This window comes from Salvelinus fontinalis, unplaced genomic scaffold (genome assembly GCF_029448725.1).
Source record: "Salvelinus fontinalis isolate EN_2023a unplaced genomic scaffold, ASM2944872v1 scaffold_0401, whole genome shotgun sequence".
In the NCBI taxonomy this organism is placed as follows: domain Eukaryota; kingdom Metazoa; phylum Chordata; class Actinopteri; order Salmoniformes; family Salmonidae; genus Salvelinus; species Salvelinus fontinalis.
Window position 1 is genome coordinate 105,886 of NW_026600610.1, and position 71,424 is coordinate 177,309.

The 71,424-nt window shown below is 44.5% G+C and overlaps 2 protein-coding genes and 1 pseudogene across 4 annotated transcripts; 2 read left to right on the plus strand and 1 right to left on the minus strand.

Annotated features, from left to right (window-relative positions):
* Positions 1-2,077: 2,077 nt before the first annotated feature.
* Positions 2,078-11,405, plus strand: LOC129845910 (keratinocyte differentiation factor 1-like; annotated as a pseudogene).
* Positions 11,406-11,575: 170 nt separating this feature from the next.
* On the minus strand, positions 11,576-18,314 carry LOC129845911 (nuclear receptor subfamily 0 group B member 2-like). 2 transcript variants are annotated; one of them, XM_055913848.1, is made up of 3 exons: positions 17,468-18,314; positions 16,930-17,167; positions 11,576-12,686 (listed from the first exon to the last, which is right to left on the minus strand). In XM_055913848.1, the coding sequence occupies exons 1-3, from the start codon at positions 17,991-17,993 to the stop codon at positions 12,680-12,682; spliced, it is 771 nt and encodes a 256-aa protein (XP_055769823.1). In that variant the 5' UTR covers positions 17,994-18,314; the 3' UTR covers positions 11,576-12,679. The 2 variants fall into 2 exon arrangements, with proteins under 2 accessions (XP_055769823.1, XP_055769822.1); XM_055913847.1 differs by lacking the exon at positions 11,576-12,686 and adding an exon at positions 12,808-12,965 and having other exon boundaries at positions 17,468-18,311.
* A 9,699-nt stretch (positions 18,315-28,013) lies between these two features.
* Positions 28,014-40,423, plus strand: LOC129845908 (zinc finger protein 407-like). 2 transcript variants are annotated; one of them, XM_055913845.1, is made up of 4 exons: positions 28,014-28,109; positions 30,588-30,647; positions 30,736-34,570; positions 40,149-40,423. In XM_055913845.1, exons 3-4 carry the CDS (start codon positions 30,871-30,873, stop codon positions 40,265-40,267), a joined length of 3,819 nt encoding a protein of 1,272 aa, XP_055769820.1. In that variant the 5' UTR covers positions 28,014-28,109; positions 30,588-30,647; positions 30,736-30,870; the 3' UTR covers positions 40,268-40,423. The 2 variants fall into 2 exon arrangements, with proteins under 2 accessions (XP_055769820.1, XP_055769821.1); XM_055913846.1 differs by having other exon boundaries at positions 28,019-28,105.
* The last annotated feature ends 31,001 nt before the right edge of the window (positions 40,424-71,424 follow it).

The following is a 71,424-nucleotide window of genomic DNA, read 5'->3' on the forward strand; positions in this document are numbered from 1 at the left end:
GAGTGGGACTGTAACGATCGTCCCGGGAAGAAGGTGACCAAAATGCAGCGGGATACGTGTTCATCTTAATTTTAAGGAACTGAACACTGAATACAAAAATAACAAAAGGAAAACCCGAAACAGTCCTGCAAGGTGAAACAAACACTAAACAGAAATACAATTACCCACCAAGCACAGATGGGAATGAGGATACCTAAGTATGGTTCTCAATCAGAGACAATGATAGACAGCTGCCTCTGATTGAGAACCACACCAGGCCAAACACCTAGAAATACAAAACATAGAACAAAACATAGAATGCCCACCCCAATTCACTTCCTGACCAAACCAAAATAGAGACATAAAAAAGGAACTAAGGTCAGGGCGTGACATGAACCATATGTACTTGCTGACAGTGTTAAATTTAACACTTGTTGATTTAACACTTTCAAATGTACTGTGTATAATGCATGTTAAAACTAATGTTAATGCTACTTCACTACAATCTTACCGTTATCAGGCCCGTTACAGCATGTTGCATAAAATCATCATCCGTACCAAGTCTGGGCATATCATGAACTCCAATTCAATTGTTGTACAAAATGGGCATGTAAATAGCCTACTAATAATGAGTTAATTATCATAAACCTCAACAGGATTAAACATGTCTCTAATTATTCTCTGAGGAACTCTCCACAGTAGATATGCTGCCATTTTATCAGGTTAAACCACCTCAAGTGGCTGTTTAGAATTAATCTCCAATCTAAGTTGATATTATTTTTAATTCATTGGGCAACAGGCTTAAAATTGATCTAGGTTTAAAGTGAAAACTAAACTTAGATTAGAGGAAGGATTTAATTTAACTAGGATTAATTTAAAACTAGCTTTAACATTTGGTGCAACAGGTTTAATAGATCAACCTTGATTTAACCCAGTTTAAGAGTTAATCCATATTGGTGCAACCCACCCAGAAAGTTGTGGTAAAGGTTTATCAGATGAGGAAATATTAAGCTCTATGACAAAACGTAATTAGATGAGCAGCATGTAACTGGAGAGGTTGACGTCGAAATAGACGAGGATACACTGAAATGTGTTTTTTCAGATGTGGCAAATTTGGGATTCAGGCATACCACTCCAAATAATGATGTGTTTACATTGACTTGTGATGAATGGGAGAGGGTCCATTCGGAGAGAAGTGGTAGGTATTTCAAAACGTTCTCATGGGTAGGCCCATTAGCAGGAAAGATTAAAGAGTAGAATCCTTACTGTGTGGTACATTTTCAACATCATACATTTTCAGACATATATTTATTTTTATTTTTTTATAGCTCCATAGAGGGAGAAACTTGCATTGTAATTTTATAATACTGCATATAAGGTGCACAAGGAATTAACAGCCAATGCCAACCTCCGCTGTTTGGCTGCTCAGAACAGATGTGGTAGATACACCACTGTTGAGGAACATAACATCTGAACAACGCACAAATAACTTCTGGGATTCTGCTGAAATCAAGTCACTACAATTACTGAAAGAAAAACTTAAAAATGAAACATCGGCACAAATAATAGTTTCTCCAGTACAGTGCTATATTTGTACCGTATAGTGTTCAGGCAACCCATTTTAAAATGTTTGACCACAGTAAAAGTCCAGCAACACTGCATATTATTCAGTACCCCATGAAATGATACAACATATAGATTGCCCAGACCCTACTGAGTACCCCCCACTCCACTTTTACATCAGCACAAATGATACTTTTTTCTCTATGAGCCCTTATGTAATGCATATACAGTGATTTGCATTGTGGCCAGTGTATTGGCCTTAGTAAAAGTCCAGTAACACTCCGTATTATTCAGAGCCCCATGAAATGACACCATATATGGATTCTACAGACCCTACTGAGTATTCCCTACAATATTTGTATTGCGAATATAGATTTTGCTCTGGTTTTCTGTTCTACTTGATAACTAATTGCACCCACCTGTTGTGCCAGGTCTAAATCGGTCCCTGACAATGAAAACAAGCAGTGGAGCTAGCTTCGAGGTCTAGAGTTGAGTTTGAGGGCGGAGTGATTCTTATTGTGGGCAATGGAATGGGTGGCGTAAAAGGCCAGCAACACTCTGTATTATTCAGAGCCCTATGAAAAGACACCATATATAGCCTACATTCCACAGACCCTACTGAGTATTCCCTACAATATTTTTTACTGTGGCACCTAGAATAGTTTGTTTTACACGGCAATAATATTCCATATACAGTGATTTGCACTGGGGCTATTTACTTGGCCTTGGAACATGTTTTAAAACACACATGTATTGCAAATGTTTAGGCAATTATTAGTTTATTGACATGTTCTACTATTACGTAGGGGGCTTTTATTTTGAACATTTCAGATCGTCACGTCTTCCCTCTGGGTGGGTGTTGTAGAATTTGGATTTACCTGTAGCCGCAGGTAATAACCTACACGGGGAGACGAAGGAACAGAACACCGTGGAATTTACCAAAAGAAGCTTAGTCTTCAGTGGATAGGGTTGGTAGCTAGCTACATGTCTTGAAATCGGCTGACTTTGTTGTGAAGAAAACACAGGTTGAGAGTTGAGAAACCGATACACACCAACTCGACCCAAAGAAAGAACGTTTTCCTTACGGACTTCCGTAATTTTATCGGCGTCAAGAGTTGCCATAAGTAGCCCAAGCGATTTATGCGGTAAGTTAACTTCTCAAATGTTCACCGTATGAAGAAGCGTATCCTAATTTCGAACAAGCTTAACTCTAGCCCGACATAAAGTGACCTTATAGATGACGTGTTTGTTTTTTGAAAAGTCATATTTAACAAACTTTCCAATTTTTTGATTAACCTACAAAGGTATTATACCTGGGTAGCCTACCCGATCAAAATAGACAGAGCACGCACGGAAAATGTATCCAAAACAAAGTCGTTGTGACACTTCCACAGGCCAAATTTATACGCGATTTAGATTGACTTGAAAGATATCAGAATTTGACTTTTTCCTATGGCATTCTCTCCAATTGCATGATTAAAGCATATATCTGCAAAGTAACCTACAACAACTATCTATGGGCTGTATCTCAAAATAGAGTATTAGTTCAATGTTTGGCGTCAAAAGTCTACTTGTTGCAACAGGAAATGATTCATGTGACTGTGACTGGCAAAAGAGATGATTAGTAAGCATAATAATTACTGTGTTTAGATATGACTATAAAGTGTTTATATTCCATTGTTCCCATCATATTGAAAGGTCCCGGGTGCTTTGAGCCATGCCTGGCCACAGCACAGGGGCTCCTCAGAAGTCCCGCCACGACAAACAGCACAGGGGACACAGCACCAGGGCTGACGGCTACAAGCAGGGCCGCACCATCTCTAGAGACAGCACCGCCAGCCAAGAGTCCTACAAGGACCCCCATGCCGACCACAACACACGGGAACAGTATAATGGTGACCACACCCGTTACTCTGAGGGCCAGCAATGCCGCAGAGGAACCCCCCCAACACGACACGTCAGCGGGCGGGGGTCAGAGACACGGGTTCATCCCTGGCTCAGCGGACTCACCCCAGAGCACAAATGCATGTGGCTCCTGTGCCTCTATGGGCTGGAGTGGCTGCAAGGCTCTCCTCTGCTGTGTCCTCACCTGTGGCTTCTGTGGCAGCCGGGATCTCTGTCTGCCTGTCAACAACGAGAGCTCCACGGACCACCCCGGCAAGGCTGACCCTGAGCAGCCCCACCCCCCCAACGGCGTGTCCGTGTCCACCCCTACCTGCGGCATCCCTATGGAGCCCAGCATCAAGCCTTCCAAGCAGCCCTCCAATCTGCCTCCTAGTGACAGCTTTCGCTACAAGGACGTCCGCATCGGGGGCCAGACGGTGGTCTATCCCACCTCGTCGTCGGGCCCCAAGCGGACGCGTACGGGCGGCAAGGGCGACAGCCAGCGTCCCGTCAGCAACACCAGCACCATCTACTCCCGGGAGGACCTGGATCTGGACGACCTGAGCGACAGCGGCACGGACATTGACTCGCTCATCACTAAGAAACTTCTAGAGCTCTACGCGCTGCACCAGATCGACCAACTGGCCAAGTGCACATCGGACTCGTCGTTCTCAAGGAAGACCAATGAGATCAGCGAGCTGATCTGCAGCATTGCTCAGGACTACAACCTGGAGCAGCGGGAGGCAGAGTGCAGGCTGGTGCACGGCGTCATCCGCATCAGCACGCGCAAAGGCAAGAAGAACAAAAACTCAAACTCCCAGGCCCAGGAGCCAGTGCACCAGCAGCCGCGAGCAAACGGGAGGAACGACCGAGGGACCCTCCTTCCTGACAGTGGCAATGAAACAATGACGTACACCTTTAACAGCAGTGAGAGTAAGAGGGTTACTACATTCATCTATACATTCAAAATAACTAGTGCATTTCAGGTCTTGAGAGTCTTGAGAGAATAAGGATGACAAAGTGTTGTCTTTCAATTTAAGTCAGAAAATCCAACAATGAATTCTTTGAATTACAACAATTAATTACTTTCCCATTTAACCACCCACTTTCCCCCTATTCTTACTTCACATGTTTATGTTGCATACCAAAACTATAATCATAGTCTCCATAGATGACTCTGCTGAAATGCTTTTGGTGCGCTAGTGTTTGTCTCACCTCTTCGGTATCATTGGGTCTCCCTTTTCGATTCATTCATATACATCTATGTTTGAGTAACACTACATTGCATTTTTACCACAGTGGAGCCTGAGGTGAAAGTGTCGGAGCTGACACGGTCGGACGAACTAGCCAGGAAGATGAGGCACTACAGTGGAATAAGTAAGTACTTCTGGATAGGAATTCTCAGTCTCACAGTAGGAGGGCTGATATAGGATCAGTTTAGTATTTTTATATCATAATGAATGAGATTTCTAGGGCATGGGGTACCTGATCCTAGATTAGCACTCCTCTGAGATGCTTTTAGAAAACGTGCCCTAGCCTAGCTAGTCTAGGCCAAACCTGGTCGTACAGTAAATTTGTTTGCCACTTATTTTACAGTATTTAGACTACTACTATATCAAGACCCTGTACTTCCCTATACCATAGATGGTCTACTGTGTAAGATACAGTGCATTCGGGAAGTATTCAGACCCCTTCCCTTTTTTCCACATTTTGTTACGTTACAGCCTTATTCTAAGATTGATTAAATGCAATGTTTTTCCTCATCAATCTACACACAATACCCCATAATGACAAAGCAGAAACACGTTTTTAGAAATGTATTAAAACAGAAAAAACAGATTCCTTATTTACACAAGTATTCCGACCGTTTGCTATTTGACTCTAAATTGAGCTCAGGTGCATCCTGTTTCCATTGATCATTCCTGAGATGTTTCTACAACTTGATTGGAGTCCACCTATGGACATGATTTGGGAAGGCACACACCTCTATATAAGGTCTCACAGCTGAAATGTGCATGTCAGAGCAAAAGCAAATCCATGAGTTGGAAGGACTCTTCCTACAGCTTGCCGCCCGGCCAAACGGAGCAATCTGGAGAAGGGAAGGTGACCAAGAACCCGATGGTCACTCTGACAGAGCTCCAGAAGTACAACCATCTCTGCAATACTCCACCTATCAGGCCTTTTATGGTAGTGGCCAGTCGGAAGCCACTCCTGAGTAAAAGGCACATGACAGCCCGCTTGGCGTTTGCCAAAAGGCACCTAAAGGATTCTGACCATGAGAAACAAGATTCTCTGGTCTGATGAAACCAAGAATGAACACTTTGGCCTGAATGCCAAGAGTCCCATCAGGAGGAAACCTGGCACTTCCCTACGGTGAAGCATGGTGGTGGCAGCATCATGCTGTGGGGATGTTTTTCAGCGGAAGGGACTGGGAGACTAGTCAGGATCGAGGGAAAGATGAACAGAGCAAAGTACAGAGAGATACTTGATGAAAACCTGCTCCAGAGCGCTCAGGACCTCAGACTGGGGCAACGGTTCAACTTCCAACAAGACAACAACCCTAAGCACACAGCCAAGACAACGCAGGAGTGGCTTTGGGACAAGTCTCTGAATATCCTTGAGTGGTTCAGCCAGAGCCCAGACTTGAACCCGATCGAACATCTCTGGAGAGACCTGAAAATAGCTGTGCAGCTACGCTCCCCATCCAATCTGACAGAGCTTGAGAGGATCTGCAGAGAAGAATGGGACATCTATATTTTGATATTTTTCCCCAATCTTGCAGCGTCAAACCCTAGAAGACTTGCTGCTAAAGGTGCTTCAACACAGAACTGATTAAAGGATCTGAAAACTAATTGTAAATGTGATATTTCTGTTTATGAATTAGCAAATATTTCTAAAAACCTGTTTTGTTTTGTCATTATGGACTATTGCGTGTAGATTGAGGGGAGGAAAAAAACTATTTGATCAGTTTTAGAATAACGTGACAGTGGAAAAATTCAAGGGGTCTGAGTACTTTCTGAATGCACTGTGTAACTTGAATCTGAGCCAGCGTCTATTTACAATATGGTGGGTTCTGTAGCATTTCAGTGTAATTGTTCTAAGCTGGAAATACTCTCCCATATCTGATCCAATACATGTTTTCAGAACAATAACACATTGTTTCCTTGTTATGGCTCATGGAATGGTTATCTTTACTTGTCCTGGGCAATGTTCATTAAGGCACCAAACTGAAGAAAACGGACTGGAACAGGGAAGGACTAGCTAGACTTGTTAGAAACGCTTATTTTCCATTGCAAAAGGTTTAAAAATGTTTCTAGCTGCGTGCCCTAATGAACACAACCCTGGATTCTATGCGGCAGGCAGCAGAGGTAGTAGGCCTAACCTCTGGGCTGACTGTTCCGGTAAGTCATGGTAGCTGATGGGCTCTATGGTCATCGCAGCTGTAGTGCCCAGTGCAGCTGCAGGCGTTTTCTTACCTCTCTGATTACCAGTGGCATACCGTGCTTTGATGTGACTCCTGGAGAATAAAAGCCTTCGCATTCCTCCTTTTTTCCGTGTGCTGTTTTCTCCTGGCTATTATACCACCTCCCCCTCTCTGCCACCCTATACACCCCTTGCATCCTATCTCAGTTTCCCCCATTCGCTCAGAGTAGGTGGTGTATGTCGTCCCCCCAGGCAGCGTATCAGGTGACATTAAATGCCTACCACATAATGGTCGACGGTTTATTGTGGAATTTGGGGAGTAACCCTGATTACAGCTTTTTATTTTGTTATACAGTGGTGAGAATGGAAGGTGAGGGGGGAGTCTTGTTACAGTGCCTTTGGACGGAGGGACATTGTGGTGTTTTCACACCATATGCGACTGTGGGAGTGTGCTAGGATATCAGCTGTCAGAATGTCATTTTCTATTTTTATTTGAAGGGCCAGTTTACTGGACACAGATTTAAAGCTAGTCCTGGAAATAAAAATGCTCAATGGAGAATATGTAGCTTTTAGATCCAGGACGAGACTTAATCAGTGTACAGGAAACCGGTCCCATAATGTATTGTGTGGTTCAGTAACCATTATAGTGGTAACTTCAACTATTGCTATACCTTGTAGTCTCTGTCCATTCCAATACTGGCTGGTAAATGTTTCTCTCTATTCTGGTCCTCCTAGCTGACTCCTCCAGCTCAGCTATAGCCTACTCTCACTACCAGCATGACACAGAGACTGACTCGTCAGGGGCCCCACTACTGCTCGTCCTCTGAACGTCGTGACAAGGTCAACACAACGTCCAGGGCACAACATTCTCAAGGGCCTCAACTGAACTGGGGCTGCTGGCTGTTGTGTGATAGGCTGATCAACAAACATTTACATCACACTATTGTTCCTCCAACACTGTCATGCTTCCCTGGAACTGTAGTAGAAGGCAATCTATAGAGACGGAGAGGATCTTAAGTGTGGGACTATTGAAGCCATCTCTTCACTCTGGTGTGGAATCAGCATGTCCTTCCAAACCATGGAACCGTGAGTGAGGCCTGCTTACAATGGGGAGGGGAGAGATGGTGGCACCACTCTACGGGTGCACAATTGGCACATATCTGAACATCCGAAAAATAAGGGGATTTTTTTTTTTAACAAGGGAAAGCTGTGGACTTTTTTATATTTGCATGCTATGTTGTAAGTTGTTTTTATACCAGTTACGTTGTTGCCTTGCCACTCCAAGCAGAGACACTAAAATCACTCCATGCCATTTTTAACTCCGTTCTCAGTAAAGTGACTGACCCTAATGCATAACCGTCCCTGTTTAAGTGTGCATGTGACAGTTCGTTAGGGCAAATTGACACCCTACCATTTGGACCCAGTAGCAGGTTTAGCTTCATACTTTACTTTGTGTCAAAGGAGTTACTTTGTACAAAACGTTTTTTTCCCGAAGTTAATGTTGCTTCTTGGTTTGTGTAAACACCTCTTTTGAAAATGTAAATGGGTCTTTTGGTCACTTAAAAAAATAAAAAATAAAAGTCAATCTATAGGTACATTTTTATATTTAAAAAAAAGGAATGAATCCCCTTGCCTGTTTATGCCAACTTGCTACTGTTTAAGTCAACTGTTTATATGATAAATAGTTAACTTAAATCTAATAGAGTATGCTTATTGTTTCGGTATGCACATTGGATTGCATCCTAACTTGAGATCGAGTTCCATTGACACCGATGCTTGACTTGAGTTAAACGCAGATCTCAAGGATGGATTCAGGCCATTGAGTCCTGAAAATTGCTCTGTGCTACTTACGTTTATGCACAGATGTGTATTACTGAGGAAGACTTGGGATTTTGTGTTTTTGCTGTTGGGTTAGTCTCTCTGTCACTTGATCAGATTTATGTTAATGGTCAGCTATGCAGCAGAAGGGGAAAAAAGAGCTGGTGTAGGCTTTACATTTTTAAGAGGCCTGTACTGGTTATTGTCAAGCTTTCAATCTTTCCTTCCCATGTAATGTGTTAACTTATATTATTTCAGCACTAACTACTCCTGCACACTTGTTTTGCCTGCTCTCCCTGTCACAGCAACATGCTTGTGCAACGTTGTTGGGCTACTTTATCAGCACCTCTGTATTTCTCCCCGTCTCTCAAATTACTGTTGTCAGCCTTCTCCACCCCCCGCCCTCCCACACCCCCGGTCAGTGTGTGTTGTCAGCCTATTTCCGCCCTCAGAGAAAAAGGAGGAACTCGTTTGACTGGTTTTGACAAAAGAAAGGATATCAAATCCTGCCGTCTGTCCTGAGTAGTTCATCGCAGGGGGGAGCATTATCAAGAAAATGTAACCTGCTTTTGAGAATTTCTCTCTGTGTCCCGACGCTTTGTTGGGGGTTTGTTTTGGTTTTCCCTGGTTCTGCCCCCTCTGCATTCCAGTTCTACCTGTGTGAGGTGTCATGAAATTATAGTTATTTCACAACTAACACCTCATGCCAGGTCACATGACCGTATACATACCTTCTCTAAACCGAATGGCACAGAGAATGTATCTTTTCTTGGATGTTGACATGTTGACAAATTTCAACAAGCTTACAAAACTCCTAAGTTTGCCGTGGATAACAGATTTGTGTCATTGAGTTTATCATCTTGACTCATGTATGCCTGATTTATGTTTGGAAGAATTGAATTGTGTTAGAAACGTTAACCTAATGAAGGTTACATCTGAATCCTCCATGTCCTGGTGTCAGTTTAAATGACCACCACAGGAGGGAGCAGCGTACCACAAGAACTGAAAATTGTTGCTCTGCTCCAGCTTAAAGGGGAAATGCACCAGCTGATTTGGCCTTGTTTTTTGGCTTGCTCCGCAAGAAATGGTGGCGGCTGTGACTGAAGCCAAACGCGAGTTGGTTTGGATGTGTGGTTGGATATATGGGTGTTTCTCGGGTGTGTGGTTGGATATATGGGTGTGTGGTTGGATATATGGGTGTTTCTCGGGTGTGTGGTTGGATATGGGGGTGTGGTTGGATATGGGTGGTTCTCGGGTGTGTGGTTGGATATGGGTGGTTCTCGGGTGTGTGCTTGGATATGGGTGTGTGGTTGGATATATGGGTGTTTCCCGGGTGTGTGGTTGGATATATGGGTGTTTCCCGGGTGTGTGGTTGGATATATGGGTGTTTCTCGGGTGTGTGGTTGCATATGGGTGTTTCTCGGGTCTGCCCTTGCTACACCAAGACACACCTATCTGTCAGAACCTTGCCCGCAGCTGTTTCTCCTCACGTAATCACCAATAAAACCTCCAGCAGGTTGAGTTGAATAAATACAGGCAGATGTATGGTGAGATGCCGGAGGAAGCTTTGGATAAGTCAGTAGCTAACAGAGTAATATGAGAAGAATGCAATTGCTGAATTTATGTAGATATTCTAAACTTAAGTGTTATGATAACTTTCATATGTATTAACAGGTTCATGTAGAAAAAACAACATAATACCATAGAAGCAGTGTTCTGCTAATATGAGTGTGCATCATTCGTTGTAATTCCCAGCCGATACAGGTACTGTTTCTATTGACAATATTGTCTGGTGGTAATTGGGGCCATCTTGGAAGACATGTCAGAGTGGTTATACCTTCCTGTGTGGTATCCCATATACAACAGGAATTTCCTGATCCTGGTGCAGAATAAAGTTTCTCCCCCCCATATTGACTGATACCATTAAATTCCCTAATAAATAAAGACAATCCAATTAAAAGTTGTCTAGTAAAATGTTTATGCCAGGTCTCGCCTGTACATGTACGGCAGTCCAATTATCTTGGAAGTCGCCATGTGCTGGCTCCATACATGTTTCTGTGAACACATGCACACATAGTCACTTCTATTACCAATGTGTTGTGAAATGTCATGTTTGTAATTGTATTTAACTGCCTTCATTTTGATGGACCCCAAGAAAGAGTAGCTGCTGCTTTGGCAGGAACTAATGGAGATCCATAATAAGTACACATGGCAGTTAGGTAATATCTGACATAGCTCAGTGCAACTTGATATTAGGAAGGTGTTCCTAATGTTTGGTACTGTATACTCAGTGCCTATATTATTATTATAAGTATTGTTTCATTCACTTCTCTTTTTGACCTGCACTGTTGCAGTTACATGTGACTAATAAATGCTTCTAATCTTTAAAAAAAGAAGAAAAAAAGAGGTGAGGCTGGAGGTGAGGTCTTTGTTAGAGGTCCTTGGTTCGAGCTTCGGCATGACCCAAATCAGGAGGAGGTGGTACTCACTAAGCAGCCAAACCCACTGCTGGTGTGCGTGGCCAAAGAGCTCTACTTTCAGGTAAAACAACAAATGTAAACGCTTAGAGTTTGCTAAACGACATTGGCACTTGGATTGGAACCTGTGCTATGCTCAGGTGACATGAAAATAGAGCTCCGTGGCCACGCACACCAGTGGTGGATTTGGCATTGAAGGAAAGATGCAGAAAATAACCCCATAACTACTGTAAAATATGTTGGTGGATCTTCAATGTTTTTTTGGGCTACTTTGCTTCCACTGGTCCTGGGGCCCTTTTTTATGGTCAACGGCATCATGAACCTTAGTACCAGGACATTTCTGCTTAAATCTGGTTGCCTCTGCCAGGAGGCTGGAACTTGGCAGCAAGTGGATCTTCCAGCAAGAAAATAACCCCAAGCACACATCAAAATCCACAAAGAAATTATTAATTGACCACAAAATCAACATTTTGCAATGGCTGTCTCAGTCCCCGGACTTCAAACCCATTAAAAACTTGTAGTTTGAATTGAAGAGGACAGTCCATAAGCACAGACGACGATATTAAGGATCTGGAAAGATTGTGTATGGGGGAATGGGCTATTTCAAACTCTGTTTTTCAGGGTGAAATCTGAATTTGAGATCCACACGTGTGATTGCATGGAAATTCCACTGTTCCAGTGAAGCAAGGTGTTTTCTGAGCCTGGGGTGATTTTATGTGTAGGTCTCAGGAAGCTACATGAACTTAACTTTGTATAAAATCATACATTGATGTCAATCAATCAATCAATCAATTTTATTTTATATAGCCCTTCGTACATCAGATAATATCTCGAAGTGCTGTACAGAAACCCAGCCTAAAACCCCAAACAGCTAGAATGCAGGTGTAGAAGCACGGTGGCTAGGAAAAACTCCCTAGAAAGGCCAAAACCTAGGAAGAAACCTAGAGAGGAACCAGGCTATGAGGGGTGGCCAGTCCTCTTCTGGCTGTGCCGGGTGGAGATTATAACAGAACTATGCCAAGATGTTCAAAAATGTTCATAAGTGACAAGCATGGTCAAATAATAATCATGAATAATTTTCAGTTGGCTTTTCATAGCTGATCATTAAGAGTTGAAAAACAACAGGTCTGGGACAGGTGGCGGTTCCATAACCGCAGGCAGAACAGCTGAAACTGGAATAGCAGCAAGGCCAGGCGGACTGGGGACAGCAAGGAGTCACCACGGGCGGCAGTCCCGACGCATGGTCCTAGGGCCCAGGTCCTCCGAGAGAAAGAAAGAGAGAAGGAGAAAATTAGAGAGAGCCAAGATTTTCAAAATGTTCATAAATGACAAGCATGGTCAAATAATAATCAGGAATAAATCTCAGTTGGCTTTTCATAGCCGATCATTAAGAGTTGAAAACAGCAGGTCTGGGACAGGTAGGGGTTCCATAACCGCAGACAGAAGAGTTGAAACTGGAATAGCAGCAAGGCCAGGCGGACTGGGGGCAGCAAGGAGTCACCACGGCCGGTAGTCCCGACGTATGGTCCTAGGGCTCAGGTCCTCCGAGAGAAAGAGAGAAGGAGAAAATTAGAGAGAGCCAAGATTTTCAAAATGTTCATAAATGACAAGCATGGTCAAATAATAATCAGGAATAAATCTCAGTTGGCTTTTCATAGCCGATCATTAAGAGTTGAAAACAGCAGGTCTGGGACAGGTAGGGGTTTCGTAACCGCAGGCAGAAACAGTTGAAACTGGAATAGCAGCAAGGCCGGGCGGACTGGGGACAGCAAGGTGTCAGCATGCCCGGTAGTCCTGACGTATGGTCCTAGAGCTCAGGTTCTCAGAGAGAAAGAGAGAACGAGAGAATTAGAGAGAGCATACTTAAATTCACACAGGACACTGGATAAGACAGGAGAAGTACTCCAGGTATAACCAACTGACCCTAGCCCCCCGACACATAAACTACTGCAGCATAAATACTGGAGGCTGAGACAGGAGCGGTCAGGAGACACTGTGGCCCCATCCGAAGAAACCCCCGGACAGGGCCAAACAGGAAGGATGAAATGAAATACTTGCTTTTGTATCATAGGATTTGGGCCTCAGTGTGTAAAATTACACTGAACAAAAATATAAATGCAACATGTAAAGTGTTGGGACCATGTTTCATGAGCTGAAATAATAGATCCTAGAAATGTTCCATCTGGACAAAAAGCTTATTTATCTCATTGTGTGCAGAAATTTGCTTACATCCCTGTTAGGGAGCATTTCTCCTTTGCAAAGATAATCCATCCACTTGACAGGTGTGTCATATCAAGAAGCCGATTAAACAGCATGATCATTACACAGGTGTACCTTGTGCTGGGGACAATAAAAGGCCACCCTAACATGTGCAGTTTTGTCAGACAACACGATGTCACAGATGTCTCAAGTTTTGAGGGAGTGTGCAATTGGCATGCTGACTGCAGGAATGTCCACCATAGCTGTTGCCAGAGATACTAATCCTAATTTATCTACCATACGTCGTTTTATAGAATTTGGCAGTAAGTCCAACCGGCTTCACAACCGCAGACCACATGTAACCACGCCAGTCCAGGTCTGAGACCATCCACCTGGACACCTGATGAAACTGTGGGTTTGCACAGCTGAAGAATTTCTACACAAACTGTCAAAAACCGACTCAGGGAAGCTCATCTGCGTGCTCGGCGTCCTCACCAGGGTTTTGACCAACTTCAGTGGGCAAATGCTCACCTTCAATGGCCAATGGCACGCTGGAGAGGTGTGCTCTTCATGAATGAATCCCGGTTTGAACTGTACCTGGCAGATGGCAGACAGTGTGTATAGCATCGTGTGGGCAAGGGCTTTGCTGATGTCAATGTTGTGAACTTTCTTTTAAGGTATCTGTGACCGACAGATGTATGTCTGTATTCCCAGTCATGTGAAATCCATACATTAGGGCTTAATGTATTTATTTCAATTGACTGATTTCCTTAAATGAACTGTAACTCTTTGAAATTGTTGCATGTTGCGTTTATATGTTTGTTCAGTGTATATTGTGGAAAACCTTGTAGTACCTCATAACCTTGGAGTGCTCAGGTTTTAATAGTCAAAAGTTGCCTTGAGTCCATATCATTTGTTTAATAGATCCCTCTATTGCATTAGGAGAAATCTGCAAGCCTAAATCCTCAAAACGCATTGAGCATGATCCACACAATGGATGGCATGAACATCAGACTCAAATAAGTAAGGTTTGAAATATGTCACTGCCCACCAGCCAAGAGCTGTTGAATTTACTGCTGTGATAAGTCCATAGAGCACAATGCATTTATGTGGATTGTATTTAGTCAGTTAAGTTCACATTGGTCAAAGCAAAAGAGTAAGTTCACGTGCCAACCTTTAATTAGAAGACATAAGGGGGCTGTAGAGAGAGACTTGTGGTACAACTACACTCAAAGAGCACAGAAAGATCATGGCCGAAGATCAACTTCACGTACTGTACTTCAGAAGGAGCTACTGAGGGGCTTTGGATATAGTGGAACACCCAATATCAGATTGTTCCTCAACTAAGTGGCTGTTCCACAGAGCTGGATCTCAGAGCGTTATTGAAGTGGACTCATTGGAAGATCAGTGTTGAAAATACAGAAAGAGTAGAGAGACTGAGAGTGGGGCTTGGCTGTGGTCTGGTTGTTCATCATTTTAAAGCTGAGGATGCTGGACGCTACACCGGTCAACATTATGCTATGGAATATGGCCCAAAATATGGGGATGGTCTGGTTTATCTCTCTGTCCTTTTGATCTCTTCATCGACACCAGCGCAGATCTAAAGCCTCTCCCGACCTCCCTTGACTTCACCCCAACATTCTCAGACCAAAGTCCTCTCTCTGTGATGTCAATCAGCTGCATAGGATTCTGTGTGGCACTGCCCTTAATGGTTGTCATAGTTGGTGTTTACACCAAAATGAGGGACCTCCAAAAAGCAGAGTTTTTTTCAGGCATGGAGGCGACAGAGCACCAAGTCTTGGGCTGATGTCCTGCTCCTCCTCGCTCTCAGTTCTCTCTTAAAGATGCCATGTTCTCTACTGTCAATGTATTGATTGTGTAAGTCCTTTACTGATTGTATTACTTTTACTGTTAGCTACATTAAATGATGTTTGGAAGATTTGAACATGCATTTATTATATATACATTTGAAATGTTTTCTGGAGACATATTCCTAGACTCCAAAGCCTTTTTCTTGGTTTCGACATAGGGTTTTGCTTTTGTGAATTGCTCTGTAAAAATGTCCCATACTCATTTGTGAATACAAAGGAATAAAATAATGTATAATATATCTTTGAGATCTGATAGATCTGTCTTTATGTCAGCATAAATAAACACTCTGTGCTGTGTATTCAAAGAGCAGTAAGAGACGTATTTTTCGGTAACACTGTACTTGTAATATTTTCACCTATATTTTGTTGTTGTTCAAATGTCCAGTCTAGGGAAACTAAATGACAACCTCATGTTAGACGGTGTGACGCTCTACATATGTTGAGATTGTATTCTTTATTTAGATATACAGAACGCCGTGACATTTGTCGTTCAAGCCCGACCTTGGCTTCATTAGACTGAAAATATAATTCCTCCTCATATCTTATTGGTATGATAAGGAGAGCTTAGTGACTGTTATTGACCGTTGAGACAGTCACTATGCAGTTCCATTGAGGCTGTCTTCTCGTTGCTGCGTTGAGCCACTCGTGAGAGGAGAGAGGCAGCAAGATGACGGTACGGGGCACCCAGCTAGTAAACCACCTTCCAAAGTGCCCTCTGTACCAGTGAGGTAATACAGATAAAGCTTGCTGTAACTTGAGTTCAAACACAATATGAATCAATAGGAACTGGAGTAGGAAGATGGAGACTTGCGGAGCACTCTCACACTACTGTGATAGCCTTGTCTATGTATAAAAACATCACTGATGCCCCACACCACTCATTCCCAATTCCCAACACAGATTCACTCTAACCCAATGATTAGGGGGGGGGGACGGGGGGCGTGGGCTTCGAATTCTGCACATATTATTCCAGTGCACTGCTTATTAGTAGTTACTTTAGAAGATATATGTTTAAATTGAGCTTGAAGAGCACCTTGAATGGCAATGCCAGCTGTAATATAGACCTCTTGAACAGGAGACGTTTAATCTACTGTGGCTTGGCTAATGCTGTTTGTATTCTTGTCTCACAAACCATATTCCAAATTGTAAAGACATAACCCAATAATTGTATAAAAATATGTTTATAGAAAATATTCTGGAGGCGTCCCAGAAATGATTTACATTGTTCATGCAAACATACAGAAAACAAACAATGTATCTAAACGGTATTCTGCAAAATATACATGATTTTAAGGAATGTGTATTGTAGACCGTAGTATAGCCTGTCTGATATAACCAGTAAAATGTCTGTTATAACTACCAGCCATTGAGACCTCATTCTTCTACCAAAAATGTTGCTAATATACAGTAAATGTTGCTAATTCATAGTTGGATGTAAACAATAGCAAACTGTTCTCATAATTTCCAGAGATATTTTTTTTCTTCCTATTTCGTCAGACATTTATTACTGGGAATAAAGAATACACATTTATTTCCCCTTATAACGAGCTCTTATTTGTCAATCTCTTCACCACATGACCAGACACCCCAACTCAGTCCCGGGGGCTCAATATCCCTCTCAGTGGGAGCCCACACCCCTCAAGTTCAAGTTTCAACTTTATTGTCCCAGCGGGAAATTATATCAAGTCTCTGTATATCAGCCTTGCAGTAGCTACCTGCTGAAGAGCATATCGACCAGGAAGTCCAGTAGATCTGCTTGGCCAATGACAGGACGGAAGAAGAGCTCGGTGATGAGGCTGTGTGTGATGGTCTTGAGCATGGAGGCCGCGAGCAGGATACGAGCGAAGCGGCTCCGGTCCCCAGGGTGGAGTGATTGGACCACCTCCCTCAGAGCATGCTGAGCCTCCTGCTGTAAGCCCTCCACGAATAGAGCTGCCTTTAGGTCTTTCACATCTGTTGAGGAGGACAGAAATGTATCATGAGTGGACAAGCTACATTTCGTACACAGTGGTACAGTACAGTACTGTTCAGTTATATATGACATTGCAATTGATTTTTGTAAATCTACTGGTCAGCTGGATTCACTAAAAGTATTTTATGTTTTGTTGCGTGTGTGGACAAGCCTAACAAGTTTGAATTCTGTATGTAGGGAGGTTTATTAGATCATCAAGCAGCTGTGGGGACGTAAAATCCCTACCGAACAAACACTTCCATTGACTCGTTGAAATATTGAAGCTTTAAGGCAAACCTTACCTGGGTTAAATATCATGGTGCCCTTGAGGTATGCGTACTCCTTTGGACTTAAATCCAGACTCCAGAACTTTTTGAGGCATGACTTGAGTTTGTTCACACCAGCCAATGTGGGCTGCTCTCTTTCCGTCTCCGAGCTCTCTTGAGAATTCAAGAGGATTCTTTTCAGCATGCTATCGGCAGGGGTGTCGATGACGTCAAAGTTCACGCCTTCCTGGGCCAGACCCAAAATAAAGAGTGGCGCCCAGGAACTTTGGAGGAGCGATAGTTGATCGTTCGGTGGGAGTTGGTTGAAAGCAGGTAAGTTCTTCATAAAGTGAATGGTTTTCACCAGCACTCCCGATGCCTCTTGGCAAATGTCTGCTGGACTTTTCAAGCACACTGCCCGGCGTATCTCGCAGTTGCATCTATGAGGTATCAAGTTGTAGTTCAGGCTGTTGTGGCTTGACTTGGAATTTTCTCGATTGAGGATGTTGTGAAGGATAGCATTTGACTGCCTATCGTTGTAATCTGTACGTGCGCTATCCATTTTGACAAGACACAGAACATACTCTCAAAAACAAAATGAAAAGCTGAGATACATTCACATGCTCTTGGCCTACCAAGACAGGCTCTTGTTGAGGTGGCGTGGGGTTGTGCGGATGCCTTGCACCGTGCTTCTATTTATAAGGCCAACCCACTGAGCTAATCTCGTGCACCTTGACCTGTCAATACTTCCTCGGCGAAAAACAAAGAGCCCCTAAAGAGCAGACAACTCGACCGACGGCATCCCCTAAAGAGCAGATAAGGTATTCTTATTGAAAACCAATGGATAGAGCATATCCATATCGGGCGGGGTAAGCCTAATCTGTGAGACTCTGTCATTACCCAAGGCTGTACCGAGCTACCAAGGACTGTGGGAGTACTCAAGCACACTGTATATAGCTCCGCTCATTGCCAGCTCACACCTAAGTTGGACACGGGCCAATGTAAACAGGTAAGGGAGCACTGACCTGTCAGCTAAGTCCTTGAGAGATGTACCCAACCTTTAGTTTAGTTCAGGCTTCCAAAGGGCTAAATATACCAAAAACAGTAGGCCTGCATAACCGAATGGATTTCTTGGATAAAAATTGCGTTATATGACATTTTACATTGAACAAAAGCTTACAAATTCGTTGTATACAACGCCAGGAACGACAGACGGATTAATAGTGGAATTCAGTGTGGATTTGGAAGCTACAGCCCTTCTGCCCTAAACTCTGATCCCAGTCATGTGTCCCCACCGTATATTCCACACTGACTCAGAAGCCTGTCTCACCAATAATGTGTTTTCTGGGCAAATCTGTCCAGCAGACTTCTTGATACAAAGACCCGAACTAATACCAGACTCCGACCAAACCAATACACAACCTTTTGAGACCCACACCAAGTACCAAACTCTTGAGACTGAAATCCAGACCAAGTGTATCGAGAGCCTGACTAGCGGAAGACCAATTCAAATGTGGAAAAACCAGATCCAGAACGAGACCCAGAGCAAGACCAATCTGAAGGCATCCCATCCGGTTTCCACAAAAAGCAAGGTGCCCTGACACTTTTGTGTTGTGTCACTACTTTTTGTCACATAACTCTGACAAGAGATATCTTGACCACATGAGTTGAGAGACTAACTATAGTCTGGGACCATGAGCTGAGAACCCGACCTAGACCTGAACATTGATGCTGTGACCCAGACCCAGACTTAGTGACCAAAACCAAGACCACATTTACCGTATGTGGCATTGTGTGATCTCAAGACCAAAACCACAAGATCAAGATCCCGTCTCTGGTTTCAACCAACTCAACCATTTAAAGTATGTAAATATATTTTAAGCGTTTTGCCAAAAAAACATGATTATTTGTCTCTTTGAACATAAACAATCAATTGATAGATTTTAAACATGTCTGTCATTGAACAACCCCATGCCATTGATTAGACAGTGAAACACACAAATGTGAAAAATTGGTAGATATGTTTTGTTATCTTTGCAGTGCCTAGCACAGATGTTTGAACCAGATAAGCTGATTACGTTATTAGTCTGATAAATTAACAGCATGTGAGCATGTGTCATACAGTGCATTTGGAAATTATTCAGACCCCTTGAATTTTTCTACATTTTGTTACGTAAACAGCCTCATTCTAAAAGTGATGAAATAGTTTTTTCCCCCTCCTCAATCTACACACAATACCCCATAATGACAAAGCAAAAGCAGATAATTTTTTTTTGCATATGTACTAAAAAAGTAAAACTGAAATAACACATTTACATAAGTATTCAGACACTTTACTCAGCACTTTGTTGAAGCATCTTTCGTAGTGATTAAAGCCACAAGTCTTCTTGGGTATGACGCTACTAGCTTGGCACACCTGTATTTGGGGAGTTTTTCCCATTCTTCTCTGCAGATCCTCTCAAGCTCTGTCAGATTGGATGGAGAGCGTCGCTGCACAGCTATTTTCAGGTCACTCCAGAGATGTTCGATCAGGTTCAAGTCCGGACACTGGCTGGGCCACTCAAGTACATTCAGAGACTTGTCCCGAAGCCACTCCTGCGTTGTCTTGGCTGTGTGCTTAGGGTTGTTGTCCTGTTGGAAGGTGAACCTTCGCCCCAGTCTCAGGTCTTGAACGCTTTGGAGCAGGTTTTCATCAAGTATCTCTCTGTACTTTGCTCCGTTCATCTTTCCCTCGATCCTGACTAGTCTCCCAGTCCCTGCCGCTGAAGAACATCCCCACAGTATGATGCTGCCACCACCATGATTCACCGTAGGATGGTGCCAGGTTTCCTCCCGATATAATGCAGTGCTTTAGACCGCCTTAGACGGCTGGGTTCTCGGGCTCCTACCTGACCAAGATCCTTCTCCCCCGATTGCTCAGATTTGCCGGGCACTCAGCTCTAGGAAGAGTCTTGGTGGTTCCAAACTTCTTCCATTTAAGAATAATGGAGGACATTGTGTTGTTGTGGACCTTCAATGCAGCAGACATATTTTGGTACCCTTCCCCAGATCTGTGCCTTGACATACTCCTGTCTCGGAGGTCTACGGACAATTCCTTTGACAACATGGCTTGGTTTTTGCTCAGACATGCACTGTCACCCGTGGGACCTTATATAGATAGGTGTGTGCCCTTCTAAATCATGTCCAATTAATTGAATTTACCACAGGTAGACTCCAATCAAGTTGTAGAAACAAGTATGATAAACGAAAACAGGATGCACCTGAGCTCAATTTCGAGTCTCATAGCAAAGGGTCTGAATACTTATGTAAATAAGGCATTTCTGTTTTAAATTTTGAATAAATAAGCAAACATTTCTAAAAACCTGTTTTCGCTTTGTCATTATGGGGTATTGTGTGTAGGTAAACAATTTAATACATTTTAGAATAAGGCTGTAATGTAAAAAAAAGTCAAGGGGTCTGAATACTTTCCGAATGCACTGCATGTGTTTGGGTAAGGAGGCGTGGTAGGGGGACCCTGGTTACCACAACACTATTGCTTCAATATCTTTTATACTTTTTAGAATATTTTATCAAGCTAGAGTCTCTGATACACTGTTTCAACTATCAAATATTGTTTCATAGCTATCAAAATGTCGAAATCAGAGATTTCCTGCTGAAAGTAGTCAAGGTCAAGGTCATGAGCTGAACGACCGCAATAAAGAGATTGCAGGTGCAGGCCGCCGATGGCATCGCCAGTCACCTGAATGCTTGCATGACTTCCACTTTTAGTCACATAATTCTGACATGAGACGGTGCCCATTGGTGTATAAAAACATCAACATGTTACGTCTGTGGGATATGAGGGTTATGAAGAACTATTCTACCGGTGTGCTGGTTTTTGCATCAATGATTATTTGGACGAATCACGATTTTGTCGGGGTACACCTAGACCTGAATTTCAGAAGAAGAGGGGATTTGGCCCATGTACATGGCTGGGAGGATTTTAGAGGAGGGTGTGGAAAGAGGATCCACCCTACCAAAGAGGATCCACCCTGGTTCCACCACTCGCACTAGGCCAAACACCTCAACCTCTCCGCCATAACAAATTGAGTAGTTCGCAGGAAGCCAGCGCTCACGCAAGATGTGGTTGATGCAAGATGTGGTTGCAGAAATACATTGGTGAAGTGGTGTGCATAATTGGTGTGCATCTGACTTGAAATCTATAATTTCAGATATAGTCCTTATTGAGTAAGGATGATGAGACAAATTGGCTAAAAAGAAAACTGATTTTAAGATAGACAACATTTCTCTGGCAATAACCTGTTACAGTCTGCACAGGGAGGTGTGAGATCTGTATTGTGGCGTTTTCTAGGGCTTTTGTAATGTATCTGTATGCTTACGGGCCGAACTAGCTAGTTTAACGAAAACATGGGGATATTTTGCCAGATACATTCTCTACAGGGAGATAGTCAGACATACAGGTGTCCACTTTCCAGGGCAAGCATCCAGGTATTGTAACTCCTGAGGCATGCTGGCAGTTGTAAATGCCTTTGATAAGGCTTGTTTTTTATTGAGGTGAGGAGCAGTCTGAGACTGGCACGGAGGACAGGCGCTTATCAGCGCAGAGATAGTTCAAATCAAACACTTGTCCTTCATTCTGGAAGAATGGCGTAAGGGCTGCATTCTTCGGTCTTTGGAGAACAAGACCCCGAAGGTGCAACATTTGCTCTGAGACGTGTGACACAGTGGCCATCGCTGTCACCTGAGGAATGTCCTCGCAACAAGTTGTTGACATGCTTTATTGCTTTCACACTGCTTTTAATACACCCCAGCCAATGTCTAATGCCTCTACTTCCAGCTTGTTACACTGTTTATACTGTGTTGATAGTAACAGCAATCACTACTGAAACATTTTCTAGTGAGGATGTTAATTGCACAGTTCAACCAAGTATCAAATTATTGTCATGAACTTACTATACAACTGTAATTATCGTGGTATATTTCTTTGTCATATTCAATTTCCCCTGAACAATATCACTTATTGAGCACAATGATATGTAGTAAGCTGCAGCATCTCTTCTCTCTGCTACCAGGGTCATTGAACTCTAGAGTGGGATATACCATCCTCTCTGACTCTGTGTGTGACGGGCACAACTCTTATTGGCCTTGATCTACTGTGCATGTCACAAAGGTTCACATGAGTCAACATTCATATGGGCACCAGACCCGGTCGGTGACATCGCCGCCTCGTGACAGCATGTCGAACTCCCAAAATGGCACGTTCTCTAGTTATCTGAAGGATCTTGTCCATGGATTTGGAGCTCCCTCAAACGTGTACAGTATCACTTACAGTAAGCCAATATCAAATCACATTTTATTTGTCATTTGCGCCGAATACAACAGGTGTAGTAGACCTTACTGTGGAATGCTTACTTACAAGCCCTTAACCAACAATACAGTTTTAAGAAAATATAGTTAAGAAAATATTTACTAAATAAACGTAAGTAAATTTTTTTTTTATATATCATGACACTTGCCTAAAGGATGTGATTTTCGTTGCTTTACTGATTGGATGACTAATTTTTTTTGCTTTTTTCTTATTTTCACTATAAATTCAGTTTTATGGGAAAATACACACATTTGTTTCAATTCCTCACGAGTTTGCTGCTGTTTTGGAGACATATGTTGCCACCATTTTATTTCTCCAACGCTATTTGAGTGTGATCTGTATTCTAAACTCTTTCTGAAGTTGAATTCAAAGTTGAGTGACCCCTGTGAAAAGCACATTTCCTCAGCCCAATTATCTATACTTTTCAGACTGAAGTGGATTTGTGTCACTTGGTGTCAGCACCCAGAAGCCACCTATATTTCTCGTTTTATTGTCTCCAATTCAAAAATACTGCCATAAAAGCAGAGTTCAAGGCCAAGGAGAGGCCTTCCTCTTTGTCGTCTCCAGGTTGCTGAACTGTGATAACCTACAGGTATTCTACAATGGTTGTGTCTAGGGCAAGACAGTAGTAACAAGGAACTCAGAAAGCATTTGATAGTTTATGACTTAGTCACATTTACAATGGATTTTCACGGCATTGCATGACATATGTTGTTATGTTTTACACAGAGCGTCCTTATGGAAAATAAGGTTATGATTCATGGATTCAAATAACTTTATGGATTATTAGAAATATGCCAATATGTAATAGTTGTTTTATTATACAGTAAGCAACCTATTGTTTCAAAGTCTACGTTGGAGGGACAAATCCTGTAAAATATGACCATCTCATTCAAGATTGCTCAGGGTTCTGGGTAGGGATTAGGGTGCAGCCTAAAAGCCTAAGTGGGGTACTCTTCTCATCTCAATTTCTGCATTGATCTAAAACACCTAGACAGTTGAGCGCAAATCAGCTATTGGCCCCCTCAGTACAAAGGAATGAGAAATGATGAGACGACACAACCCTGGTAGCAGTACTGCACACCATCCATACTGGATCTAATCCAGGCAAATACCTACAGTGGCTTGCGAAAGTATTCACCCCCCTTGGCATTTTTCCTATGTTGTTGCATTACAACCTGGAATTAAAATGGATTCTTGGAGGGTTTGTATCATTTGATTTACACAACATGCCTACCACTTTGAAGATACAAAATATGTATTATTGTGAAACAAACAAGAAATAAGACAAAATAACTGAAAACTTGAGCGTGCATAACTATTCACCCCCCCAAAGTCAATACTTTGTAGAGCCACCTTTGACAGCAATTACAGCTGCAAGTTTCTTGGGGTATGTCTCTATAAGCTTGGCACATCTAGCCACTGGGATTTTTGCCCATTCTTCAAGGCAAAACTGCTCCAGCTCCTTCAAGTTGGATGGGTTCCGCTCGTGTACAGCAATCTTTAAGTCATACCACAGATTCTCAATTGGATCGAGGTCTGGGCTTTGACTAGGCCATTCCAAGACATTGAAATGTTTCCCCTTAAACCACTCGAGTGTTGCTTTAGCAGTATGCTTAGGGTAATTGTCCTGCTGGAAGGTGAACCTCCGTCCCAGTCTCAAATCTCTGGAAGACTGAAACAGGTTTCCCTCAAGATTTCCCTGTATTTATCATCGTCCATCATTCCTTCAATTCTGACCAGGTTCCCAGTCCCTGTCGATGAAAAACATCCCCACAGCATGACGCTGCCACCACCATGCCTCACTGTGGGGAGGTGTTTGGTTTGCGCCAGACATAGCGTTATCCTTGATAGCCAAAAAGCTCAATTTTAGTCTCATCTGACCAGAGTACATTCTTCCATATGTTCGGGGAGTCTCCCACATGCCTTTTGGCAAACACTAAACATGTTTGCTTATTTTGTTCTTTAAGCAATGGCTTTTTTCTATCCACTCTTCCGTAAAGCTCAGCTCTGTGGAGTGTATGGCTTAAAGTGGTCCTATGGACAGATACTCCAATCTCCGCTGTGGAGCTTTGCAGCTCCTTCAGGGTTCTCTTTGGTCTCTTTGTTGCCTCTTTGATTAATCTCCTCCTTGCCTGGTCCGTGAGTTTTGGTGGGCGGCCCTCTCTTAGCAGGTTTGTTGTGGTGCCATATTATTTTCATTTTTTAATTATGGATTTAATGGTGCTCCGTGGGATGTTCAAAGTTTTTGATATTTTTTTATAAACCAACCCTGATCTGTACTTCTGTTGCTTGGTGGTGCTGCTTGCTTAGTGATGTTGCAGACTCTGGGGCCTTTCGGAACAGGTGTATATATATACTGAGATCATGTGACAGATCATGTGACACTTAGATTGCACACAGGTGGACTTTATTTAACTTCTGAAGGTAATTGGTTGCACCAGATCTTATTTAGGGGCTTCATAGCAAAGAGGGTGAATACATACGCTCGCACCACTTTTCCATTTCATATTTTTTTGAATTTTTTGAAACAAGTTTTTTATTTTTTCACTTCACCGATTTGGACTATTTTGTGTATGTCCATTACATGAAATCCAAATAAAAATCAATTTAAATTGCAGGTTGTAATACAACAAAATAGGAAAAATGCCAAGGGTGATGAATACTTATGCAAGGCACTGTAAATACAGGTATTATGGGTTATGTGTTATTACATGTATTACTAACTATGGGAACATGGTCAGCCTTTCATGCAGTGTTTAAAAAAAAAATTATTACTTGCAATGGGTTTACATCAAAATGTACATCAAGCCGTCATAGTTAAAAATCAATAACCATTTGCATTTCTACTTGCAATTATATCATGCTTCTTTGAGATAACTAATCAAAGGACCAAAGAGCAAATGTTGGTTTGTTGTGTGAAATCTATTTATTGATGATGATGAGGCATCCTGCAAGGAAGACGGGCAGAGTTTCAGTCAGTGTCCAACATAGTCAACCCTTCCTCTCTCAGTAAAGACAGCTAGGTACAAATGACTAATGAACCTAATGAAAAATTGGAGACGGGGGCTGCGTTTCTAACCATCCATGTCACATAATTTTGACTGTGATGAATTAAGCAAAATTACTGGAAAAGTAAACAGTGTATTCAATGCACGGGTATCATTTATCATCTCCTGACCTGATAGACTACGGTATCAATTAAGGCACATGCATTAATCCAGTTTCAAACTTCACCAACGAACAGGGATGTGACATGGCTACGGTGATTAATCACTGACCAATGTTAACTGACACATTGTGTGTCTGTCTGGAGTGATGCTCCCACTTGTGGGCTGTACACAATTGCCATTGAAATAGAGCAGTGGAATACAGGGACAGTGCAAAAAAAAGTCTAGGGTCGAAGAAGGTGAATTACAGTGACAAGTAGTGCATGTTTGAGATCAACTACATCGCAGTCAGACTGTGCAGAACACTGATCGACAAATCACCTTGCATCCCAAATCTACACACTATTAGATTGTGATCCTGCCTCCCTCGCCTTGCTGGAACTGAGCCTATGCTCACAGGTGTGCTCATTTGATGCCTGTTGTTGAGCATCTCAATTGTCTAAAAAGTAGGCAAGTTTCCTTTCTGCCATCTCATTTCTTCCATGTCTAATGATGTGTAAGAATGTAGGTCTACAAGTGAAAGCCTGGTAATCAACCTCCATATTTTACCCAGGCTATCATGTCTTGGGGGGAAGATTTTCGAGTTCCCAGTTGTTTTGAATCTTGGTCAGTGCTGTCTGTGATACTTCGGATGTCCCCACCATAATGGCGCGTTCATGTGCTAGTCGGAAATAGGAAACTTTGAAATGTCCGACTTGCTAACTGGTTGTAGCTATACACGTGCTGCGTTCAACGAATCAGCAAGTCGGACATTTCTGAGTTTCATAGTTCCGACTAGCATTGAACGCGGCATTAAACACAAATCCATTATCCTTATTTGTTTTAGTTTTTTTAATCTCAGAAAAACCAGTATACATACAAGACGTATACAAACAGACAATGATAACATATGCTAGGCTAGGGGGTACAACAAATGACAGATTATACAAAGATTAAAATATACACACGTATTGATTGTTTTAACAGCTTTCTTATTAGAAGAACGTAGAACGGTCTTAATGTACTGCTCGAATTCCTTATATAAAACAAGGAAGAGTGTTTTTTTATTAGTGAATTTATATTTATGAATATGAAGTTTTCCCATTAGCACAATTAGATTCATGAAGTATAATTGTTTTTCTTTATCCTTATTATATTTAAGGAAACCGAGCAGCACATTATCCCATAAAAAAACAAAAGTCATCAAGAATATTAACAATTATAAAACTATGAATATCTTGCCATAATTTCTTTACATGTAGACAATGCCAAAATAAATGCAAAACTATTTCTGGATGCTCAACACAAAAAGTACAGTTAATGTTAGTCTTTTTTGAGTTTCTTCAGGTAATGATTCACAGGGTAATACTTATGGGTCATTCTGAAAGAGACCTCTTTGACCTTGTTAACAAGCAGGTATTTGTCTGGTAATAACCAGACTTTTTTACAACAGATATTATTGACAAATGTATTCTAGTAAGTTGTGACATAAGGAATGGATACAATATCCCTTTGAAATAAAGCACGTATAAATCTGTTGTTCTGATGGAGCAAGGAGAAATGCATTTTTCCCATTGGAGAGTCAACTGGATTAAGCGAGCGTATGTCAAGAAGGTGAGGTCTGGTTACATCTCTAAACAACATGAGAGTTCCAGATAGAATAGCATCAAAGACTATGGCAAACTCTCTAGGTTTAACAAGGATATTGTAATGAGATTAAAAAAATCCTCATAATTGAGTAACAAACCTTCTGCATTACAAAGTTGACTCACCAGCAGGATATATTTAGTAAACCAGTTCTTAAAAAATAAAGACAAAATATCCATATTGTTCCAAATGAAATACCTATGCGGGGGAAATTGTTTATATATTAACGACCACGCTAAGAATTCTTGTCTATGAACAGCAGATAATTTTGTAGGAACCGTATAAATGTTATTGTTACAAAGTAACATAAAATTGAAGCCACCAAAACGGGAGAAGATATAACGACGGATGAAATTTCAAATTGAAGTGTCCATCATTCATCTAAATCGGAACTTTCCGAGTTGTCCTGAACACCGCATCAGCTTGCTAGAGTGACGTATGGTACGTGCTACGGTACGCCACTTGTGACCAAGAGGGAAAAGCGCGGACATTGAGAATACTGGGGAAATTGTAGGTAAGCTGTTAAAACTACCATCATATTGATTACTTAAATACGGGTCTGTAATTCCTAAAGCATTATGGATATTTAAAATGTATGTACAGCAACTGTTTAGCTTATAAACACATGTATTTCAAAGGTCGACATTAGCTTCCTTTTTGGGCCTCTGTGCTGCCGTCGTTTTTAGGGCTTAGGAGCAAATAAGTCCCACCTCTATGCCGCACTCATTGGACGACAGTGAAAATACTCTTATCTGATAGGACTGGCTTCACGTAACTCACATTTCTGGCGCTTGTGTATTTTCATGAATATTTTGAACATATTGGTATCGGAATGATGGTTGACACAAAAATGAACCAGTCGGAATGAAATAGCTACATCCAAACCGACCTTGACACTAATTTACCAAAAGTCGAATATTACTTGATACCCTTGTTCTCAAATTAGAAGAAATAAGTTTGGAAGGATGACCCATATATTGAGAAGTTTTGCAGCGCGCCGTACCTAAGGTTACTTTAGCTACTTTTGGCAGCACTCTGGCATTGGTAGCAACTAGCCAGTGGCAGTGTGATAGCCGACCAACAGTGTCGTTAAATTGCAGAACGTCGACCTTAACTATCTCGTACATGCATAACTACCCGACCAACCATGCTAGCTAGCTAGTTAGACCCTCGTGGCTCTAACTGGCTAACGCTAGCTAATGCTAAGCTAGTTAGCTAAGGAGTTACTAGGTAGGAAAGCTGGACTCCCAGTTGCAAGAGCCTACCTCTGCTTAACACTCTCCGCTCTGTCCAGGGCAACGTAGAGACGGACTGAAAAACGAGTCTTTAGCAGGAAAATAAAGTTTGAATTCGTGCAATTATATGTGAAATGTATCCGGTTGGCTGTGAAGTGATTAGCACAGTTCGTCAGATAATTGTACTCCCTAATTATTTTACTTTAGTCACATATACTGTATTTTCTCACTCCAGTAACCATCTGACTTTCTTCAAGTCTTTAAATTACACTGAACCAAAACATAAACGCAACGTGTTAAGTGCTGGTTTCATGAGCTGACATAAGAGATCCCAGAAATGTTCCATACACACAAAAAGCTTATTCCTCAAAAATGTGCACACATTTGTTTACATCTCTGTTAGTGAGCATTTCACCCTTTGTCAAGATAATCCATCCATCTGACAGGTGTGGCATATCACAAGCTGATTAAACAGCATGATCATTACACAGGTGCACCTTGTGCGGGACAATAAAAGGCCACTAAAATGAGCAGTTTTGTCACAACACAATGCCACAGATGTCTCAAGTTTTAAGGGAGTGCGCAATTGGCATGCTGACTGCAGGAATGTCCACCAGAGCTGTTGCCAGACAATTACATGTTAATCTCTCTACCATAAGCCACCTCCAATGTAGTTTTAGAGAATTTGGTAGCATGTCCAACCAGATTCACAATCGCAGACCACGTGTAACCACGCCAGCCCAGGACCTCCACATCCGGCTTCTTAACCTGCGGTAGGGGCGGGTGCAGAGGAGTAATTATGTCTGTAATATAGCTCTTTTGAGGGGAAAACCGAATTCTGATTTGCTGGGCCTGGCTCTCAAGTGGGTGGGCCTATGCCAAACCATGGCTGCTCCCCTGCCCAGTCATGTGAAATCAATAGGTTAGGCCCTAATTTCTTTATTTATATTGACTTATTTCCTTATATGAACTGCAACTCAGCAAAATCTTTGAAATTGTTGCATGTTGCGTTTATATTTTTGTTATTACCATGTAATCTCTCATCAATTTGGACACTATCTTGAGATAAATCAATACTTTGAAGACATGTCCTGGCAAGGCACGTGAGAGAGTTGCTAGACTGGCTACTGGAGCAGGTGGGAAGCGGTTCAGGTCAGGTTTAGTTAATGTAGATTTTTTTTTAAATAAATCATTGCCTGCTTTTAAAGCAAACTTGACTACACATATACTTCATTTGACGTATTATCTAAATGTTTGAGGAGAGTAGTCATAAAATTTGATGGGGAACAAAATGAGTTCATGTAATGTCATGGTGGGGATTATATTTTTGGCGTCCGGTTGAAAAAGACATTGCATAGCAATGAGATTTTGACCAAAAATTCTCACAAGCGATTGGCACCCCATCCAGAGGGATGGTGCCTAAAATGTAGACTACAGTAGATAGGTCACAAGAAGGGAGAGGGAAATATCTAAGCTGGCTAAATTCTTCTTAGGAGATTCATCTGTGTCAACCGTCAGCTGTACTAAGTCTATTGTAAAATGTTTATAAATTAGGTATCTTTGAAGTTAAATATATTTAAAGGGGAGAGGTAAATATAATCTAGGCCTAATTAATTGTAACCTATTTAAATGTATGCTACTGACCACTCACTGCCTTTCCCTGTTTTAAAAATGTATATTTTTTAATCAAATGTAACATCACATGCATGCAACGTCAACCACCTTATTACTGAACAGTTTCATTCTAAAATCACTAGATGGCGACTGATACCTACATTTGGCCGACTTCGTTTTCGAACACGCAGAATGATCTCTGAGTAAGTAGCCTACTCCATCTATACAATTTGAAACACAGTTTTGTTATATGAAACACAGTATTGTTATGTAATGTTTATTTTGTTTCAGCTAATTTCACAGTCAATTATATGAGGATTGCCCATCTTCAATGTTACTTTACAGAAACAGGATCATAACTTAATTGATTGCTGGAACAGAGTCCAATTTCCTCTTCTCATGTAAAGGCATCAGGAGTTGTCTAACATGGACAGAGAATTAAGGTCAGGGAAGGAGATTAATGAGGACAAGGTGCCTCATCATAGGGACACAGGAAGTGTCTCCACAGAGGAAATGGAGAGTGGAGGAATTCCTTCCCTAGCAAAGAGGCCCAGGCCTGATGATGTCACAGCTGACAGCACAGGAGAGATTGAGGAGGACACCGGCGGTAAGGTGGCTGATGGGAAGGAGTCAGACCAGCCCCCTCGGGTTGAGGTGAACATTACCCCGGAGACAGGTTACGGCTGTGCCTGTCCCATCTGTGGCTTTATGGCCAAAACTCCAACTGCCTTGAAGATTCACTCCAAGAGGAAGCACACCGGTAGAGGAAAGACCCGGGGTGTGAGCTCAGCTGAGGTACTTGTTGAAATAGATGGCTCCACAACCGGAGCAACAGCACAGACTTCAAATTACAAGACAGGTGGAGACACTGAGGAGAAAGTGAGCAGCAGTGAGAGACAGCAGGATGCCACAGAGAGTCAGAGTCAGGGCACAGAGGCAGGGGGTTCTGGGGGGGAGGTGACTACAATAATAGCCAAAGAGGAAATTGCTGAGAAACAAGGGACAGGGAGAGATACATTTGATATGAAGGTGACTACAATAGCTACAGAGGAGATTGCAGAGGAGGAGCAAGAAAAGACCCCCGGTAAGAAGATAGTAGGTAAACGGGGCCCCAAGCCCAAGACCATACATGCTTGTAGCTACTGTGGTCACGAGTTTAGGGACAAGCCAAGCCTAGATACACACATCAAGAGACGCCACACCAAAGAGATGAATTACTTCTGTGAATTCTGCTTGTACGCCTGTGTGGCAAAGTGCGACTACGAAAAGCACTGTCTTAGTAACAAGCACAACAAACGAGTCGCGGAAAGCAGGGAATCCTCTGGCCTCTCGTCACCCATGGACAAGAAGACAGCCGAGCAGGCTCAAATCTTTGCCTCCACGACGACTCAGACCCGGGCGTCCAGGCGTGCGCTCGGTGCCAGGTTCCAGCTGCAGTGCGGGAGTTGCGAATTCAGGGTCAGCAACTCTGCTTTGCTGGAGAGCCACGCTCGGCTAAAGCGCCACGGCGAGCATCGCTTCCTCTGTAACGTCTGCCGCTACTACACCGCTACATCCGAGTGGATGGACACACATGTGTCCTCGGAGAGCCACCGGCGTGTGGCTGAGGAGAAAAACACAGGGTCCTCCTTTGAGGAGTGCGTTGAGAAGGTGAGCAAAGATTCGATCGGTGACGACATGCTGACCGATGACGTGGCAGTAGGGGTCATCGGACGTGATGGAGAGCTGCAACCTGATGTTAATGAGGAAGCTATTGAGGCTGCGAAAGTCGTGTTGGAGAACATGGAAGAGCACACGGACGAGAAAAGCCCCCTCAAGAGGAGGAGAGGCAGGCCAAAGGGGCCTGCTGCAACTACATGTGAATACTGTGGCCTTCTCGCCTCCAATAGTACCAATCTAAATGTGCATATTCGTCGTAAGCACAGCCGGCAGTACAGCTTCACCTGCAGGCTTTGTTCTTACAACTGTGTGACGAAAGGCGACATGGACCGACACTGTGTCACAAAGAAGCACCTTAAACGCGTGGAGGATGCTAGCAGCGATGGCCAAGTGGACCTGGATACGTCAGTGCAGGTCGTGAGTAAAGAGTCAGGCTCTCAGGCCAGCGAGGGTGAGGCTATACATCGGAATAGTCCAGTCAGAGCAGGGTCCAAAGGAGAGGAGGGGGCCACGGACAAAACAGGGGAGCTGTCACAAGACGACGTCAAAGGACAAGTGAGCAGCCCGAAAAAGAGCAAGTACGACTTGGTCAACTCCTGCAGCCATTGCAGCTTCGTAGCTCATTCGATTCCCTCCCTCGACCTCCACGTGAAGAGGAGACACACCCGGGACTTTGAGTTTGTGTGCCTGGCGTGCAGCTACTACGCGGTCACGCGTCGAGAGATGTCTCGCCACGCCTCCACGGACAAGCATAAGCAGAAGAGTGAGGTCTACCTAGAGAACCTGGAGAGCTTTGTGGCGGAAGACCTGGCACAGCCAGAGGAGGAGGCCATGGAGCTGGGGAACAGAGCTGACCCTGATGCTGACAACAATGCTCACACTGAGGATCCCTCCCCCTCAGTGCCCCCTGACACAGACATAGAGCAGCCCACAGGCACAACTACAGACCAGCCTAACAGTATAGACACAGACCAACCCACAGACACAGATACAGATCAACCCACAGAGACAGAGCAGCCCAACAACACAGACACAGACCAGCCCCCTATCATCGATACAGAACAACCCACAGACACAGGTACAGACCAACCCACAGAGACAGAGCAGCCCATCAACCCAGACACAGACCAGCCCCCTATCATCGATACAGAACAACCCACAGACACAGACCAGCCCAATGACACAGACACAGACCAGCCCCCTATCATCGATACAGAACAACCCACAGATACAGACCAGCCCAATGACACAGACACAGACCAGCCCCCTATCACCGATACAGACCAACCCACAGAGACAGACCAGCCCAATGACATAGACACAGACCAGCCCCCTATCATCGATACAGAACAAGCCACAGATACATACCAACCCACAGAGACAGAGCAGTCCATCAACACAGACACAGACCAGCCCCCTATCATCGATACAGAACAACCCACAGATACATACCAACCCACAGAGACAGAACAGCCCAACAACACAGAGCATATTACCACTAACCCCACACAGACTTCTGACGTTTTGAGCAATGAGCAGGCAGCCCCAATAGTGGAAGTTAGTGGCACTGTTGTTGAGGAAAACACAGAGATCCAGGTGGCTGGTGAGGCGTCCTGTGGTGGCTCGGAACAAACCAGCAACGAAGCTCTAGGTACGTTTGAGCCTCAGGAGGCACCAGCAGAAATCCCCATTACACCGCCCGAGGAAGGCCAGAAGGAAGGGGCCGAGCCCGAGGCGGAACCAGAGCTATTCTGTTCAGACGACGACGTTGAGATGGCTGATGAGAAACCTGACATCTCTTCCCCAGAGAAACAGCTCACCAGGGCGCTGCCGTTCGACGCTTGCATCATACCTCTCAAGTCCTTGACTGAAGCCGAGCTGGCTTTGCATGAAGAACGCATGGCTCACTCTGTTGAGGGCCACTCTGGCCTGGCCGGACCGGGCAGTTTCCAGAAGATCAAAAGAACCAAACCTGTAGGGGCTTCAGGTCTGTCCAAGGGGTTAACTCCCAACCCCCGCATCCGCTGCGAGGACTGCGGCTTCGTGGCGGACGGCATGAGCGGCCTCAATGTGCACATCTCCATGAAGCACCCGTCCAAGGAGAAGCACTTCCACTGCATGCTGTGCGGCAAGTCCTTCTACACGGAGAGCAACCTGCACCAGCACCTGACCAGCGCCGCCCACCTGCGCAACGAGCAGGCCAGCATCGAGGAGCTTCCGGAAGGCGGCGCCACCTTCAAGTGCGTGAAGTGCACGGACCCGTTCGAGACGGAGCAGGAGCTGTTCGTGCACATCAAGGAGAAGCACGAGGAGCTGCTGCGCGAGGTCAACAAGTACGTCCTGGAGGACACGGAGCAGATCAACCGCGAGCGCGAGGAGAACCAGGGCAGTGTGTGCAAGCACTGCGGCAAGGTGTGCAAGAGCAGCAACTCCATGGCCTTCCTGGCGCACATCCGCACACACACAGGTACGTTGTCTCCCAAAACACTTATTTGAAAACCTTCACTGCTATTATTTTTTTTAATGATACATACTTAGTTTCTTTGATGAGTTATTTTAAATGAGTTATTTTAAAGTCATTGATAGCTGCGTCACTAATATTCATAGGTGTTAAAATACAGTGTATACGCCACTTAGAATTGACCAGCATTGTCAATCATTACATGTGTTGGACATCAGGTTTTGAGATACTGTAGTCTAGCCTATGTAGCGGTATCAGGGCCAGGCCAGGTATCAGAGGAGAGGCATGGTCCATGTAGTGATGGGAGCTTAAGCCATGCATTGGAGGAATGGAGAAGGTAAAGACTGAGCTGCAGGAGATGCTAATGGACCACGGATTGGGATTCCCTGTGCACCGCCTGGTCAAAGACATGTGCGACTCATAATTGATGTGTCCATTACCAAGATTCGGTTGTAATTATAGTCAATAAGTCTCTGTAAATGTGTTAAAGCTTTGGCTAAAAGCATTGGAGACCCAAAGAGAGGTGGGCTAATAATTTAAAATAATCAATGCAGGCGTATTCAAAGCCCTTCATTTCCCGTGTGTGTGTGTGTGTGTGTGTGTGTGTGTGTGTGTGTGTGTGTTGTGTGTGTGTGTGTGTGTGTGTGTGTGTGTGTGTGTGTGTGTGTGTGTGTGTGTGTGTGTGTGTGTGTGTGTGTGTGTGTGTGTGTGTGTGTAACTTGCGTCTGTATGTGTCAGCCTACATGGTGAGCTGATTATCCTCAATCCATTAAGATTTATCTTGTCATTTATAATGCAAATCAGGGTTCGGCTGGTCAGGTCTATGACTAGGGAATGTCTGGCGGGTTAAGAATAGAGGGCGCTCCATTACTCTTCCTTGACCATGTGTATTAATTGCTTTTAAAATCAGCTTAATGTAGGAATGAGAAGTGAGGGCGCCATCAATAAATGCCCTTCTCTGCTTCCTCCGGTCCGTCCCCCTTTCAGCCCAAACTTTAATGGGACTTTAATTGGAGTACAGACAGAGCTCTATGGTCGTTCTGGGTGTATTATGTGTCTCTGTGTGTGTGTGTGTGTGTGTGTGTGTGTGTGTGTGTGTGTGTGTGTGTGTGTGTGTGTGTGTGTGTGTGTGTGTGTGTGTGTGTGTGTGTGTGTGTGTGTGTGTCTGTGTCTTTCTCTGTGTGTGGAGTGACTGACTAATGGCCGAGGAGGGTTAAGATGTGTGGACCGTCTCGGAGAGTTGACGGGGGGGTTGCCATGTGCAGAGTCAATGAGAGTGCTGCCATGAGGCACTATGGTAGTCTGGTCATGTGGGTCAGAATGCTCAGATACCCAGGCTGCTGCTGCTTCTTTCTCTAAGTGTGTGCCCTTACCCATCACCGAGACGACATGATTAGGCCTACTTCTGTTTGGGATGACCTCTCAACTTCTAATATGGGGGAAGAGTCGCCATGGTCTCACCATTGCAAACTGGTTCAGGTTGGCATGTGGTCTGTTTTGCTGGGGTACGTCCTACGGTTAATTAATTCAGAAAAATAAAAGCATACAAGAAGAGCAACTAACTGTCTTTACTTTGGCATTCCCCTCATGTCTCTGTTGCTCAACAAAACCACACTTTGTGGCACGGGGAGACTCGCACATACTGTACAGTAAGACTGAATTGAAATTCTGTTTGTTGTATAGTCGAGTAGTCTGAAAGGACAGACGACATCAACAAGAGAAGGATTATGAGGCCAAATGATCAACATTTAGATTTATCCTTTGTGTGATATTTTGTTGAATTTGTAATATCCGTTTATGAGCCTACTACAGTATTTCATATTGCCGTGTAAACAACGCCATTACTTTGGTTCCAGCTGAGGGAAAGTGTTACTTAAGCAAATGAAAACAGTGACACTTTAAGAAGATGTGTTTATCAAAGTCAAGGGCACATTTGAAGGTCTCGATGTGAGTATTGTCGTAATTTTTTTAGGTGGCTTTTTCGATTGAATTTATCTCCTTCTTGATGAGTTTGCTCATTTCTGAGTTTGCTCATTTTCTTTGCCTCTTTGTAGAATGCACCTATTTCTTAGCATTTTGACACTGTATACTAGTTATTATTATTGCTAAGTTCCCTCATTACATTGAGTTATTCTCTCTTTGTATGTGGTCATTTATCGTGTACACTTCTTCCAGTGCTGTGGAGCAGGACTGTGGGGTCCACCGGTGTTTGGACTGGGAGCACGTCCAGATCGTTTTAATTAAACCAAGATTTTTATTTACTTGATTAATCGGCAAAATCAGGAGATGGTGGGAGGCTGCACGCATATTTGTCAATTTGTCCCCTGGGAAAAAAAGACTTACATTTTGCCAATGAGGATGCAACTGGATTTGCATTTTGAGCTAAATTGGTCACTTTTTCACTTGAGAGAGCTGTCTGACCTTCTGAGGTCTGGGGTGGGTTGAAGTAATGGCCACACACACACATAATCACCACACACACTTGCCAAACATGCACACACACACTCTTTCTCTCTAACAAACAAACAAACAAACAAACACACACACACACACACACACACACACACACACACACACACACACACACACACACACACACACACACACACACACACACACACACACACACACACACACACACACACACACACACACAATGAGTTTCTGAAGGTGTAAACAAAACTATTTGATTTGAAAATTCAACACTGGAAAAAAAGTCTGTCCCTTTAAAAAATGTTTTAAAACGGGTTTGCCGTTTTGCCGGGATTTTGGCAACGATGCCCTTTATCTACTTCGCCAGTCAGATGTACTCGTGGATACCATGTTTATGTCTCTGTGTCCAGTGTGAAGGAAGTTAGAGGTAGTTTTTGCAAGCTAATGCTAACTAGCGTTAAAGTAATGACTGATAGTCTATGGGTATCTGCTAGCATTGCCAAAATCCAGAAGTATCCCTTCAGGGAGAGGGAGAGAGAGAGAGAGAGAGAGCAAGCGCATTGCGGGTCATTACCCATCTCATCTGGAATGTGAGGGAGCCACATTGCCCCTATGTGGTTGGCAATATTAATTTAACATGACACTGCATTGATGGTCAATTTCAGTTTCATGGAGGCTGTTTAAGTGGAGTGGTGGAGTATTAACACGATGAGACGTGAGAAGGGAGGGATGCCACATATCTCTCCTCCTGCCATGTCTCATACTCACTCACACAGCCATCTGGCCAGATCCTCTCCCTCTGCGCCTGTCACTCGCTTCACCTCGGCTTGGGCGTGTGTGTGTGTTTGTTTTGGGGAGCGCATCATAGGGGTGTGTATCGGTGCTAAATGAAGAGGCCCGATTCACCAGCGCTCATGTGTTAACGCCCCTCCCTCGCCTGTTTGCAGGCCTTGTTAGCACGCGCTTGCCTTTCAATCTTCGTTACCGGCTTAAAATTCAACTTGTCGTACTTCCAGCTCGCGGCAAGTGAACCGTGTATGAACAAATTAGTAATCTACACAAAGTGCTTAATCAAATCAGCGGCTGCCCCTGAAATAAATATTGCAATGAGTCTTGGGATATTCACTGGGAGAGCGGATTGCATAGCGAGTATATTATAGGAGGTTTCCAGTCAGATTAGTGTGTCATACTGGAGAACTGCTGCTTTAGTCTGTCTGCATGGGACCTGGCCCTAGTCTGTCTGCATGGGACCTGGCCCCTAGTCTGTCTGCATGGGACCTGGCCCCTTGTCTGTCTGCATGGGACCTGGCCCCTTGTCTGTCTGCATGGGACCTGGCCCCTTGTCTGTCTGCATGGGACCTGGCTCCTTGTCTGTCTGCATGGGACCTGGCCCCTTGTCTGTCTGCATGGGACCTGGCCCTAGTTTGTCTGCATGGGACCTGGCCCCTTGTCTGTCTGCATGGGACCTGGCCCCTTGTCTGTCTGCATGGGACCTGGCCCCTTGTCTGTCTGCATGGGACCTGGCCCCTTGTCTGTCTGCATGGGACCTGGCCCCTTGTCTGTCTGCATGGGACCTGGCCTCTTGTCTGTCTGCATGGGACCTGGCCCCTTGTCTGTCTGCATGGGACCTGGCCCCTTGTCTGTCTGCATGGGACCTGGCCCCTTGTCTGTCTGCATGGGACCTGGCCCCTTGTCTGTCTGCATGGGACCTGGCCCCTTGTCTGTCTGCATGGGACCTGGCCCCTTGTCTGTCTGCATGGGACCTGGCCCCTTGTCTGTCTGCATGGGACCTGGCCCCTAGTCTGTCTGCATGGGACCTGGCCCCTTGTCTGTCTGCATGGGACCTGGCCCTAGTCCGTGCGGCATTATCCACATGAATGGCCCTCACTTGTAGTTGCATACACATCTTGTGTATATTTTATCTACACAACTAAATAACGGCTGGGGTTCAATTCATTTAGGAAAAATAGCACTGTCGTTGCAACCATGAGTTAACTTATGCTTAAATGTTATAACTAGGCCAACTGAAACAGCATTGGACTATTCTTTTGGGGGCATATTTACAATGCTACAGTACTATTCCCCGGCATGCTGCAGCGCTTTTTTGATTGAATAGGCCTTCCCCAGTCCGTGTGTTCTATTAGCCTAGGGGGTGGTGTCCCGTCTAGCCATCATGGGCGCTGACGATCCATAGCAGCCCCCTCTCTCGCTCTGCTGCTCTTAAATGACAAATTGCGGGCAGAGACTGTGCCACTCTCTCAAACGCCACTGCCACCCCACCCTCCCCATTTTATTAATGAGAATAATTAGAAGGATACCTCCCCGCAAAGCCAGGCAGAGTGATTAGCGCTTTTAATGATGGAACGTGGTAGTGAGTGCACACCAAATTGATTTACGTGTTCTGCCTGACCTTTGGTATCCAATTTACGCATCCAGAAGCAAAAGAAGGAAGAGTAGGTAAGAGAGAGAGAGAGGGAGAGAGTGACGGGGAAAGATGGAGAGGTGGAGGCCATGTACTCACTGTAGGAGCTTGTGTTTTTTTTGTACAGTACCAGTCAAAAGTTTGGACACACCTACTCATTCAAGGGTTTTTCTTTATTTTGACTATTTTCTACCATGTAGAATAAGAGTGAAGACATCAAAACTATGAAATAACACATATGGAATCATGTAGTAACCAAAAAATATTTGACATTTTAGATTCTTCAAAGTAGCCACCCTTTGCCTTCACGACAGCTTTGCACACTCTTGGCATTCTGTCAACTAGCTTATTTCATAGTTTTGATGTATGTCCTGGACTCAGGGTGTCTGGTTGTTTTACAGTCAATCTTGGGCAGTAAAGTCGTACAGTAGCAGTAAAGAATATTCCAAATTTCAGCAACCTGACTAACAACACAAATTCACCACGGCATCGTTCAGTGTCACCATCTCTGCAATTGTGCAAAGATCTTTCAGTTTGAATGTTATTAAAGACTGTGCCTCCATGTTGCCCCCCCCCCCCCCCCCCCCCCCGGCCTTATGGCTCTACTCTACCTTCACCCCTACATCTACAACCACTACTTTCTTTTTTATTAGACTGTTTATAGTAATCTGTGTATTTTTTCCCCAATAGATAAAGTAGGATAAATTGACTTCACTTATTGTTCTGCAGGATCGAAGCCCTTCAAGTGCAAAATCTGCAACTTTGCCACCGCCCAGCTGGGTGACGCCAGGAACCACGTGAAGAGACATCTGGGCATGAGAGAGTACAAGTGCCACATCTGTGGGTGAGTACCACAGTCAGTGACTAGTCACTACCTTTTTAACTGGGGATGCCTGGGTTGTGTTCATTAAGTTCCAAACGGAAGAAAAAAGGTCAGAAACGGAATGGAAGGGCAAGGTACTATCTGAACTTAAGACGAAACACTTGTTTTCCTTTTACGTTGCTACGGTCTTATTGGGTTTTTAAGTCATTTTTGCCATTTAGGTTGAATCACAAGAAGAAGATCCTCTTGCTCTGCCAACCATTATTTCCTCTCTTATTGTGATATGTTTCAATAGAATCTGTCATATCTCATCATAGTCAACATTATAGCGCAACGGCGCAGGGCTAGGCCTATAAACTCAAAGTACAATGCTTCTGTGTCTCTTTCGTACTGCATTTAGGCCAAGTTCAGTTCAGTTAGTTTCATTCCCGTGCTTGATCTTCCTACAATCTGACTCTGTTCGCATGGACATGTTGGACTGTTTCTGTGTCATTTGGAAATGTACTGAATAGCAGGATGTTCAGCTTGTACCACGTTCTCTGCGCCTACGTGATACATAGATGAAGACGGGTAGTTATTTAGTCTCCCTCAATGCTTCTGTGTAAACTGTTGTGTTTAAATGTGTTTCCGTTTAGTTCGGTTGCTACGTTTTCTTTCTGCCACAGTCGAGTGGAATGAACGTGTTTATTTGTCGCCGCCGTTCACAAACGTTTTGCAGAAGGGAAAACAGATTTTGTTAAACACAGCTACCTCTAATGAGGAAAAAGACTCATGTTTCACAAGCCCTCCAGCGAAAACATTTTCCCCAAGTGCTATAAATGTGTTAGGGCTTTGACCAAGAGAATATGTACACACGCACACACACACACCCGCACACACCCACACACACACCCGCACACACACCCGCACACACACCCACACACACACACACACACACACACACACACACACACACACACACACACACACACACACACACACACACACACACACACACACACACACACACACACACACACACACACACACACACACACACACACACACAGTTCTCCAATGTGCCTGACTGCCTTTAAATGAGTCTACTAAATACAGCTTCTGGTTTCACAAATCATGCGGATGGAGGAGCTATCTCCCGCCTGAGCCAGACACGGGTGACAAATCGGCCCTGTGTGTGTGTGTGTGCGCGCACGCGCTCACTACTGACTGATCACCGGGGCAACTTTCCTCTTGACTAAAGAGCAGCAAACAAAGAACAGACCAGAAACACCCTCATTAAGGCCAAAGTAGACATACTCTCTCTTCCCAAAGTATCCAGATTAGATAATATAGGCCCACATATATGTGGCTAATCTGAATGCTGTTGCTAATGGTTGTTCGTGTCTCAGTTAATGCAATTTCCCTTTTTCGGTTTGGGCTGACCTAGAAAGTGAGATTACAATGTAGGCTGGCCATTAGGCATTCTGTTGCACACACTGGGTGAGGTGACATTTTGCGAAACAAAACCCTCTTTATCTAATGAAATCGTCTCTCATTATTACAATTTATCATCTTGATTACAATAGCTGAAGCGTTAATTTAAGTTCACTCGACCGAAGTTTCTGGAACTACAAAATTGAAATTCATACGTTGAGCAAAATGTGGTGGTTTTACACACAGAGATACAATTACTGGAATGTACCAAGCCCTTCAGACCATGGCAATTTGACTGGAACATTCATCAGTAATTCTATTTCTATGGTTCTACATGACTTCCCTGCTTTGTGAGACAAGCCAATGTAACGTTAACCAGTAGTCTGTTCATTCATTTCCCATTACGATCACAGAGTGAGCTCATCCTGCTCTCGTTAGAATGTTGAGGAGGAGCAGCAGCGTTGTTTAACTCAATCTAAACACGCGTGTGGTCTTTCTCCCTGCGCCATCGATTGGCGCTCTCCCACCGGTGAACTCTGTGGCTGCGAATATTACCCGCTTTTGACACTGTGCGCTAACGATTGAGACGCCCCCAAATGGATGCGGTGCCCCTCTGCTGTCCACCTCACTTCAGCTGAGCCGAGAGCCTCGGAGGGCTGCTCGTCTCCGCTGAGGACTCTGGGAAGTTGTTGATAGTTAAAGATCATATTGTTGTGGCATTTAATTAACAAATGCAAATCAAGGCCAGGACAGATAGGCACCTCTGACCCAGCTGCCAATCAAACGTGAGAAGTCTGTTCAGTGTAGGCAGGCTGTGTTGTGTGTACACCATGCCTTTACACTCTCTCTCGCTACCTTTTTTTAGCTAATAGTTACTCTCTTTTCGGTTTCGGTTCCTTTTTCTTTCGTTGTGTCTTTCTTGTCCTTCAGAGTGACACGTCTCGTAGCTGATATCCTCTGCTTTTTACAGCAAGTTCTTTTTTGCAGGGTATATTTTTCTTAATTGTATTTCTTTTTTTATCCTTTTTTCTCCCCAATTTCGTGATATCCAATTGGTAGTTACAGTCATGTCCCATCGCTGTAACTCCTGTACGGACTCGGGAGAGGCGAAGGTCGAGAGCCGTGCGTCCTCCGAAACATGAACCTGCCAAGCCGCACTGCTTCTTGACCTTGAGAGTGTCAGAGGAAACACTCTACAACTGGCGACCAAAGTCAGCCTACATGCGCCCGGGCCCACCATAAGGAGTCGCTAGAGAGCGATGGGACAAGGACATCCCGGCCGACGATGCTGGGCCAATTGTGCACCGACTCATGTGTCTCCCGGTCACGGCCGGCTGCAACACAGCCGGGATCGAACCCGGGTCTGTAGTGACGCCTCAAGCACTCCGATGCAGTGCTTTAGAACCCTGCGCCACTCGGGAGGCCACTAATGTATTTTTTAACTGTCGTTTTAGCCATTTATGAATGTATTATTCAATAGTAAAGACCAAATAAAATATTTTCATCACAAAAAATTACATCCATTTTTTTGATACCTAAAGGGTCCCTAAAATACAAAATCAAATAGCTAAATGATCCATGGTATGACCATCTTAAAACAATTCCATATGTCAGCTCAGCACCCCCCCCCTCCAATGGCTTAGACTTTTAAGAACTAAAATACTGAATCTTGCAGCAATGACATCTCCTAACTGATTGATGTAGTCCTAAGCTGGCCATAAAAACATAACCTGCAAAAACAGCAGAAAAACACAAATTGCCCCCCCTAGCACACACAGTACGGCAAGATTCCTCATACTGTATTTAATTGGGAAAAAAAGATTTTCACACACAAGGCTGTTTCTTGTCTTTTCTCTGTGTGTGGTGTGTGTCGGTCCACAGTGGGCCTAGGCCATTTAATGAGCACTCCCTTCCGCTCCTCCATCATGTTCTCTCCTCCCAAAAGGCTCTGGATTCAGCATTTCAGCATCCCTTACCCTCACCACTTCTCCCCCATCGCCCCGCCGCTCTCGCCTCAACCTCCCCAAAGATGCCGTGGACGGCCAGTGCTGTTTGTAGGTGTTAAATTATGCATCAGTAGTCTAAACGCTGTGAAGCATTGGTTTAATATCTGGGGGCCAAGGCGTTGGAAGTATTAACAACATCCTGGATGGTCCTCCCATTGGACCTGGTTCTATGATATCATATCGGCCAGACGGCCACTATAGTTGGAGCTACCCGTCTAGCAGCTCTAGTTTAAACTTTAACGGTTTCTCTCTTCATCTCCCAGAAAAGTTGTCCGTCTTTCCGGTATCTGAGAGTCGCCCCCCCCCCCCCCCCTCCGTTGACTTAGTAGCCGAGTCCGGAGTGAGTATATTTAGTCATAATTTCATGTTGGTGTCGTGTGATTCGAATGGAACAGGATAGGGTTGGCTCGTGTCAGGCTTTTGTGTCTCCCCGTCTGTGAGTGTGTCTCTGCTGGTCCCAGAATAGCCCCGTCAGTTCAGTTCCGCCCTCCCCTCCCTTTCCCCGGCTCATCCTCTGTAGTATGCCTTAATGCCCAGGCCTGTACCAGTGTGTGTGCGTGTTTGCATGCGTGTGTGTGTGTGCGCGTGTGCATGCTCATGTATGTGTGTCTGCGTGTGTGTGTGTGAGGCCCGGGCCTTGACAGGAGAGGAGCATCTTAGCGCTCTGCTTATCCAGAGAAAGCCGTCACTTAACTCAGCCCCTCCATTGTGTGTCCCCCACCACCACTCCCACCCCTCTTCCTCCCTGACGTGATACTCTTTAATCCTCAAACAGAATCTGGTTTTTAACTCAGACTATTTTTCGGTGTTTTTTTTCTCCTCTCCTCCATTTTAACGTTAATGGTCGTTGCAGATGAAGAAAGGGATCCCTATGAGGGCGATTACAACGTCACTCCCCCGATCTCTCCGCCGCCCCCGAAATAATTGTACATCATCGCTTCATAACGTGTCAGAGGGGTGTTGGTGGCGTGCAATTAAAACCGGCGAATATAATACAGGAAATTACGGCCTGTCAGGTCGGTGAACAACACAGTCGGTATTTGAGTTACACTTAATCATCATGTGCATTAGCGACTTCATCGGATTTCCACTCTGGTGTGAAGCGCTCTCTCTCACCGTTAAGGCTTTGGATTGTGTCTGAAAGTACAACACCCGGGCTATAGCTCTGGTCTTATGTGAGGAGATGACATTTGAAAGCTCATTGCCGTAGTAAATTATATAGGTTCGCGTGAACGAAAAGGATCACCCATCCATGTGCATGCGGAGCGAAATGGTATGCAAAAATACTGAATTCATTATCACACAACAGATGTAAACATTGAATATTTACTCCCAACAAGCCAGACACCACAAGCCGCGTTATGTTTGCATAATTCATTTGCAACCGTTAGAAAAAGTTCTAAATTAGCTTGTATCTTGATTGAATAGACATTTTTCCTCGTCTATACTCAACTCTGAATTTTTTGTGTGCTTTTTAGGTCATGTTGTCCTGTGTATATGAAAAACAACTAATCCCCCCCCCCCCCCATCAGAAACACACATGGCGTTTATCCACATTAAAAGAAGTATCAATGTTTACTGTTTTGGTACCCATCTTCACGATCACGTCAGTTAGCGTGCGCGATCCTTATCGACCAAAACAAACACACTTTGCTTTGATTCGCTTAACTTTATTTAGTGCGGCATTATCGGACATGAAATAAGTAACGCGAAAGGTCATTTGGAAAAAGAATGCAGAAAGACTGGTCTGGAAAGGTTAAGTATGTGACAGAGCTGTTTGGATGATAACGAGGAGGGGTGCGTCTGCTTGGAGAGCTCAGGGTTCTGTTTCTGACTTCCTGTGTGCGCCGCGATCGCTCTTTATGACCGGGACAGGTTTACAGCCCGTTAGCCCGCCATAACACGATAAAGCACCCCATAATAGATTGGATGTGTTTAGTAGCCTTGGGCTGATGTTTGTAAAATTAATGTTTTCGCAGAAGGAACTCACACACACACACACACACACACACACACACACACACACACACACACACACACACACACACACACACACACACACACACACACACACACACACACACACACACACACACACACACACACACACACAAAAGCCATGACTGGACAGTATCTATAATAGTCGTATACAATATGTAACACAGTTTGCACATATTTCACAGTCAGTTTGCGTTAGATTCTTGCGTATATTCCACTGACCTATAATGCTGGTATAAGGCATGCAGTTATTGAGGAAATATTCAATCAGAGCCATAATAATTTAATGAGCTGGGACCGTCCTAGACCTGTTAATCAAAACGAAGCAATGTTACTCTTAGTAATGTGACCCCAAACCTCTTTTCCAATACCAGATTTATGCTTCAAATGACACTTTGTGACAACTTTAGGGTGAAAGTGTTATGTCGGTCTCATTATTTGTGAGTATGTTTTTGTATTGGCTGAATGGGCCCAACTGAGCATCTCTTTTGTATCTAGCATACGTACTCTCTCTTTCTGAACTCATACGTCCTTTTCGGCCTTACTTCTTAATAAGATCCTCAGACAGTTAACGGTCAGGCAAGGTCCTGCTTGCTCTTTAGTGGCCTCGAAATGGGGGCAGAGGGGCTTTATGATCAACACATTCCCCTTTTAATCAAACAAAAACAATCAAACAAAGCCAGACGCCATAAACGGAAGGATCAGTACTTTAGCGAAAGCAGCTAACTCAGCACATACACTCTGGAGGGCTGGATTGGTCATCACATCAGCAAAAGAGGCTGCATTGTCTCACTGTCTGAGTCTGGATGGGCCTGTTGGAGTCAATTGGCCTCGCTACACTGTACCCTGTTGTACAACGAAAACTTGCGTCGAAAGCTGTAATGAGTTATGATTATGATAGAGATTTATGGAAGGGGGTTGTCTGATCGCAGCCTTGTTGTATGGTTAAGCGCAAAATGCTCCCCTCTGAAATGACGTGCTTTATTGGTTCACTTAGACATTTTTGGAAAAGTCAGTTCCAAGAGATGCTTGAAATATCCAGACGATCCACGATTGGCATTCTCTTCTGGCCTTCGCTCTGAGTGAAAGGGAGAGCGTGGCTAGTTCCCAAAGGCTCAATGCCCTTGTGAGTATGTTTGTTTCCCCACCTGCTTGGTGCCCGTCTGACACACGTCACTCCCAATCACTCCACAACACGGGGACCTCCGTCTCGCCAGAAGAAACGAGTGGACCTGATGTCTCGAGGTAGTTTTATACACAGCAAAACAGCTCCTATAGGGATGTCTGGGGGTGAGGAAAGAGAGCGAGAGGAAGGAAGATGAAGAGGAGCGAGAGAGATGGAGAGAGAGAGAGAGGAAGATGAGGAGAGGGAGAGGAAGTACGTAAGGTGATATCACCCGTGCATTGCTCTCTTTGTGTGTTGGTATCATGGGATAGCAAATGGCACACGATAACACATGCCCTTAGGCATTATGGGGATGTCTGTAAGTTGAACGAAACCCGTGTTCAATTGCGACTCTATCAAAGATTTACACGCAGTTAATGCAAAGGAAGAACAACAATCTCTGCTGTGGCTCAGAAACAAATCTCCTTGTTTAAAAAGGAGAAATCCCTTGTTCGAGAGATAAAATCCAAGCGATTGATCCCATCGAGCTAATCATGTCATAGGTAGATTTAGGAGTTGTGCACCAACGGGTGGGGGGGGGGGAGAAGTTAATGAGTGATTAACCACAGCAATTAAAAGATGAAGAGGAGGGAGAGAGAGAGTAGAGAACGGAGAGAAAAAAAGTGTATAATTAAAATATCCGTCCCTCTCTTTGTCAAAAGTGCGTGTGTCATCCACTGTGCACTTATTAAAAGCCGGGAGGGGAAGGAGAGAACAGTGCTTAATTCCAGCACTCCTGAAGTGTCTGGTGATATGCCCGCGGATGGAAACTGAGGAAGGCTGTAACTCATGTTTAAGTGTGCGGCCGTGTCATTGCAGGTTCACGTTCATGCATTTCTGTGTTGACACCCATTGGGGCAGGGGATATTTGGCAGTCAGGAGTAATTTAACTTAATTAATGGGATGCATATTTGATGGAGGAATAAAATATCCTGGCTCAGCAAAGTGGAAAAGGGGAAAGATTTAGTGGGAGTTAAAGGTGGAGGGGAGAGTAATTTGTGCATTCAGTTACCGCTACTTGAGAGACGGAGAGACAGAGAGTGGGAGTGGGAGAGAGAGAGAGAGAGAGAGTGGGAGAGAGAGAGATGGGAAAGAAGGATATGGGTTGATAAAGATAGAGGGAGTGAGAGTCGGTAGGAAGGAGGGAGGGCAGAAGGAGAGAGAGAGGAGGGGAGGATGAGCGGAAGTGTGTGAGATGGTTGGCGATGTGTGGGTTGACACAAAGCTGAGTTGAAGTGTAGAGGGGAATGGGATGTCCCTCCATTGAGAGAGCAATCAGAGTGACAGCGTTTGAGTTAATTGATATCCGGAGTGAGCCCCCCTCAGTACAAACAGGCACATGGTTTGCAAACTTGTGTCGGAGATGCCGGCTGCTGAGGGCCTTTTAAATATGCATGAGGGTGCTTTTAAAAGGGGGTTCAGCGATGCTGGAGAGCGGTTGGTCCCCCCACCATGCGCGCACACACACATGTATACACACACACAACGTGGTGCCACCAGGCGAACCCGTGGCCCAGTGAAAAGCTTGTCATGCTGCTCTTAATCTCCCCTGGCTCTTTTTAATTGACTTCCTGTAGGTATAGATTATTTCATGGCGAGTTCACTGTGGAGATGTTTGATACCATCCTGGAGACTGGCATCTGGGATGCTGTTAGCTGGCTAGAGATGAGCCACCCATCCGTCGCCTGTCTCTTACTCCCCTCCCGATCTCTCTCTCCTTCTCACTTTCTCCCTGTCTGTATCTCTCACTTTCTCTCTCCCTCTCTCTCTCCTCATCATTCTCTCTCCTTTTTTCTCTCCCTCCGTCTCTCCCTCCCTCTGTGACGGGACAGACTTATTAACATGGGTGAGAGGCAAAATGCAATCACTCATTGCCATCATCATAATTGAGCTGATATACCTGCTCTGTGGTGGCCCTACCCTGACAGGAGAGAGGAGTGGATGGGACGTGTGTGTGTGTGTGTGTGTGTGGCGCTTTGTGTCTGAGAGTAGTTCAGGTTAGGACGGGACAGTGTCTGATCCCCTCTCATTTTCTTTGAAAAAGGTGTTAATATTCAATAATGATTTAATGGGATTAATATTAGAAATGAGATTACACGCCAGCTCAAACAACCAATCAGCCAGGTCAGCCGTGATACAAGTCAGGATTGGACGTCCATCAAAGTCTGAGGACGTCGGGAGATGACATGGAAACCGGGCCACTAGGGGCAACAGTGAGCGCTGTTACCTTCAAGTAGGTTTCGATTGTGGATGTGTATGGGGATGGGGGTGGGGGTGGGGATGGTGGATGGGGATGGTGGCATCTGAGGCATCTGCCTCTGATTCCAAAGGTTGCAAGTTCAAATCCAGTAATAGAACGTTAAAAAAATATATTTTTATTTTAAGCCTATCCCAAACCTTAACCCAAACCTTAACCATTCAGAGTTAATGCCTAACCTTAAGAATGTGGAGTTAATGCCTGAACTTAACCCTAACCTTAACAATTCTGAGTTAATGCCTAAACATAACAATAGCCTTAAAAATTCTGAGGTAATGCCTAAACATAACCATAACCTTAAAAATTCTGAGGTAATGCCTGAGCTTAACCTTAAATACTTTGAAATTCAACGTTTGGAACAACTTTGAAATTTGACGTTTGAGAAATGGATTAACGTCTAATTCTGACCTGAGACTGTGAGAGCTGATAGACTACACAACCATCTTAGCCCAGTGCTTTCCATTGCCCACTTAATTGATTCATTAAAGTTGTAGATTTATTGTATTTCTACTGTACCTACAGTAAATGATTGAAAGTCAACCGTAAACACGATCAGTAGACAGCGTGGCCCTCGAGGCTCGTATCCCTGCCCCTCTCCTTATGGCGATTCCTTATCCATCTCTGACAGCAAAAATATTCCGCCATAAAACCTGGCAACACTGCCTGACATATAAAGCCCTCCGTCACTCCCACCGCCCAGCTCTCCTTTAGCTCTCTCAACACACACCCTCGGACCCTGAAATCACCGGGCCTCCCTGCCAGCCTCGGCTCCCTGGACGGGTATATATGGCCCCCCCAGGTAGCCCCACAGCCTCCATCTTTTAAATACGAGGAAGTAATGGCGGGTGAGTGATGTTGCTTGTGTCCTTGACTGGGATCCTCTGTCAGCTATAGCTACAGCTCACTCGCTCCAGGTCCCTCAGGAGACCTAAAATACCCCCAGAAAAACTCCTCCAAGGCTTGTAGATGTGGTTGCAGCAGTGCAATGCCTGTTTTTGTACCGTGTGTGTGTGTGTGTGAGTGGGTGTATTTGTATAGTCTATGTGTCTGTACTTGTATGCCTGCGTGTGCAATGTGTGTACTCTGTGCACACTCATATGCGCATCGCTAATATCTCACACACATTGTTTTCCTACGTGTCTGTGTGTGTTTTTGTATGTTTTGTGGTAAAGGCATAATCAAGTCCTATACATGCACTCGCCTGCCTGTTGTCCGGCTGTATCCCCTCTAGCCTGAGGGCTGATGTGGGAGTTTAGCGGGTTGGAGGATCCTGGTCACTGAGAGGTTACAACAGGCTCCTTCTACGGCTCCCTCTAAAATCTCCCCGTCATCACAACTGCCATCCGATTGCCCCTCGGCTCCTCACAAGGGGCGAGAGGGCTAAATTTGGGACATGGGGAAGTGTCAAGACTGTGAGGGTGCTGGTCAGCGACAGTGGCCGAGACGCACGTTCCCCCTCGGACATCCACAAGTGTCGGACCTGGTTGGCTTCTCGTAGGGGAGAGGCTGACACGGGTCAGAGGGAGGTGGCGCGTTCTACCAGAGTTCCCGCCACAGCGAGAGTCTGCCATAATGTCTTCTTCTTTCCCTGCCACGTTAACCCTTACCAAGCGGGCTGTGGGCTGAACCCTGCAGCCGCCCGTGAAAGTGCTGACACATCGATTACCAGAGCAGGAACACAGCAGCACGGGGTTGGCGACGAGGGAGGGGATCACGCTCTCTGTGAAGAACCATTTATTTATTAATTCAGTTTATCCAGTCAACTAACAGAGGTCGGTGTTACAGTGAAGCACTAATAATTATTTGTCTCATACGGTTGCATTCCAAATCAAGTTCCACATGGCCAAACTCCCTTATTTCACCAGCCCCCAATATTTATTTTCACTGATGATAAAAGACAAGCATGTACAAATGCCAAAAAAAATTATTTGAAAGTTTTATGTTCTCAAGTATCCTTTTCTTGGGAGTCAGTAGGAGAGAGAAACTGTAGATGAGTTGTCTGTAATGGACAGTAGATGGCGCCATTTTACTTATTAGGACATCAGGAGAACCTCTAATGTTATGTCTGAGTTGTGCCAAATGCATAATCTGTGAGACATGTAATGTGTCCTCTAAAAGTTAAAGAAGTAGCCTGTGCATATTGGCTTGATTTTGCTTAATTTTATGAATACTAAAATATCTATATTTGTTCCATTTTTGCATTCAAGTGAAGTAAAATAGCTGTGCAATATAGCAGTATAATTAGTATAAGTGTACAGTTGAATGGTTTACGTGCAATTTTATTTCTGTATATATTTTCACCATAATTACGATACCATTTTATATCACGCCCACATCAAAAATGTCAGTATGCTTTCGTACACAATTGAATTCAGCAAAACATACATCATCAACCAAGATAATGAAATGCAAAAACATACAGAAACGCATTAAAAGACACGCATTAATACTCAACAAGGGGCCTACTTTCAATATGGTACATTTTTCATGGACTCAATCCCTGGACTTTTTCCTGATACTCTGATACAGAAGTGAGTGTAGGTAGAGAGAGCGGGAGAGAGGCTGGGCACAGGAAGGCAGTGGTATCTGTCTCAGTCTGGGTGTCCCTCCTGGTACTGCTTTAACTAGGACAAGCTCCTCTACGCTGGCGGACCTCAGGGGCCGATCAGCAGGTCTCAGGAGAGCCCCCCCACTAGAGCACCGCGCCGGGCTGTCACGAGGGGGCTGACGTTGGGTGGGTGGTGGGGGTGCATGGTGGTGGGAGGCGACATACCGAGAGGGCAATTACAGCAAGGACAAAGACTACACAGTGATAAGTCCCCACAGCGGCACCCTAATGTAGAGAGCAGGTTAGCCAACTACAAGGAGTGGGGAAATGAGCATTGGTCAATTGTGTGTGTGTGTGTGTGTGTGTGTGTGTGTGTGTGTGTGTGTGTGTGTGTGTGTGTGTGTGTGTGTGTGTGTGTGTGTGTGTGTGTGTGTGTGTGTGTGTGTGTGTGTGTGTGTGTGTGTGTGTGTGTGTGTGTGTGTGTGTGTAACCATCCTGGGGATAATTTTTCTGAGGTGGCCTTGCTACCACTCAGGCCTACCTCACTGACTGTTGCCTCCTTAACCTGATCTGTGCCCTATAATACAGGGAAGCCAAACATTGCTGGTGTTAAACACAAAACCTGCTCATCGTTAGGGACTCATTTGACCATGACCGTAGCCAGAAAAATATCTCAATCAAAGATAATATATTAAAAAAAAAAAATAGATACCATGGATTACATATGCCAATACATGTGGCTCATTGTTGCACCTTAAAATACATGCATTTTATGTGTGAACACATTTAATTAACAAGGATTTTATATCGATCTCTCACTTAACATCTAACAAGTCCTGTCTGCATGTTTCTGATCTAAATTATAAATGTAACATATTGCACATACTGCCTCATAAAAAAAGAAGAAGAATGTTTTTGAATGCCGTGAACAAATCAGTGGAAGAAAGTGAAGTGCATCATTTCCAGAGAGAGGCATCCTCTTCTCCGTTTCTTGGTCACTTTGCATTTCCAGCCTGTTTCTGATTATGTTCAGAGTCCGTTATCAGGGCAACAGATCCCAGATGCAGTAGAGAGAGATGCACTTGATACTGCTGTGTTTGCACACACACGTCTGTGATCAGATAAGCGAGCTAGTGTTGCAGTGCTTATACAAATCAGTGCATGTTCAGAGTGAATAGGACCAGGTAAAGGCAATAAGATACGATGCGATAACCTTTCCGGGAGAGGAGAATAGTTTACAATCTGATTCAGTGGGATTCACAGTGGATGCATTGTGCAGTACATGAACAGTTTTAACAGCCTCTAACAGATTCAGATTTTTAAAAAAAATAACAACTTTTACTGAGAATTCCCACGTTGACCACAGGTGTGATGTCATGTTTCAGATGGTTGATATTGTTTGTTTTCCTGTATGGCGTCACCGTCTGAGACAGGCTGGTGATTTTTTAAAATTTGCTTTGTAAATTGATTATTCCTTACCATCCATGTTAACCAGGGTTGGCTGGCTACTCCTTTCTCTCTTGTTGTGTGTGTTTGTGTGTGTGCGTGTGTGTGTGTGTGTGTGTGTGTGTGTGTGTGTGTGAGAGAGAGAGAAAGAAAGAGAGTGTGTGTGTGCATGCATGTGTGTGTATATATGTGTGTGTGTGTGTGTGTGTGAGTTTGCGTGTGGGCATGCATGTTGGCCTTTGTCAGTATCACAACTGAAATTACACCTTAACACAGTAGCTAGGGTATTTTATCCGGAAATTGTTTTGCCATTTAGTTTTGTTGTTTAATTTTTCCGTGATGAAAATATGCATGATTTTTTCGAAATATTGGTAAGTGTGAGCTTGGAGAGCGGGAGAGAGTGGTAGGCCAGCATTCTCAGGGGCAGAGGGGGTTGAAACATATGTTGCGTGCACTCAGTGCAAGGCTCAGCAGTGATAGTTAAACATTAGGGTGAAGTGTATCCTCTAAGGGGCTGTGTGTTAATGTGTCGGGCTTGTTTTAAACTCAGCCACTGCGGTCCTCACCAGTTAAAACACGAATGCCCTATGTATAACACAGGGTCAAATGGTGCTGAATGGCACACATATTGTGGATAGATTAAAATAATACTACTAATAATGATGATAATAATAATTAATAATAATACAAAATAGTGTTGGTGCAGTTTATGTTAATTTGTTTACCCATGCATTTTAATAACATGGTAATATTTATGCTGGCAGTATTAAATGTCAAATTATCGTAATTGGTTTAACAAGTTAACTTAACAAATAAGGCTGTTTTGTCATGTTTTGTCTTAGGGGTATAAATACATAACTAGATGTACATAATGAATGTAAATATGTGATTATACACAAGACATCTTGACTATGAGAACGATGTGATGTGGACATCCAGAAAGATACTATATATTTTTATTTCTGTTTTAAAGGAATCGATATATATGCATATTGAAAATGCCAATTAATACTGATATATTCAAATTGTGTCATCTATATACTGTATCATTTGGAGATGTATATTTATTCAATATCCTTTAATTAATGCAGAGAGGAGCAATATGATATGTTGTTAATTCTATTGATAGCCTGTTTGCTGAACTATCTGACACATCATAAATCTGCTATGTATAGTAAGTAGGCTATTGCAGTCTTTAGATAAATTATCTCTTCATTTATTTTTATGGCGACTGTCACAGTATGCAGCCTACCAACAGAAAATAGAATAAAATATACACCCCTTTGCAACCATACGCGACTAATCTAATATATTAGTCACCCGCGTTTGTACATGAGTGAGCAATTATTCTAAAAAGTTTCCGCTGCGTGCAGGGGTGACAAAGGGAATATGCGCGAGGACCCTCTCAGGTTGCGCGTGGACACGTTTGACGGCTGCGTTGAGGCGCTGATAGGCCAAACGGTGGCGAGAATCCGCCATTTTTAATCATCTGGACCATGATGGTTTTTAGAAGAGCACACGGCGACCATGACAACTCTAATAATCAGACGAGAAGTATAAAGTTTTATTTTACCGGCAAAACAGAGGGGGAAGGAGTCCTTGTTTTTTTGAGCAGGGATATGAATTTCAGGAATCGGAGATTGGATTTGTCGTGAAAGAATGTCAGCATTAATCAAGGGTTTTTGGGGACAAGGTCGCATGGGTCCTTTCTGCAACAGACCATCCCTCGACCCCCTCCCGGTCTGTTTGTGGGTTTCTAGACTGACAAATATGAGAAGTCGTCTTCATGCACATACGGTATCTGACTAGGACTATATGTTTGGCTCATCAATGTCTGAGACCTCACTGCAATTTCATTTTTTGTTGTTGCCTTTTTCAGGATAATCCCGGTTTGAAAAAAGAAAAAAGAATGATGCTTTGAGGATATAATTAAAGATATCGTTCAAAGAACAACTTTTTGCATATTTGAATTATTACTGTCATTAAAACCACACAAAATATGGAAATATGATTGCCGGAAGCACATAAATCAATGATCAGCAAGGCCTCAGAGCCCAATAAATATGGGGAGTTAAATACTTTAAAATGCAAATCAGGTCTCAAAATTTGCATATGGGTGAATTTAAAGGAAGTGTGCTTCCCAAGACCCTCTGAGGTAGAACGGGGTTGGTGGGAAATCAGGCAGTTATTTTAATTTTAAAGACTCATCCCTGGTCAAGTAGGATTGTTATAAATGATGGCTAGACGAAGTGGGTTGACAGACACGGCTGCATCCGCTTTTGTGGATCCAGAAAGTGCCTTAAGTGATCTGAATAATTAGCAGTTAATTATTCTTCATCCATCTAAATCCGAAAAGGACAGATTATGGGGACAGAATTTATAATTTTTAGCCTGGCGTCCTGTCTTGTCCTAATGTGGTAAACTAAAGTGACTGTGAATAATACCTAGTGACCTTACAGTAATTACGCTTCGCCTAGCAATTTGGTTGCAGTTGCTAATTGAGGGTATTGATTCAGGGAGTTTCATATTAAAAATACATATGTTTTATGCCTGGGATTTTTCTCCCATGTCTTTAATGTATTATTCATTATTATTATTTTTTTTAACAATAATTAGCACACAGGATATGCAACACCAGAGGGTGAAGTGGTTTCTTTGTCCTATCCCTCTGTTGCAGGCAGGTACATTTGGCCAAACTTTGTGCTGAATCTCAAATATGGTTTGTTGTCGTGCTATCTGCTGTATGTAGGAAGAACATCAACGTTTCCCACCAAGTTGACGTCTAATGCTTCAACATGTATGAGAGTCTCAAGGCAGATAAAGATGGTCAATCAATTTTCATAAAGTTATTGTAAGAAGACGATGATGATGATGATAATAGTAGTAATTGTAGATCAATTGATCAGATATAAATCTAATTTAACCGTGTTTAATATGCGAGCAGGCTAATAGAAGTTTCCGTGTCATATACATGGGTTTCTATCCGCAGAGGCACCGATCGGTCCGTAGACATAAAACCCCCAGTGTTGTTGTCCCTAGGCCATTCAAAGACACACAGGCACCAGTGGATCAATGGACATGATGTCTCTTTGTGCATTAACACACGGCTTAGTGTTATGTTAAAAACCTGCCGAGGAGCACCTCCTTGGGAAAAGGATTCAAAAAAGAAAGAAAAATCTGTAGAGTCTGATCTGTGTCCGTGCTCTGTGTGTGTTTGTGGAGGGGGGGGGGGGGGGGGGGCTGTCACTGTGTGTTTGTTGGTGTCAGTGCTCTTCTCGTGGCGCCGCCAGGTATTGACCAGCAGAGAGGATGAAGTGGCTTACTCTGCTTTTTTATTTTTAGCATTTCTGTAACAGAGATACACTGACAGCTTGCAGTTGCGTACTGCGCCGTATATCGCTGATTGAAACGGACAGTGCTTGTTGTTGTGCAGACACTCGCCCTGCCTCGGAATACGTAAACCCGATTTATCTTTTATTCCCAGTTTAACTTCACGCGTCGCTCAAGAGGACACTTACTCCGAGAAATCCCTTGTTTTATAAGATAATGTGACTGTTCACTGATCTGATCTAGGCTCAGTTGAAAAGACACGGCTTTAGCTCTTTCCATGAGTTTTCCCTTTACATGTTTTGACAGAGTCCGACTTCTCTATTTTATTTCTGTCAGGCCGATTAGCTCGTAGTGGAATGTCAGGCTTGGCCCTACCCCTCTGCAATGGACAGAGGCTGGTTGTGGGCATGTATGTGTGATTGTGTTAAACATACCAGCGCTCAATTAGACGTACCAGTTGTTGATGGGCCTCTCTGTTCTCCATGTTAAAGCCTGCTTGGACGCTTCAGCGCAAATCCATGGTGAAGGACTCAATGGCTGCCGTGTAATCCCATTTACTGTACAGCTAATGGCATAGGGCTGCACTGGGAAAGAACCCTCCTTAGAGCGAGAAAGGCTTCATTCGGGTTTGATTCAGACTGACCAGTTAGTCTGACCGCTTACACAGCACATATGCATACTGTATGTGATGTCCAGCGCCCCCTATGTAGACAGAGGCACACACATTGGCCGGAGTGGCCACACACTGACTTGTTGAGCACTGTACGTTCAATCACCAAACGTATCAGTGTAGGATATAGAGGTGCTTTGTCTAGGGAAACTTTGACGGTGTCGCATGAAAAAGGAAATATTTTCTTTGGGATAAAAATGTCTAATAATTTTGATGAGTCGGGAAAAGCAATTTGGGAGTGAAAATGAAGTAACTGAGAACAGACCTCGCGTTCTTGTCACCCATTCCAGCACACGTTTCCCCACAGTGTATGAAGTACAAAGGAGAGAGAGAGACCCATTTCAGACAGGATACGTGGTATATTACCTGTAAAAAATATACGGCAATGTTTATATGAGCCCCTTTCAGACAGTCGCTTATTTACCACTTTCTTGCAGGTATGCCCCTTTTATACATATCAGTGTGTGGGGGCATGGAGGTGCTGTTAAACCATCGGGCCTGTTTGCATTTCAAATTAGGGAGGTGTTTAACAATCGTAGCAGAAAACCATTCACACAGACGTGATACCTGTATTTTGGTTACGGGGTCTGTGAAAATGCAGGAGTCACGACTAGGTCTTTGGGTGGTTTTTAGTTTTCTGTGTTTTTTGTTTGTTTTACCACCTACCCCTTTCAGATTTACAATAAAGCAGGCAAAAAGAAGCAAGCATTGTACATTTGTGGGATTTTGGTCTGTGTATGAAAGGGATAAGAGACCGAGACCGAGAGAGAGAGTGACACTTCCTAACCTCCTGCCAAATGTATCAGCACATATTTCCCTCAGATCATACAGGCCCACAAAGATTGGAAAACAAATCAGACATTGATAAAATCCCATATCTGTTAGGCGAAATACTACCGTGTGCAGTCACAGCAGCAAGATTTGTGGCCCATTGCCACGAGAAATGGGCAAACAGTGGAGCACAGGCAACATTGTAAATACGACCTATATTTATATATCTGTTTATTTATTTTCCCTTTCATACTTCAACTACTTGCACATTGTTACAACACTGTACATAGCCAATAATATAACATTTGAAATGTATATATTATTTTAAAACTTTTGTCAGTGTAATGTTTACTAATGTTTCCCTTGTTTCTTTCCCTTTTTTAGTTTATTGTCTATTCCATTTGCGTTGGCAACGTAAACATATGTTTCCCATGGCAATAACGCCCTTTGAATTGAATTGAGTCGAGAGAGAGATTGAGACGGGGAGAAAGAGAGAGTGGGAGAGAGGCCCGGGAGAGAGAGAGCAGGAGGACAAGAGAGAGAGAGAGCTGTGCTTTCGCCACTGGGTGATGTTTGGTGGTGGGTGGTGGGCTGGTAATTAGGCGTCAGAACACTTAGGCCCAGAGTCTCGCGCAGCGCCCAATTCCCCCTGACGCCACCCGAGACGTGTGAGCTATTTTGCTCTGCAGTTCCTTCTGCTCGGCTGGTCATCTGTCTTCTCCAGGCCCCATCAGCCAGTAGTGCAGCTTCTTGTCTGACCCAAGCCCTGAGGGGCGGAGGGAGGTGGTGGGGGGGAGTCAATACTCAGACCCCTGCTTACTAACTGGACAGACAATAAAGATCAATAGAGGTAAAGGCACATATATTTGACTAATTACTCCAATAATTAAAACTGTCTTTTGCGATTGAAAAAAAATCAGTGCGTGGTCAATTTCCCCAAATGGGTTTGGACACAGTGGACTAATCCTGTATAGGCCTTATTGCTCCCCTGTCATAAAATCATTTAAGAAAACAACATTAGCAAATTTTCTTTTTGGTGGTGGTGGTGACCATATAGACTCACTTATAGACTCACTTAGTGTGTTGTGGTGTGGTCAGTCGCAACATACTGCCAATGTGATCCGTCGGAGTGTCCTATTCTGATTATTGGGCTAATAGCCTTCAAAATGATCATTAACTGAGGCTAAAGAGACATTTTGGTGAGATCTCAGTTTGTAACCCATTGTGAACTGAAGGGAGACCAACACAAGATACAAATACATGAATGAACGAAGCAGTTTGAGCACAACAAATATTCCTAAGTACCAGGCCTAGTCGTTAATATCATTTCACAAAGTGACATAATTGGTCAAGGGAGGCCTTGTGCTTGGATTGGTTTGAGTGCCGTGCATGTGTGTATTATTTGTATGTCCCGTATTGTACAGTACGTGTGGCTGCCTTATTAACAAACGCAATAATCCTACACAACAAAAGGTTTGATAGAGTAAGAGAAAAGGCTTTGGGAGGATGTGAGGGAGAAATGTGCTGCGCCAGAGGATTCCGTAGCGTGCAGAACGGAACGGAGCTACAGCAGCGAGAGAGAGAGAGGAGGGAGACATGCTACGTTTATGTCCGAAGGCATGTTCACGTCCCACTAAAGAGTACTCTTTTTTTACACAGGTAGGCAGTTTGGGGACTAGGCTCTGTACTCTGAACGGAAAACAAGACATAAGAAGAATCAAAGGATGTTTCCCCCCCCCCGTTAATAATGTAACAAATATTCAAATTTCAAAAAAATAAAACCTCCACTTCATCCTTCCTGCTAATCTGAGCTGTAATTTATTCCCACCCAGGGCCATATTAGTATGCTCGCCGGGGGCAAAGTGATTATGACAAGACCAAGTTCCCTCAACTTAGACACTACTCTAAAGAAAGAATGAGAAATAACGCGGTTAGTATTTAGTGAGAAGTATTTAGCATTATTTTGTTTTGCGCAGATATACACACACACACACACACACACACGCTTGCACGTATGCTCACACATGCACACACACATGCACACACACAGATACGTATGTGCGTATGTACGTACAGTATGCACACTCACAAACACGCACACACTCATTAATAATTAGGATAAATTGCAGCTAGATTACCGTGTGTGTGTGTGTGTGTGTGTGTGTGTGTGTGTGTATGCATATCCTGTTTCTGTGCATTTCATTTCATAAAGGCACTTCGGTAAAAAGACTGTACCAACCATCAAATAGACACTTCATTATCGGTGCCGAGAAAATAAATACATTGTGTAGAATAATGATTGCAGTCATTGCTTCATTATATATCAGGCTGTTGTCAGAGAGCAGCTTGAATAAGTGTGTGTGTGTGTGTGTGTGTATGTGTGTGCGCGCCCTTGTGTTTGTTTGTCATTTTACAAATGTGTTTCCGCAAATTAATGTCTGAACCATCCGGGGGAAAAAATCGCACCCTCTCATTTGGTAACCGTGACAAACGATACATTTTGGATAATGATTACAATTCCGTGTATTGTTCCTTTATTCATGAACATGGGGTACGGATTCCCACGTAACGCACCACTACAAACAGCGATCGTTACAGCAATAACTTTGAATACCTGCATATGAAATTTGTCTCACGTGACAGTGACACATTTAACACATAAAATACGGACAGTGTCTCACTCAAAATATGTATTTACATACAATATATGAATACTCTTTACTTCAAGGCTTCGTTGAATATTGGGACACCTTAATTATATCAGTCCTATGACCTATAGGGATGTATGATGTGTGCTGCTGTGTGAATGTGGGAGACCTGCAGCATTAAGAGTGGGGGAGAGGGGACCCCTGTCTGAGTATTGTAGGCACTGTACTGAGTCGCAGCCTGTCACAGCCCATGTCACACTCTCTCCTGATGAGCCCTCTAGTTATGCAATCAACACTATTATTCCTATTCACCGAATACCCGAAATGTACAGTATATATTTAATTTGTAGAAACATTGACAGTTTCGCTTGATTTACGGTGCGGGCCCAACTTTAATTAATTGAAAAATGCATATTACCCCGCGTGCGACTTAATTAATAACTAATTAATCACAGGGCACTTGTTTCAGTGTTTTCTTTGGAGGCACATTTCTGGTTGTCTGACACCCTCACTTGGATTTCCTCCCGTGGTTATTCCAGTGTGAGGTCATGCTTTTCCCCCCAGAGTGGCTGTGGAGCAGATCTGGGTTCAGATGGTATTGGAAATCATTTCAAATACTCTAGCTGGACTTGGTTTAGCTTGCCTGGCGCAAAGGAAATCAGAAAATAGTTGCACACGTACAAATGTTACCCATCTGGCGCTCCAGGTAGGCTATAGCAAATGCCAAAATAGTTTGAAAGATTTCCAGTAGTATTTGAAACCAGCTGTTGATATGAAGGGAGCCCGATAAGGCCTCTGGTAAAGTAGGACTGTGATGCCAGCAGCAAGCATCTCAGGTGAAAAAGACAAAGACAAGTCTGAATGCATGAAAACTTTTTTTGTGTGTTTAAAAAATAACATCTTTGCATCATTATATGGAGCTGAAAATGTATCAAAATTGGCACAATGATTTAATTGCAGACAGAGCAGTAGGTTTCAGTGCAGTACGTGCTGGGCGTCTCGAGTTTGGATTTGGAGGGATATTAGATATTAGCTGCTGGTGTAAATTATCGCAGCAGTAAAGGTCCTATAAAACCTCCACTCTCTGTCAGGTCAAGTCATTACACTCTTTAACAGGCAGGGTGGTTGGACTGTAGTGTGTAGTGTGGTGTGTGTGTGTGGGTGGGGCACTTGCAGGATTTGGTTTCTGCACTGGGGCCAGCCTCTCCTGTTCTTCAACTGGGACCGTGTCTAAACACTGTACAAACACACTGAGAGAGGTGTCCCCCCCCCCCCCCCCCCCACACACACACACCATGGAGGCAAGAGGGTGAGAAAAAAAAACATGTAACCCATACCCCCCCAGCGTGGCATTAGACCGGGTAAATGACGTGGGCTTACCGTAGAGGCCCTGGCTGTGTTTAAAACATAGCTTATCACACACACACACACACACACACACACACACACACACACACACACACACACACACACACACACACACACACACACACACACACACACACACACACACACACACACACGCATGCAGACACACACACACACCTACAAAAGCCTCCAAGGATTCAATAACGAACAGGCTGATATGCACAGACATAGTAAAGGTAACTATTCATATCACCCCATGCAGCCATGGGAGAGGCAGTTTGACACGGTGGAACCGGATGCTATGATCATGGTCAGAAACTGTGAATAAAAGTTTCAGTGTTGGGTGCCTTATACGGATGGATGGGTTCAATAGAAATGGTGTAGGTGCTTTAGAAATGATCATTTCTGATGATAGGGATCACGCCACTATAGAAATGATAGGGATCACGTCGCTATAGAAATTATAAGGATCACGTCGCTGTAGAAATGATAGGGATCACACCACTATAGAAATGATAGGGATCGCGCCGCTATAGAAATGATAGGGATCACGTCGCTATAGAAATGATAGGGATCACGCCGCTATAGAAGTGATAGGGATCACCCCGCTATAGAAATGATAGGGATCACGCCGCTATAGAAATGATAGGGATCACGCCGCTATAGAAATGATCGGGATCACGCCGCTATAGAAATGATAGGGATCACCCCGCTATAGAAATGATAGGGATCGCCCCGCTATAGAAATGATAGGGATCGCCCCGCTATAGAAATGATAGGGATCACGCCGCTATAGAAATTATAGGGATCACGCCGCTATAGAAATGATAGGGATCACACCGCTATAGAAATGATAGGGATCACACCGCTATAGAAATGATAGGGATCACGCCGCTATAGAAATGATAGGGATCACCCCGCTATAGAAATGATGGGGATCACGCCGCTATAGAAATGATAGGGATCACGCCGCTATAGAAATGATAGGGATCACGCCGCCATAGAAATTCTAGGGATCACGCCGCTATAGAAATGATAGGGATCACACCGCCATAGAAATGATAGGGGATCACGCCGCTATAGAAATGATAGGGGATCACGCCGCTATAGAAATGATAGGGATCGGCTGCCGCTATAGAAATGATAGGGATCGGCTGCTGCTTTTGAAATGATAGGGTTCACGCCGCTATAGAAATGATAGGGATCACACCGCTATAGAAATGATAGGGATCACGCCGCTATAGAAATGATAGGGATCACGCCGCTATAGAAATGATAGGGATCACGCCGCTATAGAAATGATAGGGATCACGCCGCTATAGAAATGATAGGGATCACACTGCTATAGAAATGATAGGGATCACACCGCTATAGAAATGATAGGGATCACCCCGCTACAGAAATGATAGGGATCACGCCGCTATAGAAATGATAGGGATCACGCCGCTATAGAAATGATAGGGATCACACTGCTATAGAAATGATAGGGATCACACCGCTATAGAAATGATAGGGATCACACCGCCATAGCAATGATAGGGATCACGCCGCTATAGAAATGATAGGGATCGGCTGCTGCTATAGAAATGATAGGGTTCACGCCGCTATAGAAATGATAGGGATCACGCCACTATAGAAATGATAGGGATCACGCCGCTATAGAAATGATAGGGATCACGCCGCTATAGAAAGGATAGGGATCACGCCGCTATAGAAATGATAGGGATTGGCTGCTGCTATAGAAATGATAGGGATCACGCCGCTATAGAAATGATAGGGATCACGTCGCTATAGAAATGATAGGGATCACGCCGCTATAGAAATGATAGGGATCACGCCGCTATAGAAATGATAGGGATCACCCCGCTACAGAAATGATAGGGATCACCCCGCTATAGAAATGATAGGGATCACACCGCTGCTATAGAAATGATAGGGATCACCCCGCTATAGAAATGATAGGGATCACACCGCTGCTATAGAAATGATAGGGATCGGCTGCTGCTATAGAAATGATAGGGGATCGGCTGCTGCTACAGAAATGATAGGAGATGGCTGCTGCTATAGAAATGATAGGGGATGGCTGCTGCTATAGAAATGATAGGGATCGGCTGCTGCTATAGAAATGATAGGGGATCGGCTGCTGCTACAGAAATGATAGGAGATGGCTGCTGCTATAGAAATGATAGGGGATGGCTGCTGCTATAGAAATGATAGGGGATGGCTGCTGCTATAGAAATGATAGGGATCGGCTGCTGCTATAGAAATGATAGGGGATGGCTGCTGCTATAGAAATGATAGGGGATGGCTGCTGCTATAGAAATGATAGGGGATGGCTGCTGCTATAGAAATGATAGGTTCTATGGAGACAACAGATATGGTTGTACTATCCAGGAAGATGGCTACATTATGGATGACTGAAGGCCCCACATCCCCAGCCCACCTCCATAACCAGCCCTCCTGACCATCTGACACCGGTAATGGTAAGCGTTTGAAACCATTAGAGGTGCTGTGAAAAAGGCCTGTTTTGAGCGTGGAGCTGTCAGTCAGAGACGGGGAGGCGAGAGGAGGAAGCGGTGGGCAGGGGTGGAGAGAAGCGGTGCGGGCCTGTCACAGCTGTCACTCACTGTGGACGAGAACTGTTTGCCTTAATGGATCCCTTCAGGCGGAAGGGCTTACGCGGCGGGCAGAAGTAAAATCGATGCGTTGTCATGAGCGAGTGAGGCATCATCAAACGGCCAGGTGGATAGACAGGCAGGAAGCAGCGAGGCCCCGCTCGGGTAGTTACGTCTATATCTCTCCGCCACTACAACCGTGTGTGTGTGTGTGTGTGTGTGTGTGTGTGTGTGTGTGTGTGTGTGTGTGTGTGTGTGTGTGTGTGTGTGTGTGTGTGTGTGTGTGTGTGTGTGTGTGTGTGTGTGTGTGTGTGTGTGTGTGTGTGTGTGTGTGTGTGTGTGTGTGTGTGTGTGTGTGTGTGTGTGTGTTGTGTGTGTGTGTGAGAGAGACAGAGACAGGCGGATGCCCTGCTCAGTTTTACACGCCCAGTGGGGCCTCTGCTGTGATTGTAAGCCTGAAAGAGGGCACTGACCCCTATCATCTCTGTTGCTTTTATTTGACGGTCCTTTTGGAATCGGATAAATACAGTAGTGCATGTGTACGTACGCACGCCGGACGCAGACACACACACACACAATTTGAACTGGTATTGGCGGACAAAATGAAAGACAAACATCATGTCACATCTGCCGAATTCCAGGAATGCCGTTGCTTTCAATGTTGACACAGCTCGCCATTTCATAAGACAAGAGGATTCCCGGCTTATAAGGCTTATACCTTACCTGACTGAGATTACTTGGTCAACTTCACCCCTCTCACCTTCTCAGAAGCACAGACAGGCAGGCAGACAGACAGTGGTATCATTATCCTAGTTTTGCTGCCTTTTCATATCCCTGTTTAACCCCGTTGGGGGCGGGCCTCCATGGACACAGGGGGTACTCTCTGGGCCCCTTACTGGCCCTGGAGGTGAGGGCAGGGGGATGGGTGACAGGTAGAGGCGCTGGAGATTGCTCCAAGCTGGGCTGCTGATACTGAGCAGGGCTGTAGTTGTCCAGCTCCCTCACTTTGCCCCTCTCTCTCTGGGCTCATTCAGCCAGAGGTTGCCCCTGTCACCTCTCCTGTCCTGGTTACTCTCTCCTCCCGTTGGAACTTTTCATTCATGGGATAATGATGTAAGCCTAGATGGATGGAGGGAATTATTTACTTACGCTGGTTGTGTGTTAGATGTTCGTTCGTGTTAGATTATTATTCTTTAAAATCACATTTTCATCCACAATGTTGTGTGAAATGTTGAAGCGATAGGCCCAAACCTGTAAAAAAATGTTTTTGTCACAGCAGCAAGGGATGTCTTTCTTCTGACTGAAACATAAAAGAGTTTATGTTGATTAAATAGCCCTGTTTAAAGCTGGGAGGGACCTAAAATAGGTTTTGTCCTTCGGAAGATGAAGAGGAGTTTAAAAAAACGCTCCTACCTTGGCTCCTCTTAATGGTGTGACCTCTGGGAGAGAGGCTCACTGAAGCCCTCATTTTCTATGTAAATGTCTCCGCTTTTTGCTTGTAATTGTGCCCCAGTGTCCTCTATGTCTCTGTCTCTGTCTCTGTCTTGCTCTCTCTCTCTCTCTCTCTCTCTCTCTCTCTCTCTCTCTCTCTCTCTCTCTCTCTCTCTCTCTCTCTCTCTCTCTCTCTCTCTCTCTCTCTCTCTCTCTCTCTCTCTCTCTCTCTCTCTCTGTGTCTTGCTCTCTCTCTCTCTCTCTCTCTCTCTCTCTCTCTCTCTCTCTCTCTCTCACGTTCTTGCTTCCTCTTTCTCTTGCTTCCCCCTTTCTCCCTCTCTGACCCGCTTCCATCTTCTTCTTCTTTCTCTTTTCCTCTCTCACCCATTGCCGACAGTTTGCTCATTAGCTTCTCTGTTATACATTGTATAGTACAACATGTGCAAGTATTTTTTTGATATCAAATGAAATTGGCTATATTTCATCCTTATCCAACAACTTGAAATTAAACCAAAAACATCTAGTTTTTACACCAACTACAGACCATATTAGATTGCACACATCCAACAATACGACGACCTGGGCCTATAGATATTAGATCCATAGGTCTATTTTGTTGTATAGTGTTTGTCACCACGACCACACACACACGCATCTCAGATGTCACGTCCCCTCCGTTTGAGTCCTCGCCCGACGACGCGTCATCACCAGTATTTATTTATTTTCTCTCGCTAATGTGGGTCACCCTGTACGGCGGCCATCAGCCAAGGCAACACTCAAATAACTCTGTCTGAGGCGTACCTTTGGCAATGATTTATGGGCCACGGCGCTCGTCTGGGCTCCTAGTCTGAGAACGAGCGCCATTGTCCCGCTAGCAACCCTCTAACTCAACGCAGGAGCGCTTTGTCTGTGTTGAGCCAAACCAGACCCCCACCTTAAAAAGAATCAAATGATTTCATCATGTTGGAAATGAAAAGGCGTAATTACTTCTAATTAGACCCCCGGTTTTCTCTCCTTCTCTCTTTCTCTCTTTCTCTCTTTTTTTTATTCCCGAACTGGGGGGAGAATTCTTTTCCAGAGGTTTCAGAGATTGCCTCCGAATCAGTACTTTTTGGAAAGTAGGAAACAATTATCTGTTCAATTTGAAATGGAATAATTTGGGCTTTGATATTTTCAGAGGAGGAGATATTTGAAGTGGTGTGATGCTACTGGAATGTTTTCTTACAAGTTCTCTACCTAATTGGGGCTGGGACCAGTATGTCAGGAGATTTCACATTGCATTGGAAAAATAAGACATACAACATACCATTTGTTTGAGCGTGTGTGTGTTTGTGTGTGGGCATGTACGTGTGTGTGTGTGTGTGTGTGTGTGTGTGTGTGTGTGTGTGTGTGTGTGTGTGTGTGTGTGTGTGTGTGTGTGCGTGTGTGTGTGTGTGTGTGCGCGTGTGTGTAGCCTAAGTGTGCGTGGGCGTGTGGATGTCTCCACATCACACGTGTGTGAGGCCTAAACCTAGCCACTCATTTTAATGACAAGGAACCACAGCGTGTTGTATAGCCTTGTCTTTGGGGATACGGGCCGTGTAGGATTACTCCCCCAATAACACGCCTCTGTGTCCTAATGGCCCACTATCACGGAAAAATCATTTACTCCCTGTCAACTATTTACATGTATCTTTACCACACAAGTTTTGTCGTTTTAGGCGGCGTAACAATTTGCTAAACAAATCCACTCGCCATTTCTCTATCAAGGGAAGACTGTGTGTGTGTGGGGAGAGAGGAGGGGGAGGGGAGGGTGGCAGGAGGATGGAGGGGGAGGAGAAAAAAAAGCAAATATTTTCTCTGGCCCGGCGACAGAGCAGGGAAAACACACTGGTGGTGCTGATGTGTATTAGAAGTGAGGCGGGCAAATATTAGCAGTGCCTTACAGTGCTGGAGTGGCAGGGGGGGGGGGGGGGGTTGACATGCGATGCCATACGAGACTGGACACCCGGGTGCTTCTTGCTCAAGACATATGAACCTCACCATGATATAGTAAATGCTTAAACATGCACGTCTAGAATTTCCATCGTCGATTGCCACAATGTGTGAGAAAGAAAGGAGGGGGGGGCAGAGGTTGCTCCCCTTTTAATGTAAGACTGGCATGTTTACTGTTCACATTCCAGACTGGCACCCCTCTGCTATACCGCCATCTTGGCAAACACAGAGGCCCACTACTAACAAACCAGCTTGCTAACACACTGTCAACACATGGGCGCATTTATTCAGCTGGGTGATGTGCTGTTCAGGTCGATTGCCTTATTCAAGGGCAAAGCAACACTGCCCAATGCAGTCCCACCCACGCACACTTCCTCAGTCGTCCTAGCTACGCTTGTACCACAGCACCTCATCTTCCTAAATATCTAATTCAACTGTACTGTATATAAGAATATGAATATATACTGTATATATGAATAGTGTGTAACTAGTATTATTATTTTTTCGCTTGTATTCTTTCCTATATATAACTATTTTTATTGGAGAAAAAATGTATACGGAATTGTATGTAATATCTTATGTTGTTCTTGTCTATTAATGTTCTGTATTTTGACATGTGCTGTATTTGTGCGTTTTATGTGGAGCCCAGGAAGACTAGCTGCTGCGTGTGCAGTAGCTAATGGGGATCCTAATAAACTAAACTAGCTTGGCATGAGAAAACCTGTGGTTGTTTACTGAGTGTACGGTCATCTGGCAACGTCACAGACGAAAGAGGAAGAGAGAGAGAAGAGAAAATTAGGGAGGTCAAACAGGCGGGGGGGGGGGGGAAGGAGGACCGACCGGCTGCCTGGCTGTTTGTCAGAGTGCGTGAGCGTGTGTGTTTTTCAGAGTGTCTGACTGTGTGTGTTTGTCAGAGTGCGTGAGCGTGTGTGTTTTTCAGAGTGTCTGACTGTGTGTGTTTGTCAGAGTGCGTGAGCGCGTGTGTTTGTCAGAGTGCGTGAGCGCGTGTGTTTGTCAGAGTGCGTGAGCGCGTGTGTTTGTCAGAGTGCGTGAGCGCGTGTGTTTGTCAGAGTGAGTGAGCGCGTGTGTTTGTCAGAGTGCGTGAGCGCGTGTGTTTGTCAGAGTGCGTGAGCGCGTGTGTTTGTCAGAGTGCGTGAGCGCGTGTGTTTGTCAGAGTGCGTGAGCGCGTGTGTTTGTCAGAGTGCGTGAGCGCGTGTGTTTGTCAGAGTGCGTGAGCGCGTGTGTTTGTCAGAGTGCGTGAGCGCGTGTGTTTGTCAGAGTGAGTGAGCGCGTGTGTTTGTCAGAGTGCGTGAGCGCGTGTGTTTGTCAGAGTGCGTGAGCGCGTGTGTTTGTCAGAGTGCGTGAGCGCGTGTGTTTGTCAGAGTGCGTGAGCGCGTGTGTTTGTCAGAGTGCGTGAGCGCGTGTGTTTGTCAGAGTGCGTGAGCGCGTGTGTTTGTCAGAGTGCGTGAGCGCGTGTGTTTGTCAGAGTGCGTGAGCGCGGTGTGTTTGTCAGAGTGCGTGAGCGCGTGTGTTTGTCAGAGTGCGTGAGCGCGTGTGTTTGTCAGAGTGCGTGAGCGCGTGTGTTTGTCAGAGTGCGTGAGCGCGTGTGTTTGTCAGAGTGCGTGAGCGCGTGTGTTTGTCAGAGTGCGTGAGCGCGTGTGTTTGTCAGAGTGCGTGAGCGCGTGTGTTTGTCAGAGTGCGTGAGCGCGTGTGTTTGTCAGAGTGCGTGAGCGCGTGTGTTTGTCAGAGTGCTGTTTTTTCTCCAGAGTGCAACTGGTTCTGTGACACAAGCGCAAAATGATGCGTCTGCCTTGATCATCTCCACTCTAAGCCACATGAACAGTTCCCGCCGGGTGGCGCGTGCAGCAGTCCCACAATTCGGCGGAATGCACTTCTTATAGCCCGGTTTGTGTGTGTCTGTGTGAAGATGTCTCTGTGTGTGCGTTGATGCCTTGTGCTGACTTGTGTGTTTTGTGTGTGTGTGTGTCTTTGTCTGTGGCAGCTTTTTTTAATCTTTGTTTTTCTGTGTCAAAAATATTTGGAATCATTCGATAATGGGGGAACTGGCACTTATTAGTTCCTTATCTGTCGCTAATTACCCATTAAATCATCACACACACAGCTATTAGCTGCTAATTAGTAATCAGCGAATCATGAATATGCAATTTTTTAAGACTCCACTTTGAAATGCTGAAATGTGAATTTATTCTTTATCGCCGTCTTGTATCCTTCGCGAAGTCTTCTCCTGATGATGTCGAGGTATATGTGAGAGAGGATGTGGCCTTGAACATTCAGCATGATGTTCTGGAGCGTCTACGGTGCAGCGCGGTTGTTTCTGTTGGTTTTTACACTGGGCCCAAGTTCAGAGAGCCTTGGCTGCACCCTTCCTTCATCCCTCCTTCATCCATCCCTCCATCCCCTTTGTTTTCCTTGCTGCTGTGTGTTTGTTCTGTTTTCCCCTCTCCTCAGTGTTGGTTGTGCCGGCGGGCAGCTGCCCTGTTGTGTACCGGCTGCTGGGAGTGGAGCGTGTCACATCAGGTGTGTCAACCGGCCCGTTAGCGAGCGGAGGAGGACCGGACCCCACCTCGGCCAATCAGCTGTCGGCGCCGCTGACCTTTCTCCGGCACGCTGACCCTGATGGGAGGTGACGTGTGTGGCTGGTAGCAGTCAGGACTGGCACAGGGTGGGGAAAGGGGTGAGGGGGGCTCTGCTGACCAGGGCTGGGGGGATAGATTTCTCATCCAGTCACCAGTCACGCCCCCCGAACCCCCCCCCCCCCCCCCCCCTCTTCTCTCCTCCGCTCACTCCTACCCAGACACCCCCCCAACCAACCACTACCCCTCACGAGCTGGAGAGTCATGACAGCTCTCTCAACCAGTCTGCGCAGTGCTTGCTCTCTCCCTCTCTCTCGTTCTCTCTCTCCCTCTCGTTCTCTCTCTCTCTCTCCCTCTCGTTCTCTCTCTCTCCCTCTCGTTCTCTCTCTCGTTCTCTCTCTCGCTCTCGTTCTCTCTCTTTCTCTCGTTCTCTCTCTCTCTCGTTCTCTCTCATTCACTCTCTCTCTCTCGTTCACTCTCTCTCTCTCTCTCGTTCACTCTCTCTCTCTCGTTCACTCTCTCTCTCTCTCTCTCGTTCTCTCTCTCTCATTCTCTCTCTCTCGTTCTCTCTCTCTCTCTCGTTCTCTCACTCTCTCTCTCTTGCTGTCTCTCTCTCTCTCGTTCTCTCACTGTCTCTCTCTTGCTGTCTCTCTCTCTTGTTCTGTGTCTCCTTCTTTCTCTCTCTCTCCCTGGGTCTCCTATTACAGAGACGGAGGCAGAGTGATCACATGACATCTTCCCAGACTGCGTGTGTTTCTACAGAGCTACGTTTCACAGAGTGACCCGGCTCGTCTTCTTTTCTCGCTCGCATGCTCTCCCGCCCGCCTCGGAGGTGCCTAGCAACAATCTATCCCCTCGAAAAGAAAACAAAAATCAGAGGAGGCTCATTTCAGAAAATGTCTGAAATGCATTAATGAATATTTTAGACATAAAAAGGGGCCACTCTCG

Excerpts from the sequence above, each read along its gene's own strand:
- LOC129845908 (XM_055913845.1), top strand. The coding sequence starts at position 30,871 with ATGGACAGAGAATTAAGGTCAGGGAAGGAGATTAATGAGGACAAGGTG. Across the intron at positions 34,571-40,148 it reads GCACATCCGCACACACACAG|GATCGAAGCCCTTCAAGTGC; the intron begins GTACGTTGTCTC and ends ATTGTTCTGCAG.
- LOC129845911 (XM_055913848.1), bottom strand. The coding sequence starts at position 17,993 with ATGGATAGCGCACGTACAGATTACAACGATAGGCAGTCAAATGCTATC. Across the intron at positions 17,168-17,467 it reads CACCATGATATTTAACCCAG|ATGTGAAAGACCTAAAGGCA; the intron begins GTAAGGTTTGCC and ends CCTCCTCAACAG.